Genomic DNA, 72089 nt, shown 5'->3' on the forward strand with positions numbered 1-72089 from the left:
GCACCAGTAGTTGGTGCATAAACTTGGATTACTGTGATGTTAAAAGGTCTGCCTTGGATTCGTATTGAGATCATTCTATCATTTTTGACATTGCATCCCAGTACAGCTTTCGCCACTCTTTTGTTGACTATGAGGGCCACTCCATTTCTTTTACGGGTTTCTTGCCCACAGTAGTAGATGTGATGGTCATCCGAACTGAATTCGCCCATTCTCGTCCATTTTAGTTCACTGATGCCCAGGATGTCAATATTTATTCTTGCCATCTCATTTTTGACCACCTCCAACTTACCCAGGTTCATGGTTCTTACATTCCAGGTTCCTATGCAATATTTTTCTTTACAGCATTGGACTTTCCTTTCGCTTCCAGGCATATCCACAACTGAGCGTCCTTTCGGCTTTGGCCCAGCCGCTTCATCAGCTCTGGATCTACTTGTACTTGCCCTCCGCTCTTCCCCAGTAGCATGTTGGACGCCTTCCGACCTGAGGGGCTCATCTTCCAGCGTCATAACTTTTATATGCCTGTTGTCTTTGTCCATGGAGTTTTCTTGGCAAGGATACTGGAGTGGCTTGCCGGTTCCTCCTCCAGGTGGATCACGTTTGGTCGAAACTCTCCACTATGACCTGTTCATCTTGTGTGCCCTGCTCGGCGTAGTTCATAGCTTCTCTGAGTTCTTCAAGCCCCTTCGCCACGGCAAGGCAGTGATCCATGAAGGGGATCACTCTGATATAGCAACTTCTGAATCTCTGTTTTGAATCTCTGTTTTGAATCTCTGTTTTGGAAACAAAGGCCAGATTTGACAAATACCTTTTAAAGAAATCTGTGGGGATGAATATGCATTGCAATTCTATGATATTCTAAATATAGAAAATGGAATGTGTTGAAGTCACTTGTCTTGGGGATTCCTACTACAAGTTCAGTTTGGGTATTCTGGTATCACCCTTCTCAGCTGTTCCACTTTCCACATTGTTTTGCCCTTGTCTCTGCTTTAAATGGATACTGCTCCCCTCTTCTCATTCCTTTTGCGTTGTTCAGCTGATGGAAAGAGAACAGATTTGTAACTTCTGTCTACAGCTGGGAAAACTTCAGCTAAGTCCTATTCATAGGGTCTGACATTGGGTATCACCCCTAGAGAGAATAGTACCAATACGATTAGCTACTCTGTTACCTGTCAGGTTTAGAATTTGGGGAATGGGCATTGGGCTTAGGGACCTAGCAGGGGAGCAGTTATGGCAAATGTCCCTGCAGAATTCAGAGTTGTACTTAAGATAATAAAAACAAAAAAAATCCTTCCAGTAGCACCTTAGAGACCAACTAAGTTGTGTGCATGCACACGAAAGCTCATACCAATAACTAACTTAGTTGGTCTCTAAGGTGCTACTGAAAGGAATTTTTTTATTTTGTTTTGACTACGGCAGACCAACACGGCTACCTACCTGTAATTAAGATAATAAAGTTTAACATATGGCAAGTGTTTGCAGTACCCTAGAGTTTGACACAATCCCCCAGGAATTTCTTCCGCATACAGTCATACCTCAGGTTGAATATGCTTTGAGTTGAGCGCGTTCGAGTTGCGCTCTGCGGCAACCCAGAAATAACGGAGTGCGTTACTTCCGGGTTTCGTCGCTTGTGCATGCGCAGACGCTCAAAATGACATCACGCACATGCGCAGAAGTGTGCGCAGACATGCCATCGCTAGTTACATTTGCTTCTAGATGTGAACGGGGCTCCAGAACAGATCCCGTTCGTATCTAGAGGTACCACTGTATACCCAATTGAAATGAAAAGTGAGCTGGGCCAAAGAACAAGTGTTCTTGTGTTGCCCCCATTTGTTACAAAGGGATGTGCAAAGGGAATTTTGTTGTACATCAGTTTCAGAATGGGATCTTTTGCTTTGCCTTGTCTTAAGGGAAATTTGATGCCCTCTGGGTACCATTTACATCTTTGAAAAAGCTACCTTTCCAACATCTAACCAAACACATCCAAAGCAAAAACTAGTGACAGTTAAAGCAATCTAAGTTTCTGGCTCTAATTATGCTGAATCTTCTTAGTTTTTTCTCCACCATTATGATGTGTATGGAATGGCTTTATTTTGTGAAGGATGCTTATTTTATTTCTAGATTTCAACCATTAGAACCTCATGCTCTCAAAAGATTTTTTTTTAAACTACAAAAGTCTTTAATCATATATCAAAAAGCAACCAATCTAAATTTATAAATGATGAAAGAGAGAAGAAATACCACCCATCTCAAAATACTTTAGAAGCTGCTATCACAGTAGAATTGCATGTGGTAACAATATTTCTTTCTGTCTGATTACAAAAAGGGCCTTTTTATCCATGTCACAGAGCATATGAAATTAATCATTAATCTCAGAATTAAATGCGCATGAACAGAAAAGCTTACTGTTAGTCCATTAAAATAAAACAGATTCAGGAAAGTATCAAATACAAAGTATTTGCTTATGTCAAGCTTTACAACTATTTACAAGGCAGATAATTTCCAAGCACTATCTGCAAATTATTGTCATCAGCTAATTTCCAGACTGGATACAATTGATAGTATCTAAAAGTAAGTAAGTAAATTTTTATTTATACCCTGCCCTCCCCAGCCAAGACCAGGCTCAGGGCGGTTAATATCAAATACATTAAAACACAATCAAACAATTGATTAAAATACAGCTTAAAAATTAGAATCAGGATGAAATTAAATGACTGCCCACGAATTACAACCAGAGTTTATGTTGATCCAATTAATAGGTGTAAGTTCTATTCGGGTGTTATTTTTTGCTATGTGCATTGAAAATGGGCCAAGGAGCGTGACTGTCCCTTCAGCAAAACCCACATATTCAGCATTAACAGTCTATAGAGAGGGGGCCCTTCATGCTTATGGTTATATGCACAAAAGTTTCCTTGGGATCGGTAACACTGAAGAATCCGGGTTCTAGATCCCAGAGAAGTTTTCCCATGTCCCACCATACATACCAAGGTCCCCTCCCTTCAGATATTCATGTTGCAGATGCTGGTGTCAGGTGGGGCTACTTTGCACAATCCCACTCTTTCCTCCCATGTACACAGAAAGAAATAATATTGTACAGGGTTATAGTCGCCCTTGGTATGCACACTAATATGTGTTCCTTGAGGTGAATGATTATTATTATTATTATTATTTTGAAGCTCTGTAAACAAAGGTAGAGGCATACCTAGGCTCTCTTGTGCCCTTGGCAAGGAAAATGGGTGGGCTCCTTGCCACTCCGAACCAAAGTGAAGAGGCACAATTTTTGTGGCCCCCTGGGCCTGTGCCCTTGGTGAGAGCCAACCTGGTCAACCCCTAGGTACACCCCTGAATAGAAGTGATAGCAAAATGAGCAGGTGCTGCATGAACAGGTCTGTTAACTCTCTCTTGCTGTTGAAGCTAGAGTTGCTAGATTGTAATGCAGAAATTCCTCCTGAATTTAAATTTGCTGCTGAGTTGGGTAGATGAGGCATCTAGGCTTTCCTTTCCCCATTCCCCTTTAATTTATTGTTTTTATCTGTTGCTTCCCCTACAGTAGTATGGCACACTTGGAGTCTGGTTTCTTCTTCTTTAATTAAATAATTCTTGGTTTACAAAAGGATGTGCAATGTCCCTGGCATGAAAGAGGAAGGACAATAGGATTCGGAAACAAAAGCAGATGCTTCCTCGACTTCCTATTAAGAGGCAACGTTAAAGATACAGGGCCAGGGATAGTTTCCATGCAATAATCCCAAGAACTGGAGAGAAGCTCTTCTAGTAAGTGCATTAAAGCAGACAGAGCCTGTAGTCAGGTTTCTCAGAACAAGCCTTTGGGCATCCATGGCTCCATTTTTCAGTTGAGAATCTGAAGTTTAATACTGTAATGGCGACTTGCCTAAGGTGACTAGATGGCTTCATGTCTGAGTCAAAATGTTACAGACATCAGAGAATGACCTATTTACTTTGAGCGATGCCTTTGCACTTTGAGTGATGAATCTGCACATTCAGCATTCTTTATGCCCGTACATTTGCTGATATTGCCTTAATAACTAGAAATAATGGGGAGCATGAACTTTGCACTATTCATTAGCATGGTGCTGAGGAAATGTGGGCTGTTGCTTTCTGATATATTCAAGGTTATGGGTGTGACCCAATGGTTAAATATTACTTAATATATTTTTAACTTGCCTTTTGAACCAAATACAAAAGTGGCTTACAAAACTAAAATTGTTGTGTTGCAGGGGTATCCTGTTGTCACAACAGAAAAGGCCACAGTTTTTTGTTGTTGTCTTCTCTGCTGCAAATAAGGAAACATCTAATCCCTGAAGAACATGGAGATGGGAATCACTCTTTCTAGGGCATTTAATACTGCACCACTTCTGCCATAGCTGTCAACTTTCAGATTTGAAAATAAGGGATCAGCAGCCTCGAAAATAAAAATAAGCCTGACCTGTCCCAGGGAGGCTCGAAAATAAGGGATCAGCAGCCTCACCTGTCCCGGGGACAGTCTACGGGATATCTAACAATCTGGGATAGCAGCGGGAAGCAACGGGAAATGGCGCTGGAATAAGGGAATTTCCCACCAAAAAAGGGAAGGTTGAAAGCTATGCACTTCAGCTATTAGGAACAACTGTTAACAATCAAGGAAACAAAGCACTTACTTGGCTATAGTGATAATTCTTTCCTAGTAGCTCTCAAAGAGAGAGCCCTATGAAACTCTGATAAATTTGGAGAAAGAAAATTGGTTAGTTTTAGAAAAATGTTATTCCTTTTAAAATTTATGCTGTTAAATATTTCAGAACCATTGTTTTATTTTCTGATTGTCTCAAGCATGAGAGACTGCTAGGACATAACATTAATGCACATGTGTGCATTAGTTCACTGAGCTGTTAAGCAGGCAAGCTGTTTCATTAATTTAAATGGAAGGAGTAGATCCATGTGTGCAAAATTATAATAATAAGCTAATCACCTTTCCCCATTGTGAACATAACAGTGGAATATGTGCACCAGGATGCCCATGCCAATGAAAAGCTTGCTTACAAAAATATATATAAATAAAATGTTTTTGTGGGATTTTTTAAAAAAATAAATATTAGGGTCCTATCTCATCGCTCCCCCCCTTTCATCCTGATCCTATGCAGAACCAGGCATATTGAACAATGTGCTAAGATGTGCCATACTCTATGCAGAATTGGACCGTTGTTGCTATGCTATAAATTGTGACATTTGCACAGAACTAAAAAAATGCACACCCAACCTTTCTTATGACAATAGAAAATGAGAGGCATCGTCCACCGACTTAACCCTCTTGGGGAATTAATGGATGGAACCATTTAATTATGTTTGGAACTCCCAAACCAAGCTCATTTGAATTAACAACGAAGAGTCATGATATCGCAACTGTATTCAAGTTATCACTTTAAATGGGATTACTTTGGAAATGTCCCTGATCATTGACATTTGAGAGACTCCTTCTTTTCTCAGAGCTTTTGATGGTCTGATTAACCTAAGCAACCTAACTATATGTAGCATTATGGCCAAAATTAAGCATTTTGAAGAGTTAAGCGTATGCATACATCTCTTCCACTGAGATCAATGGGGCTTCAATGGGTGAATTGTGCCTTTTACACACACACACATTTTTTGCCTCAGTAAAAGACTGCGTGAAATTCCTGAATTCACTTTAATATTGCTGCTTGTCCAATGAAAGAGAGCATCTATTTCGGGCTTCATGGGATTTTTCCAGCAACAACTATCTGAAACGGAATAAAGATAGATGGCGCAATCTGACAAAATTTAGTTCTTATTTGTGGGGCATTGTCACACATGAGGCTTAAAGCAATTCTTGTTTCAATCAGTAAGGAAAATGTAACAAACAGGAATCTAACTATTCTCAAGTTACAGGTGACATCCATCTCTTGGCAAGCCACCTCACTGATGCATTACAGTCAAAACACAGAAATGTTTAGCCCAGCCTTGATTGATAGCAGCTACAGTCTTCGAGAATTCAAGCTGTTTTATTCACATACTTAGCCAAGGGCTTCTTTTGGTGTTGGAAATGTCATTTGTATTATATCCCAAAGAAAGTTGCTAGATCAAAGCATTGGCTAAGATGTTCCATTCTGAACTTTAATTGCTGTTAAGTAGGAAATATATTTTATGACTGTAAGCTGACTTTGCACTGGGTGCAATGACCAAGCACTCCTTGGCTATTCAGCACATGATGAAACGTAAGGGAACATTTATTTTATATCTCTCTCTCTCTCTCTTTACAAAATCCTGTCCTTCCTCCAAGGAATCCAGGACAGGATTCACTCTCATTTCTTTGACTTAATAAGGAATGAATAAGTGGATGATTGTATGAATGTTCATTTAATGTTTTTTAAAACAAAAAATTATTAACTTCTTGTTTTTATTATGTATTTTGTGTTTTGATCTTGTGTTTTTATGCTGTGAACTACCCTGAGATCTTTGGATGAAGGGCAGTATATATACAAACTTAATAAATTTAATTAAATTCAGTAAGTTCTATACGGTTCTTCCTCCGAGGATCTCAGGGTGGTTTACAATATAAAAACACAAAAATACACAATATAGTAACAAATGAAAACAATACACACACACAGTTGTTTTTTTTAAAGCGAAGAGGAAAGGAAATCTGACAGCCCAACCAGTGTTTGATTCTCTTGTATTCATGTCTGATGTCTAAGTTGCACTCTTACACTGCAGCTGAGGAATTAGCTGTCATTTGTCTATTTTCGTTTGAAGACAACCAAAGATGGATCTATGTGGAGAAAGAAGTGGATTTTAAAGCCCTGGGCCACCTGTGTCAGGGCCAGAGCTGCTATTCAGCATACTCAAGCAGCAAATTTGGGTATGCCATTATAAAGCAGCATAGAGCCACTTGCCTAGTTTATTATTTTATTTTTACCACTCTGGGGTGCCATTTAGATGTTCAGCTTCAGGTGCCAAGATATCCTGGACTACCTCTGTCTGATGCTGCCTCTAAATCAAGGATGGCTAACTGTGAACTCTCCAGCATGCTTTCTGGATATATCCTTACATATATTTATTATATCTTATTTTTTAAAAACTTGAGCAATCTGAAAATGGTGACTAGACTATCTGAGTGAGACTGTCTCCTCAGTACAGTTTACATGATATAATGGTCTCTAGCCTATGAAGGCTTATGTCACAATAAATCAGTTAGTATTTAGGATGCCACAGGACGCTGTTGTTTTACTACAACAGACTGATGCAGCTATTCCTCTAGAACTGAGTCAACAAGAGTCCATAAATACAAAATAAAATTATGATTTGTTCCCTTGTTCTTCCTTATTGCTGTATGAAGATTTCATTGCTTGGGAAAGAGAAGGAATTTTGCAACATCTGAACAAAGGAAATGATAAAAACCAAGAACCATAGCCCTCATAAATGTCTCATTGGTTGCAATGATGCGTTGCAACAGGAAACTGTCTTCTTAGTACATTTTAATTTACTATGAATAAGTGAAATACGGTACTATGTGCAGTGAATCAGTGCAGTATCTAGAACTTCCAGATATAAAGCAATGCATTTGTGAGCTGTAAATCATTCTGAATATTTTCCGACAGTAAGTTGTAGTTTGAGGTGTTGGCCTACAGCCTGACAACTGCTAACAGTATTGTGGTTTTCAGAAAAGAACAAAAGAAAAAGAAACTGTACTCTGACACAATATGCATACAGTGTCAATGATGTGCCAGTACACAGAGGTCAGTTTATTGTATTATGGCTTCAATCACACAGCAATTCCTCCTGAAATGGAGCCATTCCCGTGTCAAGGCCACTTAGCCAGACTTGTGAATTATAGCACTCTAGAAGCTGCTCTTCAGTTTATTACAGTTCAGTCAGGGCGTTTCACACGCATATTACTTTGCTCACCCAGCAATGGCCCCACCTGTGACTTTTAGCCAGAGTCAACTGTCCCAGGGCATAACATATTGCAGGGTTATAATCTGCCTGTGTAACTCATCTACCGTAAAGAAGAAAAAGGCCACAATAACTGTAAATCTGCAGTGCAGCATATCAGTGAGGAATCTGCAACGTGCTATTGTAATGCAATGAATTTGGTACTTGTGTTGGGAAGGGCTGGGAATATTTTTAGTTGCAGCTGAAATCTGGCTTTCACCTACAATAAGGAGGAATTACCGTAACCTTCCTTCCAAAGTTGTTCTCAAATACACTTTAATAAGCACAACCAGTACTGAATACCCTTGTAAACTGCACATCATTGCTTTATGGTCTGGAAACAAGACTGCCCGGACCTTACCCAGAGATAGTACCTCCATTTATAAAAGTTTAGAAGCACAGAGTCTATTGCTGCTGCGGCTTCTGTCCTGTTCCTCAGTTGTCGAGGAAGGAAGGGGGTGGCAGCTGCTTCTAAGCACCGCCCAGCATTTTGAAGTCCCTGAGTACTGAGCTGGCTACCCAACAGGTACCACTGAACTCAAAAGTGATGCTTTCTTAGTTACCGTATTTTTCGCCCCATAGGACGCACCTAGGTTTTTTTTGGGGGGGGAATAAAGAAAAAAAAATTATTTCCACCCCAGGCACGGGGTTGGGGCGGGGGACGCCCAAGCTTCCCCCGACCCCAGCCCCCAGAAAAGGCAGCTCTCCGCAAGCCTTGGGAGACCGGCGCGACTTCCCGCCGGGCTCCCACGCTTGCGGAGATCTGTCTGAAGCACAAACCAGGTCAGGGAACAGCGGGATGGCGGCGCTCCGCCTCCCCGCTGTTCCCCGAGCTTGTGGGGCTGGTGGGGGGGGGAGAAGCATGCTTCTCCCCGCCGCCAGCCTTCAGACCAGGTCGCAGGACAGCGGGCAGGCGCGCTGCGCAGCTGTGCAGCGCGCCCCGTGCTTCGGGCTGCAGGCTGTTGCCCGCAAGCCTTGCGAGCCCGTGGGAACTTGGCTTGCGGATAGCTTCCTGAAACCTGGAGAGTGAGAGGGGTCGGTGCGCACCAACCGCTCTTGCTCTCCAGGCTTCAGCGAAAGCCTGCATTTGCCCCATAGGACGCACACACATTTCCCCTTCATTTTTGGAGGGGAAAAAGTGCATCCTATAGGGCGAAAAATACAGTAACTTATTAGGGTTGGTGTGCTTATCCCCCCCCCCCCACTTACTTAGAAAGTAGCAATTAGCCAGCTTTAGAGCAACAATTTTCTAACTGTGTTCTGGAGGACCCTTGGAATTCCTTGAAAGGTTATCTGCTATTGTGGGGATGTTCAGGGATGCAGGAGAGGATATATCGTTTGATTATATCCTTTCCAACTTGTGTTAACGAGTTCTACAATTTAGCAGAGCAACATTCCCCTTTTTAAACTTGAACAGTGGATGCATTTGCTCAGGCTCGCTAAAGCCTCTAAAATAATTTACCCGGTAATTTCCCCTTTAGTCCCTCATAAAAGAAATAGACATGACACAGTCTTCTATAAAAGTATAAAAAGAGTTTACTCACTCATTCTGTCCGCAGCTGGATCCCAGAAGGCCATAGCTGTCAACTTTTCCCTTTTCTTGCGAGGAATCCTATTCGGAATAAGGGAATTTCTCTTTAAAAAAGGGAAACGTTGATAGCTATGCAAAAGGCAGACTTATGTTACATAAGTAATATACCTGGAATCAGTCCCATAAAGAGATAGTCCCCTTGTCCTCGCTTGGCTGGAAGCCAAGAGAGCATCTTAGGCTAAGCAGATGTTGCTTCTTCGACGAATGTAGTCAGAGAGAGAGAGATATGGCGGCCAGCCCTATGCTTTTGTTACCTGCACAGGTGAGGCCACGCCCACCTCTGGTCACATGTAGAGGAAGTCTGTCCCAGCCTAGGAGGAAACAGGAAGTTCCAACTGGCTGGTCCAGACACCCCCTTTCTATCTCCACTCTAGGGATGTTGTACTTGACTGCTCTGTGTTTCACATCCCACAGCTATTCCTTAATGATTAGCGCAGTAACAGCAGACAAAATTCCTGGAAACACAGCTTATCCACCAATAGAAATCTCCTGCAATGTGCAGCTGAAAGAGATGGCTTCTCAGTTGACAGAAGGCGGCCTTCCTCAGTGTCTTCTGTGAGGGGGGAGTGTGCCCTGGAACATATGTGGCCCAGAATCCACTGTCTTGGTAGATGACATGGGAAGGATTCTATGAAGTTAGGAAGCTGTCAAACCACTGATCTAGTGGACAGGCTTAGATCTGGGTTCAAGTGCTCTCAGTGCCTGAGAGTTGCCCTTGTTGTTGAACTCTTAACTCCCATCAACTCCAGTCAGCATAGCCAATACTCAGGGATTATGGGAGCTGCTATCCAGTGATATCTGGAGGGCCACAGCTGGTTCCCCATCTTTGATCTATGCCAGGAGTAGGCTACATTTTTCACTGAGGATTGCATTCCCTTCTGGACAACCTTCAAAGGAACACAGGCAAAAGGGGCTGGAGCAAGAAATGCAAATTTTGCCTTTGGACAGTAGGCTCGTTACTACTCCCTTGCCCTGAGTCTCAGGTTCATAACCCTGATCTATTTCCTAGTAGTCTTTGTTTACAACTTTGGTCATACAGTATTCCTGTCTCTCAGCCCCAACAGGTCAACTGCGGCTTCTGGCCCCGGTCCCTGGGTGTTGTAGGGCGGGGCAGGCACGCTCAGGATAAGATAGCCAGCAAAGATTCAAGATTGCCAAGCACTTTGCACATTAAACCGTTTCTGTATAAGGTACATGCATGGGCGTAGCCAGGATTTTTGTTGGTGGGGGGAAGGCTTTTGTTAGGAGGGGGAAGAGCCTCAGATTTGTATTGATTTTTTATTGAGTTAGGGGCTTGGCTACGCCCATATGGGCACATGCTTTTTAAACAAGCTGCGTAACACGCAGTGGCTGTGGACGGATTTACAACCTCTCCACGATGCAACCTGCGAGCTAATGCCAACTCTCTGTTGCTCCGTATGCAAAACCCGGGCTGGGGCGGAACCAATCAGGACCAGAACCAGCTCCCAGGCCCCGCCTTCATCCCTAAACCCACCCCTCCTCCGACGGCTCGCTTAACAGCTCGGCGCAAGTGATGGGATGAGAAACGCGCGCAAAACCCCGTTTTGGCGAGAGCGGGCTCGCCTTGGCGGAGGAGCGTCCGGCGTTGCTGCTTTTCTCGGCGCTTACCTGGGCAAAGCTGCCGTTGCAGCAGGATGCGGGAAACAGGAGGAGACGGAGAAAGACGATAGCAACTCGGCAGTCTCGCTTGGAAGCGGTTTGTGTCGGTGCGCGCGTGGGAAGCCCCGAACCCACGTTTCGGATCGGACCCAGAGGTGCTGAGAGAAGGAGGGAGAGGAAAGGAAAGGCGAGCTATGGAGGGCGTCTTGGCTTTGCAACGCTTTCTTCGGGACTAGTTCTGCAAAGAGGGAGCTGGAGGGCAAGCGGCGTGGGGGCGCAACCGGCAATCCAAGACCCCAGGCGCCGTAAACTCCACGGCGCGTGGAGGAAACACGTCCGGAAGGAGAACTTCCATGTAGCCGCGACCCGGGATTTTCCCTTCCGTCAGGAGTATATTTGCACGCGCAAGTCTTACGGGGGTTCCCCGCCCCGCCTCGCCAGCCCCTTCTTCCTCGCCGCCTGTGTTTGCCTGCAAGTTGCGAAGCTTCCCATTGGATTTCATGGAGCTGGGATTCCTGGTACTTGTTGGGCTTACAGTTATCTCGAGTACAGGTAAAAAACCCCAAACCAAACAAAGGTGGTGGAGAAAGAGATCGATTGTAATGATTATTTCTGATCGCTTTCTCGGGAGGGATTCCCGGGAGCGGCGATACTGAACAAGAATTCGATTTTGCAGCGATTAGCCGCGCGATCCGTAATTAGTTTACTCAAAACCCAGCCCTTGAATTGGCTCACTTCCCTAGTAAATGTGGATAGGTTTTGAGCTGTGCAATCCTATCACGTCTCGGAGGTAAATCTAGTTTAGTTCTATGGGTCTTATTCCTAGTCAAGTGTGGAAGATTGCAGTGGAAGATTGCAATCCTATACCCACATACCTGAGCGTAAAGCCCACTGAAGTAAAGTAAGATTTACTGCTGAGTCTCAAATCCCGTGGGCATTAGTGCCTCCTAGTAACTGTAGAGTCAAGATGAAAGATACAGTTCTCTTAATGGCATTAGAGAAATTCTAAACACTGTTTCTTCTGTTTAACAATAACAGCACTATTAATTATACAATACTGTATAATAAATATAAAACTTAAAGAACAATGTGCTCTATGGAATACCAAACAGAATAAATAGGAACAACAAAATCTTGCCAGAAGCTTACAACTTCTGAAATGTTAAGTAATTATAACATTTAAATGGCTACATCAATGACTATTCCCTTGGTGACTTAAAAGCAAGACAAAATAAAAAATACACTGTACAATAATTAAAAACAACAATTAGCAATAAAAAATAGAAACAAACCAAACACCAAACATTTAAAACTGCTTTTCCATCCCCATGCTTTTTAAAAATAATGCTATTTGGCAACAAAAAATTACGAACCCACCTTTCCATATTAACTGTTCCTCAAATGAAATATGTAGGATTTTCTAGATCAAGGAAATCTGACAATTTTTCTAAAAAATAAAAAGCAGAGACCTTTCCAAAGTATTATATTGATTATGTGTACTTTGGAGTTATGCACGTTTGCTGCTGAACAAAGAAGAATGTTTTCTCGTGCTGTGGCTGTGATGAACAGGGAGCCTGGGAATAAATCCCTGGCTGAAATCTAACCTCAGTAACACATTCTCTTCATAGCATTAAGGATAGCAAAACCACTGTCTCTTGGCTGCAATGGTGTTGATCATTCTTGCTTGCCTTACCAAGGGGTTGTGAGAATCATCTTAGTAGTCTATCTGAAATGCTTTGAAGACGCAAAAAGTCCGGTATTGTCTCCACCAGGAAGTTCCCTGACGGAAATAATACTGCATTATTTTGGGTATCTCACATGGCTGTACTGCACTGTGTACTGGTTGCATCTAGGATCTTTTGCTTGTAGAAGTGAGGATGCCTGGAGTTCACCTCTAAGATTGCACTGTCATCCCTGCAGGTATTGCTCTGATCTCCCTTGAAATCCTGCATGCCAGAAGGATCTGGCAGATGACAATAAAATCTGCCTCTAACTTGCATGCTATGGCTTGTTGCAAGGCAGCACACTTTTGGTGAGAGGTTTTCTCACAGTGTAATATGGCACTAAATTATTCAAGGAATTTTTGGAGTATTTCCTGCATTTCAGGATCTAGAAGTTGCACAACTCCGAGGGATAAGTTGCACATTTCTAGTGGCCAAGAGCAAATGTTGAAGCCAGTGGTCCTCCAACATCAATAAAAGACTTCTGATATCTGTATACTGGCAGCTTAGGAGAAATTAGTGCTTGTTATACTTGGCAAAGTAGTGCAGTTTGACAATCAATGTACGACTTTGTATTCTTTTCATCCATTTGCTCAACTTTTCCCTCATTGGCATTGTTCTCAGGTAAGCCATAGTTAATATTTTACCAGGAATGCATGGATCAGTCTCATTTTGCTCCTCCCCTTGCATGAGCAGGAGCTACAAAACTGCCCTTGATTTATGGTGTCCAAATTATTGACTGTGATTTGTTTTTATCCAAACAAACTACAAGCAAAATTTGGCTTCAGATCATGGTTTGTTGCATGAGCGTAACCAGGACTTTTTTTGGGGGGGGAAGCTTTATATTGGGGGGGGGGCAGAACTGAATTATCTTCAATGCAATTGGTCAATTAGTTAAGTATTTTTATTTATTTACTTGATTTGGGGGAAGCGCCCTGGCTATGTCCATGGTTTGTTGGGATTGAATTAAGCCACAAATCCCTGCTTTGGATAGAACTCTAAGCCAAGAATTGCGGTTTTAAGTTCCCACTAAGAGAGTGCCGTTGTGCTCAGGTCCTGCTTTCAGACTTCCCATAGGCATCTGGTTGGTCACTGTGAGAACAAGATGCTGGACTAGATGGTCCATTGTCCTGAACCAGTAGACTTTTCTTGTGTTCTTTTTAGCAAAGTGGGAGTGATCTGCTCATTAATGCTAGACTGTGGCTTAAAATGCCATGCACGCCGTCCTACTCACTTAGTGTCCTGCTTTGTAGACCATGGTTCATTAAACTATGATTTATTAATCATGGGTAAGTGATATGCGTCCATTGGCCATGTTCAGATGTTATGATAAACTGGTTTATTATGAGATGGATCAGCCTGTGCAAGTTTTCAGCTCATGAGCTTTCCACTCCTCCAGCGTGACTGTGAGAAGTGTATTGGAAGTTTCACTTCTGTTCCTGATTAATAGCTGTGTAGTGTTACACCCCGTGGTTTGAAGCTCTCTTGTTTCAAACAAACCCTAGCTATCATTAAGCATAGTTTTTCTTTGTTCAGATGGCATAACAGGTCATGGTGAATCAAACTGTAAAGAAAGCTTCTGAGCTCCTCATGGCCATGACAGAGGAGGTGAGAGGGGTATGTGCAAACCAAGGCTCACACAGGCTCATCCCTGTCATAATCACAGAATCATAGAATTGTAGAGTTGGAAGGGACCCTGGAGGATCATCTAGTCCAGCCCCCTGCAATGCAGGAATATGCAGTTGTCCCATACAGGGATTGAACCTGCAACCTTGGCATTATCAGCACCACGCTCTAACCAACTGAGATATCCAGTGTCTCAATAAGCTGTGGTTTATTATGATGTCTGAACACATGTAATCATAGGTGGAAGTCTGAGTTGTTGATTAGCATAAATAGATGTTCATGATTTATTGTAGTTTCCATTCCATATGTTAAAAAGTAATAAAAAACAACTATTAACTCGGAGCAAACATGTTAAGGATTGTGACAGTCAATGGTCCTTTAAATCTTGTTCCAGATGTTGCTGCCTTTTTATTGGTCTTAAATGCCTTATTGCAGAAATAGAAGCTTTCCCTTCTGATTAAACTTTGTCTTTTATTTTCTCCCCGACTTTGCAGGCTTCTCACTGCCCGTCTCTCGCCCCCTGCTGCTCTACAGTGGTGGCAGTAGCAGCAACAGTGAGCTGAGGTTTCCAGGGCCCCACGGGAGGGTCAGCAAAGAAAACGAGACAGCAGTAGGAGGGCTGCTTTCAGCCGGCAACGCCACCGTGGGGAAAGTGGCTGGCCCACCGGAGGTACACCACAGAGCCAAGCGCTGCACTTGCTACACCTACAAAGATAAGGAGTGTGTTTATTACTGCCACCTGGACATAATCTGGATCAACACCCCAGAGTGAGTGAGGAGGTTTGCTCTAAATAATGTGTGAAAAGTGAATCTCCCTGCTGTTTTATATACTCCACATGCACTGTTACATATGGAATATACACTTTAATCTGCATAACGGTACAGTCTGGTTATGCTGAATGGTATTAGATACGGTATTAAGTTTGTATACATCTCTTAGATGTTGTTTATGTAGCTCTTCTGTGGAGTTTGGCTGCGCTTCCAGTGGCTGTATATAACTGACTGCGTGTGCACCTGTTTATACACAGTTTGATTTGTATCGTCTAGCTAGTAGTGTACCAGAAGCCGAAAATAGGATGAGATAAAGTGAATCAAAGTGGAGTAGCCATCAAGCAAGGAACCAATGAGTAAAACTATTCACATGATAGCCCTAGTGAATTGTGCAAAGGCAACTATTGGATAGGAAGGCAAAAACTGAACAGGGTCAGTAGCTGATCTTACTGGCATGAAAATTCCTTCCAGCTCTGAGTCTGCAAATAATGGCTTGGCTTTCTTACCAGTCACTACTTATTCTCACCCACAGTGGCATACCATAGGTTGCTGGTGCCCCAGCGGGGCAAGTGGCACCCCCAGTGGACTGGGCAGCTCAGTGGTGCTGGGCCATCATGTGAGGAAGCTGCCTCTGCAGCTCCCTCACATGCCAGACTCCAGCGGATGAGTGGCACACCTCCTCTTCTGCCCCTGGGTCAGCCTGAAAGCTCTGGCATGGCAGCGTTGGGCCATTGTGTGAGGAACCTCCTCATGCGCTGGAGCCCGGCAGAGGAGAGGTGTGGCGATGCTGGTTCTTGTCTTCTCCAAGTAGAAATACGAATGCAGTTGGCTGTATTTCAGTGTGGAAGAGAGCGGGATTGTGAGCTGCTGGGTGTCCTTTTTCACCAGAGTGCCTGGGGTATTTAACTGAGCAAGTCGATTTGTAGATGCCTGCTTCCTACCCTAAATATTGCAGTGTCTTCACCAGATCCTGGAGTATGAAGTAAGTCCATTCAAAGGCGGGTGTGGCACTCATCTTTCTTCTCAGGCCAAGGGAGCCGGCATTTGTCCACAGACAGCTTTCTGGGTCATGTGGCCAGCATGACTAAACCACTATTGGCTCACGGAGGACCGTGGTGGAAACACCGTTGACCTTCCCGCTGCAGCGGCACCTACCGTATTTTTTGCACCATAACACTCACTTTTTTCCTCCTAGAAAGTAAGGGGAAATATCTGTGCGTGTTATGGAGCGAATGCCTACGGGTGGCTTGGGGGGGATCTGCTGCAGTTGTGAGCAGAGGATCCATGGTTCCCCTTCCTTCCCTTCTCCGTGGCTCGCTTTGAAACAGCAAAGCGGGAGAGGAGCCGCTTACACAGGTGCAAGCGGCTCCTGTCTGGTTGGCTGCTTTAAACCGTGCTCTCTGTCCCTCTCTCCTCCCCACTCAGCTCGCTAAATAGCAGCAAAGCTTTTCAGCTCTCTAAGCTGGGGAGGAGGGAGAGAAGCAGAGCCTGCTTGTTTTAAAGGAGCAAAGTGGGAGAGGAGAGGAGCCTTCTCCCCTTATACCCCTCTTCTGCATTATTAGCAGCATCCTTCTCCACACACCCCACGCGTGCTCCTTGTCCCTTGAGTGCTTTTCCTTCCCTCCCCACTTAAAACATGGTTACAAAGCACGGATCCACATGGATCCTCAGGATTTTTGCATTGGGCTACCCCAAACTCACCGTCAGATCACATGCCTGTGGCCACAGCATGAACCACAAAAATCATACATCCACTGTTTCGTTTAGAATATTTTTTTCTTGTTTTCCTCCTCTAAAAACTACGTGCGTGTTATGGTCAGGTGCGTGTTATAGAGCGAAAAATACGGTATTTATCTACTTGCACTGGTGTGCTTTCCAACTGCTAGGTTGGCAAAAGCTGGGACAGAGCAATGGGAGCTCACCCTGTTGCACGGATTTGAACCGCTGACCTTCCGATTTGCAAGCCCAAGAGCAGGGGTAGGCAACCTAAGCCCCAGGGGCCGGATGCCGCCCATTCGCCTTCTCAGTCCGGCCCAAGAGGCTCAGTTTAGACCACAGTGCCACCGAACCTATAGATGGAATTATTTTTGTAGCTGACAACTAATCTGACAAAAATAATTCAGATGCTGAAGTACTGCCCCAATAGTGTTTACATAAAAATGGAAGGGTTTTTTTATTTTTCATTTTTACAATGAGTGCTGGAAAAGGTTCCCCTTCTCTTTTTTTAAGGAAGCTGGTGAATTTGTTCATCTGGCACATGTTAAAGTTAGGAGTTAATTTTTATATCCCACTCTTTTCACTAGACATTTCAAGAATTCCAGAAAAATCTATGGACAGCACAGTCTGGCATGCAAGAAGTACACACACACACACACACACACACACACACTTCCCTTACTCTTTCCCCCCTTCCTATAAATTTGTAATATTACTGCTCAATTCTGCCTTGCTCAAACCACAACTATGTCTAGTTCTGGGTGCCACAATTTAAGAAGGATATAGACAAGCCAGAACGTGTGCAGAGGAGAGTAGCCGAGATGATCAAGGGTCTAGAAACAAAGCCTTATGAGGAACGGTTGAGAGTGTTTGGTACGTATAGCCTGGAGAAGAGGAGACTGAGAGATATGATATGCTACATGAAAGATGGAACAAGCTTGTTTTCTCCTGCCCTGGAGGGTGGGACCCGAACCAATAGATTCCAGTTATAATAAATATTCCTTGGGGTTTTTAAGCAGAGAAATCGATGGTCATTTGTCATTCATGCTTTAGTTGAGATTCTTGTATTGCAAGGGGTTGGACTAGACAACCCTCGGAAATCCTCCCAAATCTACCATTCTGTGATTCTACGATTCTAGAACCTCTATCACAAATACTTTCTAGTTGGAATATTTTGTTCTGGCAGTTGGTTCACTGGAGTTACACTGGGCTGCTAATGATATTATTACAGGCTTATAAGTAGCCACTTATCTAATCATCTGTGGTGAAGCATTGCCTTCAGGCAACAAGGAAGGGAACACTGTATTTATTTTTCTTTCAACCATCCCTTAGCTGACAGTGGCTGCTTGGAATGTATAAAGTTAGCAGGTAGGCTAGAAAAAGGGTTGTAGGTAAGCATCTTTTGTAAATTTATTTGCAGGGCTATATTTATTATTACTTTGACATGTGAAATTGCTATGTGCTTACTATAGTAGTAATAATAATGTTTAATAATGTTATGCATTTAACATATTAGGCACTGTATGAAAGAAAAAAAGTTCCTTATTCTTATTTCTTCATGTGACAAAAGGTAAAAAGATGAGTATATTCAGGTTAATTAAAGTTTTTAATTGTTGACATATATTCTTTCCCCTCCCCAAAAGGTTTATCCTGTCCACTTCCCCTGTCTTGCCACTCCTGTTTACAATTTTGGACTGTAAGTTTCTTGGGGCAGGCATTTATATTCATACAAATTGTAAAACACCCTGCACATGGTTAGCACTATTTAATTAAACAAGTGAAATAAACATTGGAGGAGACATATAACAGTTGTTTCCACCTTGGCTTGGACTACATACAGCTTCAGACTGCAAAGACTGCATATTGCTCCCTCAAGAGACTAGCTAACCCCGGCCCATGGAAAATGAGCATGTTGACAAGATTCTAGCATACCCTTCTCTTGTGTTTCTAATAGGTGTGTGAAAAGACAGTACGGTTTGGTTTCTTGTTTTAGACTAAGAATGAGTAGCCCTTTATGCATCCTCCATACCGTTGCCATTGAGTTTGAAGATTTATACCCTACCTTTCAGTCACAGGTTCCTCAAGATCGCGTAATTCAGATTTCAGTACTATAAAAGATAAAAACCCAAACATAAACACATAAGCCAACATCCCACAGGCTGAGCCACACCTTGGAGGGGCTTAGACCCTGGAACTCTGTATTGTATCATTCAAAATAATAATAGTGCATTTTAGCATGTGCAGAATTCCATTTCCGTTGTTGTTGTTAATACACCACGTTTTCCTCAGACCAGGAATTGGTGGCGCTGTGGGTTAAACCACAGAGCCTAGGACTTGCCGATCATAATAATAATAATAATAATAATAATAATAATAATAATAATAATAATTTATTATTTATACCCCGCCCATCTGGCTGGGCTTCCCCAGCCACTCTGGGCGGCTTCCAAAAGAATATTAAAATACTGTGATACATCAAACATTAAAAGCATCCCTAAACAGGGCTGCCTTCAGATGTCTTCTAAAAGTCTGGTAGTTGTTGTTCTCTTTGACATCTGGTGGGAGGGCGTTCCACAGGGAGGGCGCCACTACCGAGAAGGCCCTCTGCCTGGTTCCCTGTAACTTGGCTTCTCGCAGTGAGGGAACCGCCAGAAGGCCCTCGGTGCTGGACCTCAGTGTCCGGGTAGAATGATGGGGGTGGAGACGCTCCTTCAGGTATACTGGACCGAGGCCGTTTAGGGCTTTAAAGGTCAGCACCAACACTTTGAGTTGTGCTCGGAAATGTACTGGGAGCCAATGTAGGTCTTTCAAGACCGGTGTTATATGGTCTCGGCGGCCGCTCCCAGTCACCAGTCTGGCTGCTGCGTTCTGGATTAGTTGTAGTTTCCGGGTCACCTTCAAAGGTAGCCCCACGTAGAGCGCATTGCAGTAGTCCAAGCGGGAGATAACCAGAGCATGCACCACTCTGGTGAGGCAGTCCGCAGGCAGATAGGGTCTCAGCCTGCGTACCAGATGGAGACTGGTACACAGCTGCCCTGGACACGGATTTAACCTGTGCCTCCATGGACAGCTGTGAGTCCAAAATGACTCCCAGGCTGCGCACCTGGTCCTTCAGGGGCACAGTTACCCCGTTCAGGACCAGGAAATCCTCCACACCTGCCCGCCTCCTGTCCCCCAGAAACAGTACTTCTGTCTTGTCAGGATTCAATCTCAATCTGTTAGCCGCCATCCATCCTCCAACCGCTTCCAGACACTCACACAGGACCGTCACCGCCTTCATTGGTTCTGATTTGAAAGAGAGGTAGAGCTGGGTATCATCCGCATACTGATGAACACCCAGCCCAAACCCCCTGATGATCTCTCCCAGCGGCTGCATGTAGATGTTGAAAAGCATGGGGGAGAGGACAGAACCCTGAGGCACCCCACAAGTGAGAGCCCAGGGGTCTGAACACTCATCCCCCACCACCACTTTCTGAACACGGCCCAGGAGGAAGGAGCGAAACCACTGTATAACAGTGCCCCCAGCTCCCAGCCCCTCTAGACGGCCCAGAAGGATGTTATGGTCGATTGTATCAAAGGCCGCTGAGAGATCCAGCAGAACTAGGAAACAACTCTCACCTTTGTCCCTAGCCCGCCGGAGATCATCAACCAGCGCGACCAAGGCAGTTTCAGTCCCATGATGAGGCCTGAATCCTGATTGGAAGGGATCTAAATGGTCTGCATCCTCCAGGCGTGCCTGGAGTTGTTCAGCAACCACGCGCTCAATCACCTTGCCCAAGAATGGAAGATTTGAGACTGGGCGATAGTTGGCCATACTGGCCGGGTCTAAAGATGGTTTTTTAAGAAGCGGTTTAATGACCGCCTCTTTCAGCGGATCTGGGAATGTTCCCTCACAGAGGGAAGCATTCACCACCCCGCAGAGCCCATCGCCCAGCCCTTCCTGGCTTGCTTTTATTAGCCAGGATGGGCAAGGATCAAGGAGACAGGTGGTTGGTTTCACGCGTCCAAGCAGCCTGTCCACATCCTCGGGGGTAACGGATTGAAATATGTTAAAATACATTATAAGAAACAAAAGCAGCACTAGAATTAAACTGGAATACAGATTACCTTGACCCTCATGAAGATACCAGTTGCAAAAACGCTGCAGTCCTTCAGATCCATCCAACTTTTAAATACACTTGATTTGTGGCTTGAATAGTTAGCATTTAAATTCCATATACACAGAAAATGTATGACACCCAGATGCATGTTTTCCACTTTAGTACCCAGTTCTCACAGATGAATGCCAGGAATTGAAAACAGTGCCCGCTGTGTCATAAAGAACTATATAAGCATACATTTTCAATTAAAAACTCCTGTGTAATAGCAAATAACTTCATAAGAGAAATCCAGATGCTACAGGATTTTTTTGAAAACTGGAAATAGTATGTTTCTCTGGATCCCATCATGTTGCACATATGGATTTTCTCAACTGCACTTTTTGTCAGATGATAGATTGCTTAGTTTTCCATGGTGCATATCTGAAAAGCTGTAATAGTTGCTCCAGGACACTTATAGTATTTTGCTCCAGTACACTTTTATAGTATTTTGCTTGTACTAGTAAGTGAAGGTTTTTGCTAGATATTTTGATAGGATATGCTGTTATTGGCTTCCATATCACTATAGTATATTGCTCCAATAACAGCCTCATTATAACAATACCAATTTTATCCAATTGATACAATTATTAATGGCAATTATTCAAATGTCAAATTATAAAGTTTAATTAAACTGGCCCCCTCGCATGCTAGAGTTCATTCTTCTACATTTTTCCTGCGTTCCAAAATTTTAATAATTTTCATTCCTTTCCATTCAGATATAAATATCCCTTATATAACAGTTACAATCTTGTGATTTCAATTCGTGTTGGTATAATAGGTAATTTATAAAGTTTCAAGTGAGGAACTTTAGCTGCAATCGTTATTCTTTCCTGTGTGTGACATTTACCCCCACGATGTCTTTCCATCCATATATGGTGTTGTATCCTTTATTCCTGCAACTGTTGATGGTTCCAGTCATGTCTTGGGAGAAATTGTTATCTCAGAGTTTTCAAAAGTCACTGCATCGCTTTGTCCCGTGATTCAGTTTCTAGTAAACAAGCCATCTTTGCCATTTTTCCAGCCTAGAAAGAACGGTCTGTATCCAGACTGCAGATAGTTAATCCAAAAGCTTCTATTCTTGCAACTGGTAGACTCCTTTCCTCCCTGCCACTGATTTATGGCCATTTATCCTTATCTCAAACAGATTCCTTTGTGGATAATGGAGGTTAGGGTGCATTTTGCGCTATATTTTCAAAGCATAGCCTTTCTTCCCTGGTTCCCCCTCAGTTCCTTTTTCTCTCACACACAGTTTCAATTTTGTTAAATTCCATATTATATTCCAATGTCGTCCATCCTCACTTGTGCAGATATTTAAAAATAAAACTTCCATTCTGGGGTGGGGTGGGGTTGCTGTATCAGAAATGTAGAGAGAAACCTTAAGTAAGCAAACGTGGGCTCCCCTCTCCGCATTGTCTCTTTCACCAAATGGAATCGGCTCTCAATCCAAACCTTTCACATCCTTGTAGCTGGGTTGTTTTCGCAGTTTCTTATCTCATCGTCTCTGGCATATGCCTGTAGTTTTCTCAAATTAAAATCCAATTAACAGCATAACCTGTGTTTCCAGGAACGGGATGGGGGGGGTTCGTGGCAGCCGGAGTGCTCCGTGCACCCAGTACCTTTGCCTACCCTCGCATTCCATGGGGAAGTGAGTGCCATACCACACTGCGGGTCAGAGCCTGGTTCGTCTTCCAACCGAAGAGGAATGCAGATAATGAAATCCCCTTATCATCATCTGATTATCTCAGTCTGTTTCTCTCTTGCAGTAATGGGAGAGACCCCATTCCTGGTGCACCGGAATCTGGAAGCTATATCACTGTGATTCTTGATCCTAATGCTCCTCTTTGGCACAGAGATGGAATGCAGAATAATTGCCATACCACACAGTAATGTACTGAGTGAATTGTTGAAAGATTGGTGCCGCTAATGCTGGCTCTCTAGGTGTACCTGTGCCATACATTAGTACATTTGCCTAATTCACAAATTGCATTTTTTTAGAAGTAAACCTTTAAAATGCTGTGAGTGAAGTGGCTTAATAAAGGAATATGAATTGACATTCTAAACTCTATTTCTCTTTTAAAATGCAGGCTAAATCATGACCCAAATAATAAGACATTATTTCAGTATTCACAATTTTTGTGCATTGAATATGCCACGTTTTGAGCTTCTGTTTATCTTTATTTATCTGCTAAAGGAAGATGACATGGAAGAATGCATTTGGAGTTCTCATTTTAAAGCAAACTTAGGGTTATTTCAAAGTATTGTGTTTTGAAATTTCTGATACTGGTTTTGTAAGGAACCTACATAAACAAATTGTGGCTGTTCCCTTCAAAACATTAATCAATGCGACCCAGGACATCTGCTGTTTGCCACTTGTAATTTTTCAAAGGAGAAAAGATTAGACATGTGGTTGGTTTTCATACCACATATGATAAGCATGTGTTTCTTTCTTGGGAAACTGTTATTGGAAAACTGTTACTGGATCGCACACTTCTGTCCTTAGTCTCTGAACCTTTTTTTAGTATATATATAAAAAGAGGTACTGCTAGGGAACTTTTAAGGTGAGGACCTTTTCACACAATATAGATTTCTGTAAGTTATTGCTTTTGTGTAGATGAGCTCCTCAAACACATGATAAATGCACCCTTCTCTTTAATAGGTTGCACATTCCTGCCACATTTCTGTGCAATAAAATACAACTGAATATTAAACTCTTATCAATGTTGTTTTGTAAAGGTAAAGGTACCCCTGCCCGTACGGGCCAGTCTTGACAGACTCTAGGGTTGTGCGCTCATCTCACTTGTTTTGTACCAAAGCATTATCTGTCTAGATAAACCTTCTTGCCTGGGGCAGCTTAAATTTGAGATCTGAATTTGGGAAATAAACATCTCACATCATAGCATACTATCAATCAATCAATGAGCCAGTTATCCTTGATCAAATTCCGCTCACTTTAGTAGGATTTTATGTGCAGAATTGCTGGTTCCAGTTCTTAATGTTGAAAAATGGGCCTTCTGCAATGAATCAATCATATGCTTTCCATTTTTAAATTGGCAGTGCTTTCTAATAAACTGTGAAAGAGTGTTAAAATAGAAAACACTGTTTTGAATTTGATTTGCCTTTTCTGCTATGCTGAATGACTATTCAGACTCAGGCAGCCAACTACCTCTGGTGTTAAAGATAGGAAGACATGAAGTTCTACCCCACATGCCATTGTTATTTCCTGCAGATTCCTTACTCCTTCTTTTTACTAGTGCAACACTGGCAATTTGGTTGAGAGTGCAGGCTGCTGAACATGGGAGGGGAATGCATGGGTTCAAATAGCTGCTTATGCATGAAACTTGCTGGGCAATACTGAGTAAATCATTACCCTACATCAAAGGGTTGTTGTGAGGATAAATTTGGAAAACAGTGGAGACTTGATTCTGTCTCCCTAATATTTACCTACAAATTGACAGGATGTTCAATTATTCTGAGGATTTATGCACTAAGTAAATCAAGCTAAGGCTGATTTCAGAAAGCTTAAGGCACTACTGGGTCAGAAATACTCAAGAGAAGGGAGTCCTAGATGAATGGGTCAGCGATCAAAGGCACAAAGGCAGACAATTCCAACAAGAAAGAAAAGGTTGAGGCATCTCTTCTTTCTTCTTTCTTCTTTGGCAATCACTCGTAGCCGAGTAAGATTGTCTTCCATAAACATGGTTTTAACAATGAGTCCGTAAGTGACTGTGGAGGCGAATTCTGGATCCACATGTCCTTCCACAGTGGGGACATTGGTTTCTGGGAGGGAGCTGATCACGGTGTGGATTTGCCAAGCATGCCTTCCTCTTAGCACGTTTCTCCCTTGTGTCCTGAGTTCGAGTGTCTTCAATGCCCATGACACCTTTGGTAAAGGCTGTTCTCCAGTTGTCAGTGTTATACTACAGTTATACTACATTTTTAAAGATTTGTCTTTAAACCTCTTTTGTTGACCACCAGCATTACACTTTCCATTTTTAAGTTTGGAATAGAGTAGTTGCTTTGGAAGACGATTGTTTAAAGAAACTGGTGTGGCTGCATAAGGAGCTTACAGATGAGCTGAGAGTTAAGAAGGGCATGTGTAAGAAATGGAAGAAAGGAGGCGTGTACACGAGTAGTAAACATTTGGAGGGTGAATGCCAGGTGGGCTAAAGCTCAGAATGAGCTCAGGCTTGCAAGAGAGGTTAAAAATAATTTTAAAAGTTTTCTGTGTTCGAAGCAAGAGGAAGAAGAAACAAGTGGTAGGTCCTCTGCGTGGAGAAGATGGAGAAATGCTATTGGGTGACAAACACCCACTTTGCCTCTGTCTTCACCCAAAAGGAAAGCGATGCCCAGCCTGGTGATAGCAAAATAAACTGATGTAAGAAGGGAGCAATTCTGTTATTCTATGATTAAATGTGGCATGGTTGCTGGTATAATATAGAATCATAGAATCATAGAGTTGGAAGGGACCTGAGGATCATCTAGTCCAACCTCCTGCAGTGCAGGAATGTGCAGCTGCACCATACAGCTATTGAACCTGCAACCTTGGTGTTATCATTCTCTACCATTCTCTAGCCGACTGAACTATCCAGGCTTATATACGTGCTTATTTGTAGGGAATGGGAGTTAACTAGAATAATAAGGGTGGGAAAGTGTTTTAAATGTGCCAGCCTGCTGATGTGTTGGAATCAGTAAGCATGTGTTGCTTATTGGGCAGTGTTACTCAATGACATTGGTATGCCAAGTTTTCCTCTTCACATGCGCTGCTGCATTAGCAACATGCTGACAGACTGCTAGCTGGTTTATATTTTCATTCCTTCCTACCTTTTTTTTTTATTCCAAAGCTTCAAGGCGAGTAACATATTTAAAAAGCAATTTAGGTATACAATATAATTGAATTCAAATAGATTCCTTCCTCATTAACTCTTGCTGCCAAATGGGCAGCTGCCAATCTGCTAGAGGCTGAACATTTTCCAGAAGCACCACAAACCTTTCCACCCTTTGTTTTCTCTCCCTATTAAGACGAAAAGACTTCTAATGGCCAGTGCTTGATGCCTGGACATTTTAATTCCCTGCTGTTTTGTGGGTTCCTGCCATGTTTTAAACTTTACTATTTTAGCACAGAAGGTTTGGTGTAACTTCCAAGGGGTCAGACCAAATGAGGCAATTTAATTAAGCAATGACAAACCTAGACAGCATCTTAAAAAGCAGAGACATCACCTTGCCAACAAAGGTCCATATAGTTAAAGCTATGGTTTTCCCAGTAGTGATGTATGGAAGTGAGAGCTGGACCATAAAGAAGGCTGATCGCCAAAGAATTGATGCTTTTGAATTATGGTGCTGGAGGAGACTCTTGAGAGTCCCATGGACTGCAAGAAGATCAAACCTATCCATTCTTAAGGAAATCAGCCCTGAGTGCTCACTGGAAGGACAGATCGTGAAGCTGAGGCTCCAATACTTTGGCCACCTCATGAGAAGAGAAGACTCCCTGGAAAAGACCCTGATGTTGGGAAAGATTGATGGCACAAGGAGAAGGGGACGACAGAGGATGAGATGGTTGGATAGTGTTCTTGAATCTACCAGCATGAGTTTGACCAAACTGTGGGAGGCAGTGGATGTAGCCTACCTTGATTTCAGCAAGGCATTTGACAAGGTGCCCCATGATATTCTTGTAAAGAAGCTGGTAAAATGCGGTCTTGACTATGCTACCACCCAGTGGATTTGTAACTGGCTGACTGACCGAACCCAAAGGGTGCTCATCAATGGTTCCTCTTCATCCTGGAGAAGAGTGACTAGTGGGGTGCCACAGGGTTCTGTCTTGGGCCCGGTCTTATTCAACATCTTTATCAACGACTTGGATGATGGACTCAAGGGCATCCTGATCAAATTTGCAGATGACACCAAACTGGGAGGGGTGGCTAACACCCCAGAGGACAGGATCACACTTCAAAACGACCTTGACAGATTAGAGAACTGGGCCAAAACAAACAAGATGAATTTTAACAGGGAGAAATGTAAAGTATTGCACTTGGGCAAAAAAAATGAGAGACACAAATACAAGATGGGTGACACCTGGCTTGAGAACAGTACATGTGAATAGGATCTAGGAGTCTTGGTTGACCACAAACTTGACATGAGCCAACAGTGTGACGCGGCAGCTAAAAAAGCCAATGCAATTCTGGGCTGCATCAATAGGAGTATAGCATCTAGATCAAGGGAAGTAATAGTGCCACTGTATTCTGCTCTGGTCAGACCTCACCTGGAGTACTGTGTCCAGTTCTGGGCACCACAGTTCAAGAAGGACACTGACAAACTGGAATGTGTCCAGAGGAGGGCAACCAAAATGGTCAAAGGCCTGGAAACAATGCCTTATGAGTCGGACATGACTAAACGACTAAACAACAACAAAATTATGCAATAAAAGGCTGTCCCAACTAAAGGGCTTGATTTACATATAGAAAATGGTGTTAGGGAAAGGGTTAAGTCACCCCAGCAGCTACTTTTATGCAAAGGGAGAAAAAACTCGGGAAATATGTGACTCTCCTGTTTCATGTTTTTTCCCCAGCCAAGTGGTGTTACCCACAGGAAGGAACTTAAAAGTTTCCCTAGCCACAGAATTATGTTAATCAAACTCTCTCCCAGGCTGTAGGTGGTTAAAATATTCTTGTTTTGCAGACCAGGGGAAGGCAGATAATTGTTCTGGAAATGGGTCTTTTTGTGGCCAAGTTGATGGTCTTAACTTAGTGTGCATTTCCTTTATTTTGGTTTTGCTGAGTTCTACTGTTCTTGATTTTTAATTGAAAAGATATTTGAGAGCATGGTTTATGACAGGGATGGCGAACCTTTTGCAGCCTGACTGCTGCATTCCTGCATGGGAGACCTTTCAGGGACCATATGCTAGTTCTGGGCAGGGCCAGATTCAAAATATATGACACTCGCCTTTGTATAGTAGGCTACATTCTAGTCACAAACAGGTTGGCTTTCTACACACCCACAAAATCTTTCCATCCATCCATCCATCCAGGCAACTGAGGTATTATCACAGTGCCAGGACACATTCCCACCTCTACCCTGGCAGAATCACTTAAAAGGAGGGCCTGGAACAGAGCCAGTAAAGATTGTGGCTTGGGGAGGGTCTGGGCAGCCACCTTTGGCCCCTGTGACTAAGGTTTCCTACTTGTGCTTTACGAAGCAGGGTGGATATCTGAATAGAAATAAAATACGAGTCCATGTTGCTACGTGACTGAGGTCTTGGCGAACACTGAGTTATTCCACATTATGCAGGGTGTGATAATAAAGATTATCTGAATGCCTATTTGAAATACTTAGGGTGCAAAGTCCCTTTGGAGGAGGAAGATGTCAGCTGTGTTCTTTGTAAAGCACTACGTACATAGATGTTTCTATAAAAATTCACTAGTAATAATAAACATTGCAGATGTTTATAACAAACATTTACACATTCCTTCCTGCAAGACCCAGTTCTCACTGAAGTAGAACTGCAAGTGTGTCTCACATGATTGTTCTTTGACATGAAGAAAGTTCCAGGCACATAGAAAATTAGTTCTAGCAGATAGATTGATGAAGATGTCAACCTAGGGTGTGGCAGCTGTGGAAAATGTGAATTCCGAGTTAGGAATCACTAGTCACAGGAATGAAAATGAAACTGTCAATATCATAATGCGGTTATACAAATCTTTGGTGAGTTTTGAACACCATCCTGGAAATACTGTGCACATTTCTGGTACATTTCTTACCTCTAGCAGAAGTTCAGAGAAGATCAACCAAAATGATCAAGGGATTGGAGCAATTCTCCTATAAAGAAAGGTTACTGCATTAACAGCTTTTAGTCTGGGGAAGGAAGGTGAGTAAAGGGGACATGATAGAGTTGTATAAGATTATGCTTGGCATAGAAAAATTGGATACGGAGGCATTTCTCTTCCTCTCTTGTAATCGTAGAAACGGGTGCCATCAAATACAGTACTGAATGTTAGTATATTCATGGCAGCCAAAATAAAGTGCTTTTCCCACACGCTGCACAGTTAAATGCTGGAATTCATTCCCAGAAGATGTTGTGATTGCCATTAACTTGGATAGCTTTAAGAGAGATTAGGCAAGGTCATAGAGGGTAAGACTATCAGTGACTACAACAATGATGGCTATTTTCTGTCCTCCACTGTTGGGAAGCATTATACCTCTGAATACCAGAAATCACAAGTGGGGAGAATGCTGTTCCACTCAGGTCCTGTTTGCATGCTTCCCATGGGCATTTGGTTCTTCACTGTGAGAACAGGATGCTGGGTTTTGACCTGATCCAGTATAGCTTTTCTTACATTCTTGCCCAAATCACAGCACACTGGTAATGCTCAACAAGATACAAAACTGTTTTGATCATTATTCTCTCCTGATTAAATTGTGTGTGTGTTTGTTTTGGAGAGGGTTGTATGTTCTCTGTACTGATTTTGTGACGCGAAATCATAGTATTAGAAATGTTACAAGAAGCCCTAAAGTGCAGTCTTGAGTTTTGCATTAAAATTGGTTATGAGAGTGATGTAATTTTGAGTCACCTTAGAATGTAATGAACACTCACCCTTTGGAGCAGACTGTTTAATACTCAGAGGCGTCAAGGAAACACAGCTGCCAAGGGACATACGAGGCTTAATTCATAGTTCTGTGAACTCCTTTTGCTCTCTGTGGTAGAATTTGACATCACAGTTACCTAGAATTGGAATTGCTCTAGGCCAGGTTTCTGTGCTCTGCTGCTTTACTTGAAAATGTCTTTATTGTAAAGGGGATCTTCATAAAACAAAAAACAGAATGTTAAACTACTACATATGACTTTAAAATTATAACGGTAGAACAGTACAGTGGAAGTGGAAGACTCCTCACCACTAAAGGAAGTACAGTGGTATCTCGGGTTAAGCACTTAATTCATTCCGGAGGTCCGTTCTTAACCTGAAACTGTTCTTAACCTGAAGCATCACTTTAGCTAATGGGGCCTCCTGTGTGCAGGGCAAAGCAGATTTAAACTGTTCTCGCAATAGTCTCTTAAGCACACTTTATCTGTGCTTTTAATTTAAATATAAAACCTACTTTGGCTATAATATAGAATACATTTTAAAACAGCTTTTTCACGTCTCCCCTGTTAACTGCATATACAACTTAAGGGAAACCACATGCATGTAGCCATTGAAAAGAGGCCTACTTAGGTGAGCTATTCCCAGCCAGCTTACAATGTTTGCAAATACTTGACTTCCCGTGTGGCTTTTTGTTATTTTAAGGTTCCTTTGGGACAATTTCCCCATATCTGCTTCACATTTACTTGCTTTTCTCTTCCCTGCCCATTCTTCCCCACCTTTTTTGTATCATGTCTGTGGAATTGGGCAGGAACATCTTTTAATGTTCTGTGCAGCACCTAATCATTTATTATAAAGCACTTAATTATTATTTTTTAACATCAACTACATTGTGAATACAAAGTGAACCAGAGTATGGTGAGGTTTACTTTTGCTGGTGCAAACCCATTTAAAAAGAGTTAATTCTGAAGTGGTGCTCCTGCCATGAGAGAGCAGCCAAATGAAATGTTTGCCATGTAAATCCCCCTTCAACTCTTGACACGATCTGAGTAACCATCCGTTTCCTTCCAAGTCCTCTTCCCTCACGGCTGGTTGACAGTTACTCCCTCAAGTTGGCAGTTGGAACCAGGGTGGATAAAAATCAATGATTTTTTTTAAAAAAAAGAATTTAAAAAAATGGATTTTTTTTATTTAAATCAGATTCTTTTGATTTAAATTGGATTTTTAAAATAAAATGCTTTTGGAGGAAAAATCTTTCTAAAGATAGTTTTCTATTTAAGTTACGTTATAGTCCAAAGGCTATTCATCAGGAAATAAGGATTTAAGTTTTTCATGTGTGCTAAAACTCAGTAGGTTTTTTTTTTTTTTAAAAAAAATCATTTAACCACATCAGTTAACATGGATACATATGCTATAATGAATGAACTTTATTATGGTCACAGACCAGGATAAGATATGCTATAATGTTATTATTTTAGTTAAATAAATTGTTTAAATTGTTACTAATGATTATTTTTCTCGTTCCAATAAAGTACAGCAGAAAAGTTGTGCAAATATAAACAGTTAACTTATTAAACCTCACAATAATTTCATAATTATCTGTCTATTTCTCATAGTATAACCAAATCAGTAATTTGTGATATAACTGTAAAAACTACTCTGAAAATGTATTATTCCAAAAATGATACCTTCATCTGGTTGTAAATATTAAGATTATACCAGCAAGAATGAGTCTTTCTGTAACAAAAATAATGATTTAAATCAAGTCTTACTGACTAGTGATTTAAATCGTGATTTAAATCAAATCCACCCTGGTTGGAACTGACAGTTACTCCCTCAAGTTGGCAGTTGGAACTGACAGTTACTCCCATGAGGTGTTGCTTAGCAATGGTGGAAGGAGGGCAAGACGCCTTCTTTGAGATGTCGCTTAGCAATGGCGGTAGGGAGTTAATGAGGAAGAAATTAAAAAATAAAGAGCAAGGCCCTTTCTGCACTATACATTTAAAGCAGCATTGTACCACTTTAAACAGTCATGGCTTCCCCAAAGCATCCTGGCAACTGTAGTTTGTTAAGCGTGCTGTGAGGAGACTCCTGTCAGTGGCGGAGCGTATCTAAATAGCGCCAGGGTCAGGAGAATGGGCGGCAGCCTTGCCACTAATAGCCTCATCATGCTTCAAGATTTTGGGTATACTGAGTATCTGAAAAGTATTTGTGATGATCAGATTATGTTTGTAGGACCACAAAAAGTTCTGTGAGGAGTAATTTAAGAAATATTGTAAAAATGGAAAGGGAGAAATGATTTGTTAGAAAAGGTAAAGGCAATATTAAGTTAAGAATTGCAGGAGAAATAATCAAGACGGAAGGCTATCAGAGATGCTGAGGGAAGTCCAAACAAGGACATATGTATAATAATTTGTGTGGTATGTCTTAAAAAAATTTGTATGCTAAAAATAATAAAAATATTATTTAAAAAAAAAGATTTTGGGCTCATCCAGACTTCTGCTTGTCTTGCCGCTTTCCTGCCGGGGAAAAAAAACACTCTTTAGCGCTGAATCAAACCATACGCCAATTGGTTTTTCCAGTCGTTTGCTCAGGTTTAGTGCTAAAGAGCAAGTTTGCCCCTGGGAAACCCTCTCAGACTGTGCTTTCTAGGCGTGGGATAAGCAGAAGCATGTTTGAGCCCTCAGTGAAAGCCACCTTTTAAAGCCACCCAAGGAGACCCGTATTTCATATTCCCCTCACAGGATTTGTGGCTTTGGCAATCAGTTCCTCTTTCCAGGGAACTCTGGACAGCTCTTGAGCAGCTTTTATTGCAGTCCTGTGTATTTATGTTCTGGAGTAAATCTACAGTAACTGTGTTGAGTGGCCTAGTAAATGTGTTTAGGATTGCAACCCCAGAATCTTTCCCCCCCTTTTAAATGCAGATTACTTCAAAATGTTTTACCACTTCACACCTTCCCCCCTCAGTCCACCTAGAACAGTTACAAAATAGTTGCTGCAACTAGGAATTGCTCTGGATAAGTGACTAACTATAGAATTGCTCATTAATACCAAGGGCAGATGCACTAAATGCCGTAACAAATCAGTGTCAATGTTCATTTTTGGAACTTATTTTTAGAACACATCTATGGCCTTTTTGTGACAAAGACAATTCCAGAATCACACGGTATATTCTGGTTCTTTATTTGCTGTGGTTAACTTCAGTAGCTGATTTTTAGCTCGGGTGCTTCACAAGAGAACAAAAATAAAGAAATGTTCCCTTCTCACTTTTGCCCACTGTGCTACAAAAAGTATAGTTTCAATTGTTTTCTGAGATCCTAGCTGCCGAAATCAAAATGCAGTCAACTTCTGCCTTCAGCTGTTGCCACACAGCTGTTTCACATTGCTGATTGTAATATCTCCCATTGAATTATTATGCCAAAGCCACAAATGCTGAAAATTATCCCCATTACTTCCAGTCTGATTACTATTAGGGCATCACCAATAAAATGTTTTTTTTTTTAAAAAAAGGGTTTTAAAACTAAAATTATTCTTGTTCCTTTGCGCTCAAATACTGAGTTGTCATTTTGTAGTGTGGATCAACCTGTTGCTTTTGGTCCGCCTTTAAGAATTAGTAATGTGGTAGGTTTCTTTTTTTTTAAGTGTAAATTCTACAAAATCTATTTTCCTCTGTCCTTGAACTGGACAGCGGCTTAGTCTCAGACTCCTCATTGTTGACTGACACTCTTCTGGAATGTCCGGAGCCATAATAATGTCCTTTGCAATGAAAATGCTGCTGCATAAAGGACAGTGAGAGTGTTCTCTTATAGCCTGCTAATTGACGGTGAACAATAGTTGTTTCCTTAATGGACCGTTAAGCAGATGTTAAACTAAAAAAAAAAGCATGGGAAAAGAAACCTGAAGCCACAGCTGTCTCTAGAGGTCCCTTTGGGCATTCTTTGAACACACAGAGAAAACATCTTTGATGTCATGGAGCTGGCTCTGCGTCTGTGGGAGGGGTTCTCCTTCTGGTGACTGACAGTTCTGATAATACTAGCATTGCCTATCTGTGCACCTATCTACTTCTCACTGGCGTATGTAAAGGAACACCTCCTTTAAAAATACAAACTTCCGGTGGACTGTAAAGTGGTTCTGCAGCTTCCTTCCAGGGCTGGCCCTCCCATGAGGCAGCCTGAAGCAGCTGCCTTGGACGGTGGAATCCCTGGAGTCGTTTGGCAGCAGCTTCACTTCAAAGTCTTGCAATAATAATAATAATAATAATAATAATAATAATAATAATAAAAAATCATCCCCAGCCACTCTGGGCGGCTTCCAACAAAATATTAAAATACCGTAATACATCAAACATTAAAAGCTTCCCTAAAGAGGGCTGCCTTCAGATGTCTTCTAAAAGTCTGGTAGTTGTTGTTCTCTTTGACATCTGGTGGGAGGGCGTTTCACATGGCGGGTACCACTACCGAGAAGGCCCTCTGCCTGGTTCCCTGTAACTTGGCTTCTCACAGCGAGGGAACCGCCAGAAGGCCCTTGGCGCTAGACCTCAGTGTCCGGGCAGAACAATGGGGGTGGAGACGCTCCTTCATTTAGGGCTTTAAAGGTCAGCACCAATACTTTGAATTGTGCTCAGAAACATACTGGGAGCCAATGTAGGTCTTTCAAGACTGGTGTTATGAGGTCTCGGCAGCCGCTCCCAGTCACCAGTCTAGCTGCCGCATTCTGGATTAGTTGTAGTTTCCAAGTCACCTTCAAAGGTAGCCCCACGTAGAGCGCATTGCAGTAGTCCAAGCGGGAGAGAACCAGAGCATGCACCCTCCTGCCAGGCAGCCTGCGGGCAGATAGGGTCTCAGCCTGCATACCCTGGAAAGTGAGGCTTTGGTGTTGGCGACACCTTCCTATTTCACCTCGGGTGGTGAAACGAGATGGGCCACACTTCTTTCTACTATGCAGAAGTGGGCAGCACGGGACAGTTTTGTATCAGAGATTTATGTAAGTTAAGCATCCAAGGAGAAAAAAGTTAACGGAGATTTATTACCTGCCTTGGGAAGGCTGTATTTATTTAAAGATAGAAAGGCAATATACACGTTGTAGGTTTTTTAATACATATATATATATATATATCTTGTATATTTCCGCGTATAAGATGCCCCCAGGTATAAGATTCCCCCTATTTTTTGAACTCCAAATTAAGAAAACACCTCTCAGCACTACCCATGTATAAGACGAGCCCTAATTTTAAATCAATTTTTTGGGTAAAAAAACCTAGTCTTATACATGGAAAAAAACGGTATATATAATACGTTAGTATTTGCTGATTGGATATGGTGGTCTTTAGTAGTGTTGTCCAATCTGCCCCTTGCATGCTACTTTCCACTGACATTTAACTTGTGGAAAACCTTGTTTAGGTTTCTGCAGCTGCCAAACTTGCGTTACTTTCCAGCATTACATGCAAACCCTTTCACATACTACCCACTGAAAACAACAGGAGGGTAATTCCATTAAAATGTCAACCTACAGACCCATTTTTCATTTTCATATATACTGAACGTGCTCTTTACAATCTTAAAGAAAACTTTCCAAATTTCCATCTGGTAAGCAGCTTTTCAAGACGACATTTTACATACAACTTAGAATTTTTCTACTCCTCTCTCAAGTATTGATTTTTCTCTAACAGCCCCCACTCTTTTTCTTGAAGTATATACAAGTTCCTACCAGTTTCCACTCAGATGGGTCAAGGAGGGAGAGGCCCAGACTGATGAGCCAGGCTGAACAGGTGGACTCATTTACAAATCCAAAACTTCACCTCTGGAGCCAAAGGCTTCTTACTTTGCCTCACAGGGTGACAGTACAAATGTAGAAATGTAGAAATGTTGAAGGCAGTGTTGAACACAAAGTGTAAATGGATATTTCACATATTTAAAAATGAACACAGGGGAGGATGCCCTCATAGGAAATATGATTATCCTGAAAGAAAACACAGATGCTGAAGCAGTCACTGAAGTACTGGTTTCAGTTGGCAAATTTGTTATTGTTGAGTCTGAGATGGAAATTGAAAAGAAAATGGTTGACGGTATGATGATCTTGAATATGAAATCCTTGTGTTAAAAAATGGGACTCCTCTGACATTTGTCTTCCTTGCAAATGAAGATGAAGATTAGGTTGAAAAGAAACAAATAGTTTGGGCACTGCCACAGCCAAGTGCAAATTCCCAAGGGCATTACAACTTCCCACATGGGCTCCGTGCAGATCTGCAATTTGTTAACACATAGTAAAGCCTTATATGCATGAGGCCTTTATTTGTGTATCTGTCAGTGAATAGTCACTTGTTGGTCACAGGTCATTTATCGGAAAACTTCCTTTCCACAGTTTCCAGTAAACATTCCTGTAACATTGACACCTGCTCATGAAACATTAGCTGTTCATGTATTTTTTGCTGCAGGCAGATATACAGGGCGAGTCCTTTAAAAGAGGCCCTGTAGATACAGAGTACACATGTTCCATGGGGCCTCTTTTAAAAAACTCTGTGTGTGTGTGTGTGTGTGTGTGTGTGTGTGTGTACACACACTTTTAGAGAATACAGTGGACCCTCGGGTTGCAAATGTGATCTGTGCGGGAGGCACGTTGCAACCCGCAGTCTTCGCAACCTGCAGTGCCGCATCGGCACACGTGCGATTTAGCGCTTCTGCACATGTGCGACCACCGAAACCCGAAAGTAACCCGTTCTGGTACTTCTGGGTTTCGGCGGGTCCGTAACCCAAAAAAACGCAACCTGAAGCATCTGTAAGCTGAGGTATGACTGTACAGTTGTCTTAAGTTGCAGATAAATTCTCGAGGTTGCGAAAGTATTGTGTTGGCCACATTTTTCAAAACACAATAAAAATAAAGGATTTATACTTTGTTGGCATACTTATTCCTTATATTTGTAGGGAAGATCAATCCAGCTAACACAGTTTAATGTTAATTGCAGTTCAAATAAAATTAGCTAAACGCACAGAATATTATGTAAAGAAGCTTATAAATGCCATTACCCAGGATTGGATAGTTCCTGAGCCTTTGCTAAACTGCTGTGGTCTTCTGGGAGATTTGCGTGAGAGAATTATACAGCACCGGGTTGTATACGCATTTGCTTCCAACTTTGCATGAGAGAGAGACAGACAGAGGGATTAAGAGTGAATCAATGTCTCAAGCTATTAAAAGTAAATAATGGAAAGATTACAGTTCTAATCGCTACAGGGAAAAAGGGCAGGCAAAACAGACAGCGGATAATCCTTTTTGGAAGCTACTAGTTCTGCCTAACTGTTCAGAGACAGACATCATTTGACGTTTTACATGCAAATTGTAATGTTGGTGGTTCTCAGACATTTTTGAGAAAAATAAAATTGGATGAGGTTTAAGCCTGCACATCGTAAGCAGCAAAAGCTTTCCGTTCCTCCTTGAATGGGAAAGTTTAGTTTATCTTTTAAATTTATTTATTTTGAAAAAGTCTAAAGTGTACTTGCATCCTAAAAATAGATTTCAGGGTGGTGTTGTAGTTAAGGACAGTAGCCCCATGGTTTGCTTTGGGTTTAGTTTCCCAAGTCTTAGTTGATGCAGATTTGATTAGTCTTACAGTCTTTGGTCAGTTTTGCATGTTTTATTTTTTATCTTAAAGGGTATAACAGCGTGGCATCCTATGTGGGCAGGTCCACCTGTTCATGCTTTAAATAAAACATTTGAAAGTGCAATCCTATGCATATCTGCAGAGAGGGAAGTCCCATTGAGTTCAATGTTGCTTCTGGGTAAGTGGATTTTGGATTGATTGAGAAAAGGGACATGTTTCTGAAATAGATTGAAGAAGAAAAAATGAAACTGCATCGCTTCTGTTAGAGACAGTGATGACCACTAACCTAGATAGACAAATCAATGATGGCAATGCTTCTGAATACCAGTTGCTGGAAACCACAACAGGGGAGAGCGCTCTTGTGCCTGAATCCTGCTTGTGAGCTTTTGACAGGCATCTGGTTGGCTACTGTGAGAACAGATGCTGGGCTAGACTGGCCATTGGCCTGATAAACAGGCTCTTCTTATGTTCTTATTGCCATTTATGTACCATATTTTCCTCCAAGGAGCTCAAGTCAGTGTACATGATTCTCCACTACCCATTTTATCTTCACAACAGCCCTGTAAGGTGTGTTAGGCTAAGAGGCAGTGACTGGCCCAAGGTCACCCATTGAACTTCATGGTTGGATGGGGAATTCGAACCCTGGCCTCTCAGATCATAGTCCAACACTCTGTCTAATGGTCCTTTTAAAGAGGATTGAATGGCTTCATGGAAACTAGTAGCCAAAATAATGAAAAATGGCATATTCAGGGGCAGTACACTCCTGATTATCAGATGCAAGATGTAAACAATCCAGAATGGCTGCTTCCATCAGGCCATGTTTGTGAATGACATAAATGGACATTCACAGGTGGCTGGCCAATATTAGAGCTAAAATGCTGGACTGGGTACCAGTTTGGTCTAAGTTGTCCTGAGGCATTTAATACTGGTGTACATTTATTCATGCTGCTGAATATTAAAATGCAGAAGAGTAAGTACTAACTCCCATATGCTGTGTTTATTGCTGCAGAAAATGCTCTGCGTTATTTCACATTCTCTACCTCTATATTGATGTTTATTAATGCCCTTCTTCCCTTCCTTATTGCAGGAAGGTCTGTTTTGTTTTAAGAGGCAGAAATTAATTTCTCATGCCTTGTTTTTGACCCAGACACAGGAGAAGAGGGGGTTGGGAGAAAAGAATATTTTTCTTGTGTGCTTGTGTGTGTGTTAAAGAAATAGATGGAAAACAAGTGGCTTGGTGAGCGAGAAAATATTTTGTACTACCTTCCTTGGAGCTGAGATTTCTACTGTAGCATTCAATTCAGTTCATCTGAATAATGTTTGAATATTTTAGAATTTTGTATGGTTCCATATTAACAACATTTATGCTGCACAAATTTAGAATTTCCCTCCTTTTTTCTTTGTGTGTGTGTACAAAACCAGAGAAAATAAAACTTAATTTTGATCAGACTGCTTGCTGTACTATGTGGAGGGAAAACAGGAAATGAGACACACAGCCACCCAATGCCTTTGAGATGGGGAATTTTACTAGTCATACGCATTGGTGTGAAACCCTATTAATTTTTCCAAGATTAGTGTCAGTGTTCTGCGAATTCTTCCCCACTCCCATTTCCACTCTAATAAATTTTTCGGTAGTTTTGTTGATGCATTGCTTTTCACGGTCAGGCTAATATTTACGGGCACTTGGGGAGGAGCACATAAACCTAAAACATGTAATATAAAATTCACTGTGTTCCCTTGCCTGTGTTTGGCTTAAAAAAATAATTGTAATAAGTGAGAGTTGACTTTTTCAGTGTAGGCTGAAGCCCAAAAGGATTGTGCTGGAGTGCAATTACTTACCAATTTATTCACAGTTAGCCCATTTAAATTGCTTAATTTTCTCTATTGCTGCAATTTTTCCATGATTTTACACTCCTCTTCCTCCTTTCTCTTCTGCCTGTTTCACTTAGTGCCTTCTTATCTACTTCCATTTCTTTTTGCAAATACATGTCTTCTGTACCAATCTTTCAGGCCATTCCTAGGCCTTGATGCAACCTCCTACACTTTCAGCTGTCAAACTCCTTCTTCCTCTTTCCTTCTTTCCTAATGCCTCTTCTTCAGTCATAGGATTTCTGTAACCGCTATAGCCAATCAACGTTGCCATTCTTTGTATTCTTGTGAACATATGTAAGCTTTCAGTGCTGTTTGGATTAACACTGAAGACTCATTTGGCAATTCCAGCAGAATGTAATCATTCTTGATGACTGAGCTCTTCTTGGACATACAAGTGGAGGAAGGAAATGGTTGTGATGACATTGCTGGAACCAGTCTTGGGCATTATTGAATAGTTACATTTTCTCCCACCCTTCCTCCGAGCATCTTAGAGCTCCAATTTTATCATTGTTTTACTCCAATGAGCTACATGATTCAGTGGGGACTCATGACTCTTCACTGTCCCTTTTGGACATAATGCTAAATGAGTTTGGATTCTCCCTGAAGGAGTACTGTAGGTGTGTGGTTTGGGGGATGCTCCTTGATCCAGTTCTATCACTGGAGGTACAGTGGTACCTCAGGTTACAGACGCTTCACATTACAGACTCTGCTAACCCAGAAATAGTACCTTGGGTTAAGAACTTTGCTTCAGGATGAGAACAGTGGGAGGCCCCATTAGCTAAAGTGGTACCTCAGGTTAAGAACAGTTTCAGGTTAAGAACGGACCTCCAGAACAAATTAAATTCTTAACCCGAGATACCACTGTACAGGTGTCCTTAGTGACTAGGGTGGAATCTACACACATATAAAAACAGTTCTGAAAATGCTTTTTTAAAAAAGTGTTTTTAAAAATATGTTGAATTTTCCATTAGGCTCACTATCTAGTGTCACATTGTATATTGCACTTAAAACACACTTAAAATGTTTTATTTTGCAGCTGCATAGCAGCTCTATAGCTGAGTCCTAGGAGTGCCTTTTTTTTCTTATTTTGGCAAGACAGTTGCAGTCCTTTCTGGATCAGGATAACTTGATCATAGTTGTTTGTGCACCAGTAACCTCATGCTCTCTATGTGGGGTTGGTTTGGAGGCTGCAAGTGGTGCAGAACATGGTGGTTAGGTTGCTTGTGGGTGTAAGCTACCACTGGGCATATAATTCCTTACTTTCAGAATTTGCACTGGCTGCCAATTTGCTACCAGGTTGAGGGTATTGGTGCTAACATAGTCTTATAATTCCCCCTGTAAGTCAAGGCCAGGTTACTTGAGAAACCGCTTTATCTCTTATAAACCCAGTAAATTGCTGCGGTCTGTAGGAGAGTTTCTCCTGCAAATTCTAAAGATCTCAGAAGCCCACTCTGCACTAACTCTTTCCAGAAACAGTTCACAACACTTTTGTTCATTCAGTCTTTCCCAGCTGATTGGGCTGGGTCTTTACCCATGAAGGTCCACTTGTCAGGGTTTTAGTCTTGTTTTAAATTTATTTGCTGTTACTGTGTTTTAACTTTTTAATTAATGTATGTGTAAATTGCCGAGAAACAGTGGTTTAGAAGGGAATTAATAAACTAATTGTGACAATAATAAGAAACAATAAACTATGGCTTAGAAGCATTACTATCTACACCAGAGCTTTCCAAATTTTTCATGTTGGTGACATGCTTTTTAGACATGCATCATTTTGCGACACAGAAATTCAGTTTTACTTGCAAGCCGGAGGTTAAACTAACCCCTTTCCAGCTCTGGGAGGAGTGTGGGGAGCATTCGCTTGAAAACACCAACACACTGCAGTCAACACACTAATGTTTTGCGACACACAGTTTGGAAAGCTCTGATCTGCACTGTTCGTCTCCCTCTCTGATACTTTTTGGCATTTACTTATTTAAGAGCATCAAAATCTCTTAAGTGGTTTACGTATGTGATAAATTAAAATCACTGATAAAATCAGATGTTTTAAAACAGGTTGAACAACTCTTTCCCCAAAATATAAATAAAAACAGCAGTGTTAACAAATATACACTATAAAATAATGTTACATATTAAAATACTGGTTAAATTTACATGTCTGGGTAGGCTTGCCTAGACAAAAATAGTTTTTACCAGGCACGGAAAACAGTGCAACAAAGAAACCTACCTACACTGAAGCGCTGGTTCATTGTAAGTGTTTAACAAACATTATGTGGCTCTTGTAAAAGTGCCAGTTCTGAAGATCAAAGCATTTGAGTGGGCATATAATTGGTGAATGATGGTTTATTGTTGCAGAAACAAGCCTCATTGAGCCTTTGGTTTGCTCATTCCTCCCCTTATGAGGAGGATTTTGGAAACTTTTGCTTCTACTTTTGCTTAACCGCACTTTAGCATTAAGCCCAAAGCCATGGTTTATTATCCTTGCTTATTTGCCTAAACCACATTTAAGGTTAACCATACTTTGAGTTCACTTAATTGAAAACGGAAGTGAAAACTAACAAGTTTCTGTTTTTTTTAAAATTATGTTTATTAAAATTTTCAAAAGAGAATACAAAAGAAAAACAGAGGGGAAAAAAAGAAAAGAGAAAGAAAAAAGAAAAGAAGAAGAAAAAACAACAGTTAAAAAAGTTTACCTTAATTACATTCCATACCCAATTTCCTTGACTTCCCGCACCTGCCCTTCTTGTATTCCAATTCCAATTTTTAGCTCAGCAATTTTTATCCCCCCCACTTTACCTTATTTCCTCTAATTCAATTAACTTAATCAAATTTTAACTTCTAAACCTCTATCTTTATGTTTCAAAACTTATTCTTAACATACTTTTCCTAAATTCCTCCATCAATTTAATTAACCTATTTAAACTTAAAAATCTCAATCTTTATACACCAACACTTATTCTTGACAATCTTTTGCTAAGGTAAATTTTTGCTAAATCTCTCCCCAAATTCCCCCTTTTTTATGTTAATGGCAAAAACCAACTTAATTAAAACAGAATTATATTTTTACACCCTTTGGATTCCCGAAGCCCTACCACCCCCTTTCCCGGTTTCGATCCCCAGCCAAAGTCCATCAGTCCATCCAAAATCAGCCTGGCGATCTCACATCCGAGGCACTTAACCCTCTCTCAATTTCTCTCTGCCGGTTTTCTTGATAGTCCTTTATTTTAAATTCCGAATCTCGAAGAGGCTCTGTTCCAGTAAGGTCCATATTTCTTCCAGCCAGACCTCCATATTTAACAATGGAGCCAAAATCTTGTTTCTTACTTCTCATAAGTCCAAATGTCCCAAAGGCTCCGAATTCTGCGTTGGCCATATTTATATTCCATATGTCTTCAGATCCCCATAAGAGGAGATCTCTCCAATTTCCATTCTTCACTTCCAACCAAACTTTCATCGTCATGTTCTTATTTTCCATTATTTCCATTATTTCCAACTTAACAGGCCTCTGGCTCTCTTTAGTCATCTGCAACATCCCAGCGCCTCCTTCTTTCTCATGTTCTTTAAACGGCACCTCAAATGACTCAGACTCTTTCTCCTGTTTGGCTATAAGGATTTTTGGATCAGCAACAACACTTCCCTGTTCATCTGCAGGAGCTTGAATCATATCCTTTCCAGGTTCAGCAATTTTGTTTACTGTTCCCTTCATTGTTATTACATTCATAGTCAAAACATTTGTCTGCTCCTGTAGATTTCCCAAGAGACGAAAGGTCTTTTCCAGTTCAGCCAGTATTTTTCCACTTACAGCCATTTTTGTAATGTCCTGAATCCCCTCTAGAGGGATTCTAGTTACTTAATGACAAATTATCCTTTTCTTCTTTATTTTTGACAATTTGTTACCAAATTGTATCAAATGTAACCAGCAAAGACAGCAAAGACACAGTTCTCCTTTTTTTTTTTTCAACTTTGACAGCTAGTTTGACAGCTGTCAAAATCTATAAACCGCAGGCTCTCTCCCTGATCGCTCCCGGGTTTTGGGGGAGGGGTAAATTCCGTTCTCTTATCCTCCAGCACAGTCACTTAAATTGGCCCAATATAAAGTTAATTGCTCTTTTCCACAAAAAGAAAGACATTCACACAACCTTAGTAATAAAATCCTTGCTTTACGATGTCTACAAGGCGGGTAGGTTGACTTCCTTTTTAGCACCTTGCCCGATCTTGCCGAATTCCCAGAAATAAATTTCCTTTTTAAGTCCAATTACCGTGTTACTCACGGGTCGTTACTTTTGATCCAAATGTTTAAAGAAAGAAGTTAGTGCTCTCTATCCATGGCATGCGGCTTCACTCAGCAGGGGAAGCAGTCGAACTCTCAGCACCACGCCTCCCTCCGTCCCCCGTTCCGAAGCCTTTAAAAAGGCTTCTTTGCGGGTCGGGGGGCGCGCAAATGGTGCCCACCGAGTCACCAGGTCCCCAGGCTTCAGCGCCTGTGGTTTCTAAGGGTCCCCACGTCGCCGCCGCGGCAGGACCTAACCCCTGTTGAGCAGATTCCCTCCGGAGCTCGGAGGGAATCCGCCATTAGACGATGGCGCCAACCCGGAAGTCCGAAAACTAACAAGTTTCTGTTTGCAGCCATATTGGAAGAAGTGCACAAGCCCAAAGTTAGTGCATTTTAGCACTTAGCCATAGTTTAGCATTGTCTCCAAACCAGATTACTGGCTGTGTCTCTTAAGTGAACTAGTGCATGCAAATTGATTTGTGTGGTATAGCTGAAAGCTGCAGCTACTTTCGTTAAGTATGTATGTTGACATAAAATGTATTGTGAAGCCATTTGGGGAGCTCTTACATGAATAGATAGATCCATGTGGACTTTATATGCAGCTTCTGGCTTTTTCAGTTTTCCTTCTTCAATTCAGAATTCTTATTTTGTTGAGGCTGAAAGTGAGTTGTTGAAATATGGGAGGGGAGGAGGGGAAATCATGTGGTTTATTTCTTCAATTTTAATTAAAGTCATTCAGCTACCTTCCCCCTCTCTTCCATAATTCCACAGCATGTCCTTATTTTTCTCTTTTCTTTCCAGTCCAATCGTCCCCACGCGATTCTTACCAGGTCTGGAGTAGATTCCCTTTTTACACTCCAGGACGTATTCCAAAATTATTTCGCTAATTCATTTAATATCATCATATCTTTTGGATATAAATTTAGGAAGTTTGTCACTCCAGTGAGGATATTGAGGCTGCTTGTGTTGAGGTGTAAGTTGGGAAGCAATAATACAATACATACCATCCTCCTTCCTTCTCCTGGGATGCCCCTTCTCCTGCCCACCATGGCGGCTCTTTTTGTCTGAAGTGTGGGGTAAAAACACTTAAAACATGGGTAGACAAACTAAGACCCGGGGGCCGGATCTGGCCCAATCGCCTTCTAAATCCGGCCCGCGGACGGTCCGGGAATCAGCTTGTTTTTACATGAGTAGAATGTGTCCTTTTATTTAAAATGCATCTCTGGGTTATTTGTGGGGCCTGCCTGGTGTTTTTACATGAGTAGAATATGTGCTTTTATTTAAAATGCATCTCTGGGTTATTTGTGGGGCATAGGAATTCGTTCATGCCCACCCCCAATATAGTCTGGCCCCCCACAAGGTCTGAGGGAAAGTGGACCGGCCCCCTGCTGAAAAAGTTTGCTGACCCCTGATAGCTTCCATACGATCTTGAAAATGCTAAGGCATTCTTACGTTTTTGTTGCAGGAGGATTGTTCCATATGGACTGGCAAATTACAGGGGAAGTTTCAGAGGCAAAAGATCTACAGAGCGGCATCGTAAGAGCTTGCATTCATCAAAACAGCCTCCATTGCGCTGCTCTTGTGCAGACAGATTCGACAAGCAGTGTATGCACTTTTGCAGAAGGACCCAGAATGGCCAATGGTAAGATTGTTCATCTGTGACAGGGGTGAGAAGCCCCCCCTTTTTTTTGAGGGACGCCATGCTGATGGTAGGTGGGGACAGAGTTTATGGTGGATGGGGCTGTCTCCTCTCCTCTCTTGCATAGCCCCCTTTCCCTCATTTCCCCCTTCTTGCCACTCACATGAAATTAGCCCAAGGATAATGCATGTTGCACTCTCCTGTTTTATGGTATTTGTGTATCTAAAGGGAATTGAGAATAGCGTGGGTATAATTTTTCTCCCTCTCTCATATAAGAGAAACCAAATGATGCAGTAGCAACAGGAAGTAACTTTTCAGGAAGTACTTAATTCAGTGTACAGTCGTACCTTGGTTCTTGAGCAGAATGCGTTTTGGGAGTCCATTCGAAACTCCCGGAACCGTTTGAAAACCAAGGCACAGATTCTGATTGGCTTCAGAAGCATCCTGCAGCCAATCAGAAGCCGCACCAGACACTTGGCTTCTGAAAATCGTTCAAAAACTGGAACACTCACTTCCGGGTTTCGATCGCTCGAGGGCCGGTTTGTTCGGGAGCCAAAGCGTTTGAGATTCAAGGTACAACTGTATAGAATTCCCTACCACAAATGTGATGATGGCCGTTAGCACTGTCCCCTTTCACATGCATCCACAGCTAGCTGCATCCTCATAGTTCAGATGGGTAAGAAAGGCCCATGCGTTATGCCACGGTTAATTCGTTTGAAATTGAGCTCAGCCAGCTCAGTTGTTTGGTGTATTCACATTCAGAAGTGTTACGGATCTCTATAATCTTAACACCTTACATGTGAGAGCTGTTGAGAATCATCTGGCTGTGACACCATTGGAAACAGAATACAGTGGTACCTTGGGTTAAGTACTTAATTCGTTCCAGAGGTCTTTTCTTAACCTGAAACTGTTCTTAACCTGAAGCACCACTTTAGTTAATGGGGCTTCCTGCTGCCGCTGCGCTGCCAGAGCACGATTTCTGTTCTCATCCTGAAGCAAAGTTCTTAACCCGAGGTACTATTTCTGGGTTAGCGGAGTCTGTAACCTGAAGCATATGTAACTTGAAGCGTATGTAACCCGAGGTACCACTGTAGTGGACTAGATTGATCCTTGCTATGATCCTACAAGGAAACTCAGATGTTTGTAAGATAGCACAAGCAACAGAGTTTGTCCCAGATGAGTTTAGTGAATGGAAGAAACATGGAGAAGAGCCCTTAATATTTATTTGGGATGTAGCGTTGTGGAAATAGTGTCAAAAAAAGTCGTGCTCACTTGTCCAGTTAACTGTTAAGCAGTGCTTGCTTTATTCTAGCATTCCTTAAAGGCAGACGCTGGAAAAGCAATGGGTATGTTTTGAACTTGTTCTTTGAAAGAGACAATCTTTGGATTTTATTTAGTGCTAGTCCTACTTAGTGCAGACCCACTGAAATTAAAGAACATGTCTCTTAATTTCAGTGGATCAACTCTTAGTAGGTCTAGCATTGGCTGCAACCCTTTATTTAAAAAACCTTTTAGGATAATGGTGGTTTTCAACAACAGATACAAATAATATAATAAAATACAAAGTGCAAATTAAAAACTAAAGCTAGATAAATATTTGGGATGAAGAAATTGCGTGGTAATTTAAAAGCCCCAACTTTCTTTTCCATAGTAATAATGAGCAACTGAACAGCAGAAAAGAAACAGATCCCCATCGAGAAAAGGAGCATATATCTCACTCTGTAGCCCAGGAGAATTTTCAGCTTCTTCAAAGTGGAGAGGTGCAGTCTATGTTTTAATTATATTGTGCGCGTAAGTGGCTAAAACGTTTGGAGGGCAAGTTAATATTTTGATAATTGTCAAGTCTGTTAGTTTAAAGAAAAGGCCTAGAAGCAGGTAGCAGGCATGTTTCTACCTGATCATGCGCATATTTAAGGCACTTTTTAATCATCGCTATTCTTCCAGCCAAAAAATGAAATTGGTTTGCCTCAAGGCAGAAGTGTTGTATTCAAAATGTAAAGTGTTTTCTGTTGACTCAAATGTGCAACCAAATTCAACTCAATAGCTTTGTTTGGTGCAAAACAGAAAGCATAACCTAAAATAATTATTTGGTGATTTTAGAATTTTTTAATACTGTGTTATTAATAGCAACATATAGCATTTCAGAGTGTTCGAAGTGCTTCATATACCTTATCTCAAGTAAGCCTTACAGATGCCCTATAATAAGATGGATTAGTTTTATTACTCCTACAATTGAAGTTGGAGCGGGTACTAAGAAACAGTATCTTGCTCAAAGCCACCTACTGAGTTCATGGCAGAGATAACAAGATAACATTTCAGCTGTGGCAGGGGTTTCCCACTCCACATCTTGGTCTTTTTTTGATTCAATATGGCCTATGAGATAGGTTAGGCTGAAAAATTAAGACTTGATGACAGCCAGCCAGTCACACTACCTCATGACCCATCAGGGAACTGACACTGGGTTTCCGACGTGCACAGCTAACCTTCAAAACATTACACTAGACCAGCATTTCCCAAGCTAGTGCTCAAATCATCTGGAGGGCACCAACCTGGGGAAGATGCCCCCTCCATCACACTAATTTCACTAATCTAGCTAGGTGGACCAAGGGTAAAGGTAAAGGGATTCCTGACCATTAGGTCCAGTCGTGACCGACTCTGGGGTTGCGGCGCTCATCTCGCTTTATTGGCCGAGGGAGCCGGTGTACAGCTTCCGGGTCATGTGGCCAGCATGACTAAATAGCTTCTGGCGAACCAGAGCAGCACACGGAAACGCCGTTTACCTTCCTGCTGGAGTGGTACCTATTTATCTACTTGCACTTTGACGTGCTTTTGAACTGCTAGGTTGGCAGCAGCAGGGACCGAGCAATGGGAGCTCACCCCGTCGTGGGGATTCGAACCGCTGACCTTCTGATGGGCAAGTCCTAGGCTCTGTGGTTTAACCCACAGTGCCACCCACATACATTACCCTAACTTCATGTCTGTGGGATTATTCCTGAATGAAGTAAGTAGAACTCCATCCAGCTGGAGACTGGGCCATATTGAAGCCCCTAGCTTAAGGTCTAAGGAATATGCTGGACCCAGATATGAGAGATGTGTGTGAAGATAGTGGCAGCAATTGCAGTAGGACTTGCTGGCAGCCCATTTTGAAGATGGGCGGGGGAGGCTTGCTGCAGCACCCTCACTTCCCTGCTCAGAGCTGACCTACTTTAAAACTAGTTGTGGACTAAGGCACTATGATAACTAAAAGCAGTTCCTTCCATACTATGATGCTTACTCCAATTCCATTCTCTTTGCTAGAATGGCAGTTGATTTTTGTGGTAACATATGGCTAATAGTTCTCAGAAATTTAATTTTTTGCCTGTTGCCCACACATTTCCTGGCACTGATTGCTACATTTCTGGGTATATATTTATATTTATAAATGAAGAATTATTCTACAGCAAATGGCTCAAAAGTTGCATAAGCATTCTGTTCTTAGTTTGTTCCTGAAAAGCCCATGTCATCAATCAAAACAACAACAGCAACAAATTGGTTTCTGTGGGGGAAATTGGAGCTAAGTCTTGTCTTGCAGTAACCACCAGAAATGAGCTGGATGGCTTGACAACACTTTGCTTTGCAGTATGTCCAGACACCTGGTAAATATATATTTTTCTTGAAGTCTTGTATGGAGCAGGGGTCTTGTGGGATCTGTAGCTGATCTGTGTAGACATCACATTGAGGAAAGCAGCTCTAACCACTCCACCACACAGGCTCTCAGTGCTTGTTTCATTTATTTATAAAATAACCCTTGCTTTTGGCCGTTAAAAATAATAATGGTTTCAGAATACAAAACAAAATTTCAACAGCATTTGGAAAAGCCTTTCATTGTGCATTTTTCTTCCACAGGTATGAAGTTGAGTACCTACTACCTAAGACATGAAACTTACTGAAGATGAACAAATGTTCAAGACTCTCAAATGGATTATCTACCTGCAGGTGCTTCCTTTTCCTGAACTGATGCAATCTTGAAAGTGGACAATGTACCTGCCTGGAGGAAGTGTTACTGAACTGCAATGTTCTGGCTAATGTCTTGCTTGAGTCTTATACACCCCATATGATGGTGACATCCATGATGGCATCCATCAATTTTGGAAAGCAACATTTTCGCTGTTTACGGTCCCAAGAACAGCCCCCACTGGCTAAAAAAGAAAAAAAAATAAAGATTCAAAGAGTGAAAAACTTTCCTATTCTGTCAAGATGCGGGACAGGAAAAAAGAATGCTTCACTTGTTTGCTTGTCATATGTATGAATGTCCAGCTTTTCGCATGCAGTTGTCATGGGACAAGTTGGGACATTGGAACAGTACCTGTATTTGATATTCTGGTCACTTTTTTTTTTATAAAAGGCACCCTTTTCTCCATAATGTTGTTCAAACCTGTCTTCCTATTGTAATCTCAGTGGTGAAGAAATGTAAATGACAATATCTATGCAGATTGAATATGAATGGCTAATAATATAATTATAACATATAGCAAGCTAACAGTATACTGGGAGTATTTCATAGGCTATTGGATTTAGGCACCAATTATTCCTGAACTGAAATGGAATTTTACAACAGATCTACTGGATAGATGTTGAGAGAGAAGAACGCTAGTTTATCCGTCCTATTCTACTCTGCTGCCCCGGGGTGAAGAAATTCTGAAACATTAAAAATGCATTTGAAGGACATTCAAAGCCATATATTAGCCCTTAATTCAAATTGCTAGAAGGACTGGCATACAGTGATGGGAACTGTTAATTGCAATTATGAAAGTTCATTTTTGAGGAACAGACAAAGCAGAAGAATTGGATGTATTTCTACACAATCAATGGATGGCCTTTTTGAATTAGTTGGGTGCGTGTTAAGAAGACTGCGGAAGAACATTCACCCAGTGTTTGCTAATCAGAAAGAGGAAAAAGACATTCATTACTCATAGTTGATAATCTTCCAAAGGATACTTTCATAAGAATGGATTTTTCTTTAAAAGTCTATTATTTTACAAGAACATAGTTCTGGAGACCACAGTTAAGACTGTAGGCTGAACTGATGAACTTTTGGGCTCATTCAGAAAATGTGCAAATCCCCAAACCAGCTATATAAAATTTGCAAAATAAGTAACGGACATTGTTTTCAGCAAGAAAGGAAGAGATCTTTTGTCTATATTATATATATATATATATATAGTATATATATATGAATATATTACATAAATAAATTATTCTACTTATAAAAGTAAAACACCTCTCTCCATTATCACATTTATACTAGTTTTCTATTTTCCTGGCCCAATTTGGTGTATTTTGTTGAGATGTAGTCTATTTATTGTACTGGCAAATAGCTTTTCTTACTGTGTGTGTTTCTTTTAATTAACTCAGTGGAGAAATCAATCTTGTTTCAAGGAACTAACCTTTTATTATGAGGTAGATTGGTATCTGAGGTATATGTGGTATATTTTAATAACCACAGATTTCTTTTAGAAAGTCACAATGTCAGTGTGCAATGTGAGCATATGAAACTGTTTTTAAAGCAGGCCCTTGTCGTATAGAATAAGGCCCAAATCCAGCTGCAGTTTTGCCTGCTTCCAATTGTAAGCAAAAGAAAAATGATGCTCTTCGTGTATTTCATGCATATTTTATTCTATTGCTATTTTCTACAGACTCGGAAAATGCAGAAAGGTACACAAATCTTTCATCTGGCAAACCCTCAGCCCCACCCCAATCAGTGCCCTCATAGCATTTGAGTTCATGCAGTCTCTACCCAGAAAGTCCTTCATCCTAGACAGTAACCTTATCATGGAATATAACTGCCCACTAGGTGTGTCAGTGTGGATCAAACAGTTCTGGACCTCAGACTATCATCTAGGGTCATGGTAGTCAACTCAGTGTCTTCCAGATGTTTTTGACTACAAATCCCATGAGCATTGTCCAGCATGGCTCATGGTCAGTGATTATGGGAGTTGTAGTAGCTCCTGAGAATAAGTTGATCATCTTTGACCTAAATGCTAGGCACTGGACATGTCGCTTGTGTCCTTACCTCTTTCAAAAAATCCAGCTATCTTCTGGAATAGACACATAGGAAGTTTGACACTATTGTAAGGATACTTAGGCAGCTGAGTATTTTCTATCACAACAATTAAATATTTTGACCGTATGTAAAATGTGCCAAAAAAGTCCAACATTGTGCCCCCAAATTTCCCCAGTATGTGGCCTTCAACATATAAAGAAATCTATGTCATCAGGTAATGGAATTAAATCCATGTCAATGGTTTAATTAGAATATCAGTTTCCCCAAGGTTCCTTACAGTCCCAAATGGTTTGATAGGGGTTCCTATAGACAATGGAAATCCATTTTCTGTAATCCAGGCGTTAATTAGTGTAGCAAAAGATCAAATTGAGCAAATATGGTGTCTCCAAGCCAGGTAATTAGTTATACTTGCATCACATAAGAAGAATAGAGACTCAAATTTAGTTGTGATTATTCTGTTAAGTTTGATGAGGCTCAGTGATGAGATTAAACTGGCTCTTTATTGAGCCTAGGTAAATACAGGTCAAAACTTGCTTCAACTCCTATGGAATCTGTTTTCAATTTTAACTTATGGATTGTAGCAAATTTCTGCGGTTTGTTTAGTTTGGCCCTGTCGGATTGCTACCCACCTCTACTTGAGTAACTTCACAACAACATATTGCAAAATAAAAGGTTTGTGATTTACCCAGATGATATTAATCTCAATATTTTAGGCTACAAGTTCTTTGCTTCACACTTGATTAAGCCTAAATTGCCAGCAGCCATGGCAACTTTCAGTTTTGGGTACAGATTCTGCTGTTGAGTGCCAAGCGCTTTTGAAGATGCTGTTATGTGGTGGTGCTGCTTCTGGGAACCTTAGCCAAATCATGGTTCTGGTACATAAAGTCTTATTATCAGTCACATAATTAAAGCAAAAACTGCAAACATTAAAAAAGTTGCAAAACTTCTCTAGCGACTGTTGGGAATAAAGTATGCTTTTTAAAAATAAAGTGTTATTAGCTTCTCCATAAAACGTCTAAAGTAAGCAAAAAGTTAAAATAGCCTTGTTGGTGATGTCACAAATGCTAGCCAACAGGCACTTTTTTCAGTCAGCTTTCCTTCAGTTCAAACTGATCTAAGTCCCCCCCCTTCCCTATTTCCAGAATTCATCCCAGTACATTTTTTGAAGGGTAGTGACAGCTATCAAATTATTTCCATCCTTCTTAAAACGTTAGGCTGAGTCATAAAGAGAAATTGTAGAACTTACTGTTGAACAAATATATGCCTAGTTTTGATTTAGCATAAAGGAATGCTAGTTTGTTAACCCTGGCTCCTGTTAAATGAGATAAATATGAAGCTGAGTAGATTTAGTCTGCATCTGAATGAGTAGCTTAGCAAGAAATTTCAAGGGATGCCATGTCTGTAGACAAACTCCAATGGTAAAAACCCACAAAGTGATTGAAACATGATTCTCTTCGTTGCTTCTGGGTTAGTGATGCTTCTGCCTGGGTAATTTATCAGCCAAGTTTCTGGAGGATGCAACACTTGCCGCATTACAGTGCCATAATTCATTTTGTCTTGGATATGAATGGATCAAAGGCATCTGAAACAGTTCAAAGCACAGTGATTGGCTGCAGCTTTGTGATTGCCATCCAACTATTTATTTGATGCAGGGAAACTAAACTAATAAAGACTCTTCCGTACCAGTAACATATTTGATTCCTTCGCAGGCTAGCCACAAACAGGCTGAAGGAAGTTCTTTTGGCTCTTCAACTGCATGATGCAGACCTAGCGGTGCTCGTTTCAATTTGGATTTGTAGCTCTGTTGAGGGATAAACTGTAGTTCCCAGGAGTCATTGTGGGGTGGGTAGGTGCTTTAAAAGGCACAATGGCCAGTATCTCGCTGTAAGTGGCTGGAGGACTATTTCTTCTTTTTGCCCCAAGTAGGGAGGGGGCATATTAGTCCAAACCTCACCGGAAAGTGATCCGTCTATGACACAGAAACATAGAAAGCTGCCTTATACTGAATCTGACCATTATTCCATCCAACTCTGTATTGTGTACATACCAACTGGCACTGGCTTTCCAGGAGTTCAGATGGGACATTCCCAGCCCAATCTGAAGATACCAAGGGTTGACCATAGGACCTTCTCAATGCACAGCAGATGCTCACCCCTCCTGGCCATTGGATTACTCCTAGTTTGTCCTGTACTAAAAACCAGACCAAGGACATGACTGACTATGTGTGGACCTACGATCAATGTATTGAGGCAGCCCAGTGGTTGACGCATTGCCCATGAGCTGGACCTGAAAAAATTACAAGCTAAAATCCCACAGTTCTCCAAACCACACTTGAAGACTGTAACACAAGAATCAGGGCAAGCGGTATCTGCCAGTCACCCAACACTTGATAACAGCCCCTCACATCTGGCACCCAGCCAGATTGGTTTCCTAGTGATTATGATGGAACCCCTGTGGTCAATTGTGACTCCTCTGACCTTCCGATCTGGCCAAGTACCTAATAGGGCACAACTGGCTTACCCATTCAGGCCTCTGTAATGCATGTCAGGCCAGCCCCCTCATCCATGATCAAATCCTGGCTGAGCAATGTGTTATTATGGACGAACTCGGTATTCACCAGCAACACCACCAGACTTGAAGGGTAAGCCAGCATGACTACTCAAGGCTACTTGTAGGCCTTGGGTGCTCTGGAGAGCAAAAGAGGAACCAATTGCTTATGCCCTGATGGTAAAAGTCACCCTGAGATACCATACTCCCCATATTAACCCAGATCAAAAGGCCTGGGAAAATTACAAAGTCTTTTAGTAGTGCCGAAAGGACACCAAGGCGGGTGTCAGTCGCACCTGTCTAGGAGAGCAGAGATGAGAGGGCCTTTTCTCCAGTAACCACACCTCACTAGGATTACTAAACAAACAATACTCTTCAGATTGTGGGGTTGGAAAAGTACTTCCAAATGCAGCAGAAAACAAAACATCAAAGGGGTACTGGGTCCCTTTGGCCATTTCCCCAAATCTTGAATTCCATCCCTCTTTGAAAGGTTTTGATGCTCAGGTGTAATGCTTAGAGGGCCCGTCCCAACTGATAAGATTTCCAAGAGCCAGTGTGGTGTAGTGGTTAAGAGCAGGAGACTCGTAATCTGGTGAACCGGGTTTGCGTCTCCGCTCCTCCACATGCAGCTGCTGGGTGACCTTGGGCCAGTCACACTTCTCTGAAGTCTCTCAGCCCCACTCACCTCACAGAGTGTTTGTTGTGGGGGAGGAAGGGAAAGAAGAATGTTAGCTGCTTTGAGACTCCTTCGGGTAGTGATAAAGCGGGATATCAAATCCAAACTCTTCTTCTTCTATGGGGGGAGGGGTTTGTGTGCATTTTACAGGGCAATTGCATTAAAAGTTGAGGCTAAATTGCTTGAGGATTATTTATGCAAGAATCAATGCTGCTAACAGAGTTTACTGGCCCCATATATATATATATATATATATATATATATATATATATATATATATAATAAAATCAAAGAGTTGGAAGGGACCAGGAGGGTCATGTAGTCCAACTTCCTACAGATCAGGAATATTTTGCCCAACGTGGGGTTCAAACCCATGACCCTAAGATTAAGAGTCCCATGCTTTATCATCCAAGCTATCTCAGATGGTAATCTCAGCAAGTAAATATCAAGGTGATAGACCCACCATTCTACTGGGGCTGGCTACAAATAAAAATCAGGTATCTATAAGCATGAAAAGGTTGGTTAAGTAAAGGGAACTAAGGAAGAGGATTCAATGTCTGAAAGAATGCTTGAGAGGGCCTGATCCTGCCCATTAGCTTATGGAATTCCCTGCTTTTAAAGCCTCCTCTCTCTGGGTTCTGAGGCTGCCCTGTGCAAAAACAAAACAAAACAAAAAACCATGAAACTCTTTGGTCCAGGAAATTTGGGTCAGAATAAAGCTCCAAAGAGTGTAATCTCAGCCACTATTAAGCTGAGTAAACTAACACAAAAGTGTTTCCTGAGCAACGGAACAATGTGCCACCCCTGTGGACTTTAAAACTTCTTAATCCCTTTGTTAGAATCTGCTACGGCAGCAGTCAAGGAAAATGTTAAATACACAGAACAAGATCTGTTTCTGTAGCTATGCTGAAAAGAGAAAAGAGATTAGAAATACATCTCTCTCTATGTATGGAAAAGGTTTATAGAACAGCAAAATCTTTCAGGATTAAGTGGTTTACAATATACCAGGCAATTTAAACAAAGAATATTGAAATTCTCTGTTTACATTATCTTGGTATTTTACTGAGCTGCTTTTTTTAAAAAAAGCACTTTCTTCTAATGAAAGCTCTACTTGCAGAGTGTTTGTGTGTTTGAGGGGCAGGGGAGAAGAGGAAGGGAACATTTGGGTTGTCCTATATTTCCAAAGCTTCTTAAATAATAAATTGGCAACACCTAGGCCACTTTTCCCTAGCCTTCCCTGATCTCCTTCCCCCTTCCCCCCTCGTTTTGACAGATCAGGGGAGGCTCGGGAATCACAGACGGGCAGCCGTTGCCCAGGAAGGGCCAGCCTGGTAGTGCAGTTGGCTCTGGCTGGCTTCAGGAGCTGCTTGCTGCCATTGGGCCCGCCATTTTTCCTGCGCCACGGCAGTGAGCAGTGAGCAGCTCCTGAAGCCAACCGGAGACAAATGAGCTACCAGGCTGGCTCCGGGCTGCTGAGGCTGCCGCTACCATGTTTCCAGGGGACAGATTTGCAAATCTGGGAACATTCTGGGGATGGAATTTTTCCGGGGACAGATTTGCAAATCCCAGGACTGCCCCCGGGAACCGGGGATGTCTGGTAACCCTAGACTAAAGGATACTATGCTTTTCCCTTACTGCAGGTGCACTTTTGACAATACAGAGTTAATTCCTCTCCCCTTACCTGGTCATTCCTTACCTGTCATCACCATTATAACTACCTCCAGTTCCTCAAGTGGTGGTTGCTGAAGAGGAAGGGCAGTATTTTCTGTTTTGTCTCGGGCAACAAAACGCCCTGGGCTCACCCTGCTATGAATTCATTTCAGCAAAAGGAACTATTGACATGGACGCCGGTGGCTGACAGGGTCTCTATAGCACAAGTCTGACTATATCCTTATGGCACAAATATCTCTGGAGTTAGTTATTGCAGAAAAAATAACACATATGTTAACTGTTCTCCAAGGGACAGGAAGTTCCTGGTCATTTCTATTCAGTACAGTGGGATTTTATTTCATATAGTTTAGGTTCAGATTTTCATGTATCACTCCCAACCGTCTAGAGAAATAAGGTTGCTATTATTTTAGTTTTGGTGGTGTTAAATAAAAATGTGTTCAGGTTTTGTATGCTCTGCCTTTAGTTGGATATATTGTTGAATTTTTGTTATTCTTGTCTCCATAATAATTTGAAAACTAATAAAATATAATTTTTAAAAAGATAATTTTGGAATGGGATTATTTTATTGTCCCGGCACAACTATTCAAACGTAAACTCCCTGCTCCTGTATTAAGCTGTTTACACTGCTGCTTCTTTAATCAGAACTGGAAACGATCAAAATGAAAGAATAATTTGTGCAAAAAGTTCGCTAAACAATAATAAACTTGTCCCAAGATCTCAGAATGGCGCCCTGACTGAGACGCTGAAAACAAAACAGAAGCCCATCCACAAGTACAATGATGGAAAATGTTCGCATAACCTTGCATCAAAACAGGGAACCAACAAAAACACCGATAAACATCAGCATTTAAATCCAGCATTTCAAGCTAAGCTATTAGTTCCACATGGAGGAGGGAGCAAATTCTACAGAGTAGCCTGTATCTGTTTCTTATAAAATATAAAGCATTTTGGGCCTTTCAGAATTTTGCCAGCTCAGTATGGAATTGATTAATGAATTAGAGTCAGTTAATTACAATTGGGCTTAAAAGGCCATTTAGTCCTGCAACATCAGGACTGTTTTGCTTGATCCAGTCAAGGCCCATTAACCCAGTATTCTGCTTCCATCAGCAGCCAGCCAGAAGTTTGCAAACCGGGTACTTTTTGCCATTTTCTTGATAGAGTTAGCATACAGTCAGTTAACCTATCTTTGAGATACGAAAAGACTTGTGCTGGATTTACTTTGTCAGGCCATTTATTTTGAAGGTACATATATTGATGACCACAATATCAATTGATGGCATGGCTTTGGGAATAAGGCATTGCAAATCTTACAACACAGCTAGGACTTTCATCTGGTGTCAATGGAGTTGAATCACAATCCCACTACAAGCGAGCAACAGTTGGCTAATCAAGTGATGACATGAACCAGCTTTCAGTAAGCGGTTAAGTGGGTAAGAAACCAGCTTCTTGGAGGAAGATGGGATGGCGGGCCAATGCCTGCCTTCAAAAAGACAAGGACTGACATTAACCAGCACTCCAGAACACAACAGGAGCCTGGTGAAGCGAAGCCCTTTTTCTTTCAGCCAGCAGCCAGCCCTACTAAAAGCATAGCATAAAATCTGGACCTGCTGCAAGGGGAGGCAGGGACTGACAGTTTACCTTGTGGGAAGACAAGGTCTGTGCCCTTGCAACCCCTCACTCAGAATGCTGAGCACTGGGTCACAAAATAATAATAATAATAATAATAATAATAATAATAATAATAATAATAATAATTTATACCCCGCCCTCCCCAGCCAAGGCAGGGCTCAGGGTGGCTAACAAGCAATAATTAAAACAAGTTGAATGAATACAATTTAAAAGCAAGATTAAAATACAACAATTAAAATATTGAAACATTAAAATATTAAAATGCTGCCTCATCACAGGAGGAGAAAGGAAAAAGAAAAAAGAAAGAGGGGGAGGGAATCAAATTGGCTCCAAGCCAAAAGCCAGGCGGAACAACTCTGTCTTACAGGCCCTGCGGAAAGAAATCAGATCCTGCAGGGCCCTGGTCTCATGAGGCAGAGCGTTCCACCAGGCCGGAGCCAGTGTTGAAAAGGCCCTGGTTGAAGCCAATCTAACTTCCTTATGGCCCAGGGCCACCAGGGTGTTGCTATTTATGGACCTTGAGGCTCTCTGTGGGGCATACTAGGAGAGGCGGTCCCGTAGGTACGAGGGTCCTAGGCCGTGAAATAAGAATAGGATGTGTCACATGCCAGTAGTGATGTTATGTGAACTGGCCAGTTGGTGCCTGTGATATCTGCATAAGTATCCACAGTCCAGACAGCTCATATAATTGCAACGGTCTTTTTAGCTGGGGCGATTTTCTTTTCTTTTCTAAGCAACAATATAGCACAATTTGACTGGTGGGAGCAAAGAAAAAAGTTATGCCCCAAGAACTTTGTGGAAAGTTCTTTGGATTTCATGCACCAACAGTGCTTTTAATATTGCAAACTGATTGTCTAGCAAAAGTTCTAGAAACCTAATGCCACTTAGAGTAAGCATATCAAACCTAGGCAGTGCTGTATTTTAATGCATTTAAAATGGAAAATATCTCAGGGAAAATTCTTCCACCAGAGTGCAGTTCTACCCCCAAGAAAACCAGTGGTGAAATCCCCAATGGATATTAAGGCAGCAGGATAGCAGGCCAGGAGGTATGTCTGCTGTGCTAAGTCGGCTACAAACTCACATCTGGCTGATGAACTTGCGAGACCTTGTTGAAGTGAAACCCAGGGGAGCTTTTTGCGGAACATACTCTCAGATAAAAGCGGAGCTTTGCTATAAAGCAAACAGCCCTCAGGGCCAGTAAATTTGCAACAGCCTAGACATGAATGAAACATGCTCCAGGAAAATGTGTGAAGAATGTCAATGGTCAAAGGTTTTTAAGGAAGAGTTATTGCACGCTACTGAGCTCTGATAGAGCTCGTTATCACAAAAACGACATTTTCTGTATTTGGCATGTCAAGACAAAGGAAGGCTGCAGTCCAAGGAAGAGGAAGATTCACATAGTGAAAAATCACAGATGTGAACAAAGATAGAGTGGGCAGACTTCAGGCTTCTGAGATCTACTTAGTTTTCAACTAGAACCCCAAAATCTACCAACCACAGCCAGACAAAGACAACTGTGGCAATTAAAAACCAGGGTGCCTCTGAGCATATTCTGAGCATAGCACTTTATTTTCACTGAGAGAAATGATTGGAGCTTTCTGCACCTCCATTAGCTTTCTTAATTTCAGCAGTCCAATTTAGCTGGGAAAAGCCATTTGGTTGTTGCCATGTTTAAAGCAACTGGGAGTTGGAAACTCTTGTCAAGCTGCTATAAATCAACCAATAGATCCCAGCCAATCTTTTCCCCACCCCTGCTTTAAGTAATCTACAGGTATACCTTAGAAGTGGTAACTTGGACTAAAAGGATGGAGAGAAAAAGATGAAAGAAGAACCATCAGCTATGATTGCTGCGGTTATTGGGAACTGGAGCACCATACCTTGTGGAGGGTCACTGCTTCACCATCCCTGCTTTAATCAGAACAACGATAAAGGAACAGTTCAGTGCAATGTAGCTCCACTGTTTCCACAACATCCAAATACTGTTAGTAATAAAAAAATGCAAATAAGCAGGAGTGAATTGGACAGAAGGTTGTGCAAATACAGTTATACTATAAGGAGGGCATTCCAGAGACTGAGGTTTGGAAAAATGTAGATTTTCCCAGATAGATATTCATATCAATTTACCATAGTTGCTGTTGTGCAAGATAAGATCCTCTAACAGAAGAGCAGTTTTAAAAAAGGCAACATACAATTAAGGATAAAAGGCTGCCAATTGCATAAAGCAAGACTCCCCCTATCTCAACTCGGCTTTGTCTCATTTTCTTAATTTATTTTGTCTGCTCCAAGATGAAATACAGTTGGCTTTGCCGGACTGCGTTTTCTAGTATGTGTGAGTTCCCAGCTACTGGTATAGTTTTGGTCACAGCTACAGGGCAGCTGTTTTGGACATGACTTAAAAAAGAAGAAAAAAGGGAGGATGGAGGGGCAGACAGTATGCACAAATTGGCTTTCACTTTTGTCTGCTCTGAGATTGATCTTGCATTCCCCCTCGCTCAACAACAGGGAGATGTTCAAGATCAATTCCGGGCAAGACAGAAGTATGGGGAGGAGAAAATGCAAGTGAATTGAATTGCTTGTCCTATTTTTCTCCTCTTTTGTCCCAGCTGAAATGGGTCTGACTCAAGTCCCCTTTTTATGTCTCTGCCACTCTTCCCTGCCTTTCATCTTGCGCCAGGGCTAGAGTCGGCCACCCTTTGTCTCCCACCTCACCTTGCTCTCATTTTATATCTTGAAAGGGTATATAGTAGAACCCAGAAGTGCTCAGATTGGAGGCTGGCAACTCAGAGTTTGGTGGCCACTTGAGAAAGGAGAACAACACTGGACAGATCTATTGTTTTGTCGTTTAGTCATGTCTGACTCTTCGTGACGCCATGGACCAGAGCACGCCAGGCACTCCTGTCTTCCACTGCCTCCTGCAGTTTGGTCAAACTCATGTTAATAGCTTTGAGAACACTATCCAACCATCTCATCCTCTGTCGTCCCCTTCTCCTTGTGCCCTCCATCTTTCCCAACATCAGGGTCTTTTCCAGGGAGTCTTCTCTTCTCATGAGGTAGCCAAAGTATTGGAGCCTCAGCTTCAGGATCTGTCCTTCCCATGAACACTCAGGGCTGATTTCCTTCAGAATGGATAGGTCTGATCTTCTTGCAGTCCATGGCAGCTCATAGTAGAGAGTTTTGACTAAACGTGATCCACCTGGAGCAGGAATCGGCAAGCCACTCCAGTATCCCTCCCAAGAAAACTCCATGGACAAAGACAACAGGACTGATCTATTAACTCCCTCCAAAGTTGCCCAGCTCATACACAGCCCTTCAACAAGACAGCTCATAAAAGAGATAAAAGCACCTACATGCTTAAAAAAATGTATTTTGTTTCACTGTGCTTATCACACCAGAGGAAATGTGTTAACTTCACAGGAATGAAGCCAGAATTTAACACCTTCTGATGTCAATTTATCATGTCACGGGTTAGCTGCAGGTCAAGCTACTTAGTATTTTAAAGGTGAAAGAAGTTAGGACACCAAAATAGGCATGATTACAAATGGTATGGATTTTGAAACCAGTGGGAGCAGATTCCCAGGACCTACACTAGCAACTGACAAAGCTGACCATTTTACTTTTTCTCAGTTTCTCATTTTCCCAGTCTTTCTGTATCAGTTTGCCATTTAAAAAAGGTCACCATGAAAATTCACCAGCATTTTAGTTGGAATTTCTCCTAATACACATATTTTTGTTTCAAGTTTTGCTTAATATACACAGTTTTGCAAGCAATATTCTCTAATAAAATTCATGTTTAGATTTTATTTTATACACACGTTTCCCTAATGTACATATTTTTCTAGCTTTTTCTGTTGGAATACTGCATCACAAAATCCAGAAAAATGCAAATTTCAAAGGGTGGCTGTGTTTTGGTTCACATATAGTTTTGGGAATTGTGAATTAGTTCAGTTCACATTAAAATGCAAAGTGAATTGACTTTCTCCCTCCCCTGACACTAAACCACATTGCATGTTGTGCTTTGATAGACTAAGCAGCCATGTAAGTATGGTTGTTTGTCCCCATACTACAGAAACCATAACATTGAAGCTTGCCAGCACCATGGAAATAGGAGACAGGGTCTCAAATGGACAGAGCTTCCTGTAATTTGAACCCCTTTTCAGAGCTCTGAAGATAAAACATTCAAAGAATGTAGGCTACAAACCATGAAAACTGGAGCGCTTGGATTTAAGATGACGTCTCAGGAGAGTTGCCCTGGATTATTTGGTTTTCAGAACCACATTATTTGGTTTTGACTTAACTCTTAAGGTTGTTTCACACAGTTTCTCCTGCAAGTGAGCAATTACAGCCTGTCTTTGCAAGGAGGTGCCAACTATTGCATGGGGGAAATACTAATATGAAGCAGATGGTTACAGCCAGCATCAAGTTCCATGAACATGGTACCACTTTTCTCAACATCCACAATCATCAGACTCATGATGGTAGTTATATTTCCATCCAGACCAATTCAAATGAATGTTTCTTTATTTAAAGATTTACATATTGTGCCCTGCACTCTCATTTCACTTGGGAGGCCTTAAAAAATTAGAACAATGAAAACCAACGCAATGTCTAAAAATCCACTTCATACCAGCAAATGATGAAGCCACAAAATCAGTGTTAGCAGCAGAAACCAGCCTAGTCGTAAAAAGCACAGCAGAGGAGAGACTGGAGTTCCTCAGATGTAAGTGGAAGTGACCAGCAAGAAGCTTGCAAAAATTAGTTACATTGAAATCCCATTGAAATTAGCAGGACTTCAGTTAGCTGTGGCTAATGTGTCCTCCTGATTTCAACGGGACTGAAGACTGACAAACTGCAGCTCAACCAGGACTTGTAGATCTCATTTCTAAAGCCACATGTGTGGCTGCTTGCAGTCTGAAGGCAAGATGACAGTCAACATGGCAAGTTCATTGTCACTGCCCAAGCAGAGTTGCTTGAACAGATGGAGATAAGCCCACAGTCAACAGCTTCATAAGTCCAGGTGGGACCCAACCGACCCCTTCAGTTGACTCCTGCTGACCTTACACCTTCAATACCAACCTTAGGCCATCTTCAGGGTGACAATGAAACATATCAGAAACAAGAGGTGTACCTAAGGTCCCTTGTGCCCTTAGGAAGGAGCTATATAGGTACCCCTCACCCCAGAAAAACATTATTTTACTACAATTGGCCAAGACCAGTTTTGCCAACCCCTAGGTACGCCTCTGTCAGAAACGCGGGTGGTGCTGTGGGTTAAACCACAGAGCCTAGGACTTGCTGATCAGAAGGTTGGCGGTTTGAATCCCCGTGACAGGGTGAGCTCCCGTTGCTCAGTCCCTGCTCCTGCCAACCTAGCAGTTCGAAAGCACGTCAAAACCCAAGTAGATAAATAGGTACCGCTCCGGCAGGAAGGCAAACGGCATTTCCGTGCGCTCCTCTGGTTCGCCAGAAGCGGCTTAGTCATGCTGGCCACATGACCCGGAAGCTGTACGCCGGCTCCCTCGGCCAATAAAGCGAGATGAGTGCCGCAACCCCAGAGTTGGCCACGACTGGACCTAATGGTCAGGGGTCCCTTTACCTTTACCTTTAGGTACGCCTCTGTCAGAAACCAGACCAGCAGCTCTGTCCTCTAGGCGTAGAACATTGGTAGGCAGACATCCGGTTTGTTGGATCCATTTTACTTGACCTCCAAGATCTGCCAACCAGGGGAAGGGATGTAGGCCAGTGGTACAACATCTGGTTTGCATCCTGAAGGAACCAGGTTCAATCCATGGAATCTCAAGGTAGGGCTGGGAATGTCACCTGCCCGGAAACATGGAAAGCCACAACCAATCAGTGCAGGTAATACTGAGCTAGATGGACCAATGGCCTGGCAGATAAGTATAAGGCAGATTCCTATGCTCCTAAGAAGAGCCAGATGTGTTCAAAAGAAATACAGTTGGAATGAAAGAACAGACTGCTCACTATTCTTTCATACAAAGCTCCATCCTTGGTTAGCTTTCTACATTTCAGCACCCCAATTTAGGTGGGAAAGTCATCCCATTGGTGATACCATAATTAAACAATTCTGATTCAGAAACTCTTACCAACTTACTGAGAACCTGATCTTCATTTTGCCCACGCTGGGACATAATATAAGTCACCTGGGTCTTAAAGCTAGAGTCCATCTGTTGAAGATCCTGGGTGCATTGCCCTTGTGTTGGGGCAACTAGGGGCTAATACTGCAAAGCGTGGAGAGTATGGCAAAGGGAAGCGCATACCCCCCTGTAGAACCAAAGGAAACGAAGGGAAAGAGGAAGCAGGAGTGTAGCACTCTGAGAGTTGACAGCAGCAGCTGGAACTATAGCCGCACTTGGGGTCAAAGGTGTTGCCAGGGTGAGATTGGAGATCCCTGTGACTGTTGCTGAGATAAGCTGACTCGTTGCCTTACTTTCTGCGTAACAGGCAAGAACAGGCAAGGCGCAGTCGTCAGCTCTCCTTGTGTAATCCATACATGGAAGAGGTACGGAATGGAATTTGGCTTTGCGGCATGCCTAGCCTGAGTGTGCTATGCTCATAACGCATGGCACGCACAGCTAATTTAGCGCATGCAGCCGAAGCATTCAAATAAGCAGATAAATGCAATAAAATTAAACAATGTCCCTGTCACGACCTCCAGATGTGTGTGCCAAAAAATGCAAGATGCAATCGAATAAAAAATAAATCTCACCACTTGTGAAGAATGCCATATGGCCCCCAGAAAACCCCCTGGCTGCAGGCTGAACAGGCAGCTGGGTGAAATTGAATGAGTTATGGCTTTCCCCTCCTTTTAGTCCCGTTTTATTCTAGGATGCCACCCAGAAGACCTGTTGAGACGGAGGCCTGGGTTAAGTGCACACCTCTGACACAGGTCACAACAAAGCCATTTTCCAGGATGGGTTTATGATGAAGTAGCCCGTCTAATGCAATTTTGACCTGCTGTTTCAGAGGTTAACAGCCAGAGTGGCCCCCAATTGTTTGTCTTAGCTGACACATCTGCTGACATAACCCAACTTCAATGGCAACAGATGCTCTTAGGCACTGGAGATGCAACTGCCGCACAGTGGGACCAATTTTCAAAAGGAATCGTCTTCCACTTGGGCTGCAATCCTAAGGAGTACTTAAAAACAAAATACAACTCCCCCTTCTATGTAGACATGTACAGGATTGGGCCAATGTGAGCAAGCTCCTTTCACACACCACACAACTCAACTCAACTGACCAATTCTTCGTTGGCGATCACTCGTAGCCGAGTAAGATTGTCTTCCATAAACACGGTTTTAACAATGAATCTAGGCATGGGTCCAATCATATATTAGTAGTGCTTTTTTTCGGGGGGGACGGGACACAGGGGTACGCATACCCCTAAACATTTTGTGAGTCTAAGTTTGACCTAGTATTTCAAAATGAGTAGGAAAACAAGAGTATCCCTAAACATTTTTTTAAAAGAAAAAAAGCACTGTATGTTAGATCAGATATGGGCTGGACATTACAGTGGTACCTTGGGTTAAGTACTTAATTCATTCCGGATGTCCATACTTAACCTGAAACTGTTCTTAACCTGAAGCACCACTTTAGCTAATGGGGCCTCCCGCTGCTGCCGTGCCGCCGAAGCACAATTTCTGTTCTCATCCTGAAGCAAAGTTCTTAACCTTAAGCACTATTTCTGGGTTAGCGGAGTCTGTAACCTGAAGCGTATGTAACCTGAAGCGTATGGAACCTGAAGTACCACTGTATATATATATATGTAGATGAGATCAAGAAGCATTGCTGGAAAATGACTAGGATTAAGTGGTTCCTTGGTCATCTTGGAAATGTATACTATGGCAGCAGAATGAAGAAAGCTGGGGTGGGTGGGGTTTTGCTCTCAAAATATTGTGTGATCTGTTCAGTTCTGGGGCTCAAAGCAAATTTGTGGACTTGCAATTCTTTAATCTGAAGCATATATCTATAGTACCACGCTCCAGAATCCAAGAATTCTAGTAAAAAACAAAGTAGATTCCACAAGTCCAAAGTCTGCTCACATCTGCTCTATAGTACAGTGTACACTAGGGTTGCCATACTTCGAAGAGCAAAAAAGAGGATGCTACGACAGCCATTCAAAGCAAATAAATGCAATTTGTCTCAAATTTTACCCTCCAAAAAGAGGACGTGTCCTGGAAAAAGAGGACACTGGCAACCCTAGACTGTACACATGCAACCTCTCCACACTTCGTAACAAAATCCTGTGTATGTTTACTCAGATATTGTCTTCTAATGGCAGAAATTTCATCAGGCTGCAGAGCAGGGGGAGAGAAGACAAACAGGCTGTTCCATTGCCCCGCTACCTTTGGCCCTCCCTCAAATGCCATTCAGCCTAGGACTTGCCGATCAGAAGGTTGGTGGTTCGAATCCCCGCGACGGGGTGAGCTCCTGTTGCTCGGTCCCTGCTCCTGCCAACCTAGCAGTTCAAAAGCATGAAGTCCCAGTAGATAAATAGGTACCGCGTTAGGAAGGTAAACGGCATTTCTGTGCGCTGCTCTGGTTCGCCAGAAGCGGCTTAGTCATGCTGTCCACATGACCCGGAAGCTGTATGCCAGCTCCCTCGGCCAATAAAATGAGATGAGCGCCGCAACCCCAGAGTTGGCCACGACTGGACCTAATGGTTGGGGTCCCTTTACCTTTACAAATGCCATTCTATCAGGCTACGGGTGTCCTGAACTACCTTTTCCCCTCCTCCCTCCTTCTCCCTTTTTCCTTGTGTGTCATGTCGTTTAGAATGGAAATCCTATGCCACAATATATATGCCTATTCCATGTATTTGTCACTTGTGGAACCATTGCTGCAAGAGGAAAGCCACAGTATGCCTGACAATTGAAGACTTATGCACCAACTGTCCCTATTTACCAGGGCCTGCCCCAGGTAAATACCTGCTGTTCATATTATGCTCATATGATGAAAACAAGACATGAAGGCTGGCAACACCAACCTTAGAGCCAGTGTGGTGTAGTGGTTAGGAGCGATAGACTCGTAATCTGGGGAACCGGGTTCGCGTCTCCGCTCCTCCACTTGCAGCTGCTCGGTGACCTTGGGCCAGTCACACTTCTCTGATGTCTCTCAGCCCCACTCACCTCACAGAGTGTTTGTTGTGGGGGAGGAAGGGAAAGGAGAATGTTAGCCGCTTTGAGGCTCCTTCAGGTAGTGATAAAGCGGGATATCAAATCCAAACTACTTCTTCTTCTTCTTCTTCTTCTTCTTCTTCTTCTTCTTCTTCTTCTTCTTCTTCTTCTTCTTCTTCTTCTTCTTCTTCCTGTGTGGGAATCTCTTGCAGACAGCCTGTGCAAGTCGTGCATCCATAGCAGTCACCAGAGGAGTAAGGACCACTGGGAGGACTGAAGAGAGAAAACTCTGTGGTGCACCTGCAGCAGCACAACCTTCAGCTACCCCAGCTGCAACAAAACATGTCCCTCCTGTATTAGTCTCCACAGCCACAGCAGGTGCTGTAAGTCTCCAACAGTTTGACTTCCCCCACACTCTTCCATAGTCTCCCAAGACTTCTTTCTTCTGGAAGACATCTGTGTGAGAATTTATTTGTGGAGATCAGTGCATGCTGATCAATGCATAGTCTTTGCAATAAGGCTCTATTCTGATGGCATGAATATCATGATGACCAGTAGATTCTTCTCTGCTACAGCCTTCATCCGCCTTCACAGCTGTTGTAACATACCGCTTGTTATCTTGTTATCTTCCAGTTCTGCCGTTGAGGACTTCTTGGATCATGCTTTGTCTTGCTCCTCTCCTTTGACCTTACTGCCTTGGCTGACCCTACTGGGAGTACAGAACTCCTGACGGCTTCGCTCACAAGGATCACAGGAACGTGCAAGCCCACTCACCATGACAAGGCGATGATCCTGCGAGTGAGTCTCCTGAGACAGATGGAGGTCAACAAGAAGTGTGGGCTACTAGAGCTGCAGTTTTCAGGCACCTGAGGGTTTTTGCCTTACAAATGATGGTCCTCTAGACTGTCAGATCAAAGACTAGTTTCAAGAAAGGAGACCAGGCATTGCCTTGATGTTGCGCAGCGATAGCTAGCACCAAGGAAGCAATATGCTCATGCAAGCAGGCCACTTGGTCAAAGCTTTCCAAATTACATAGGCACATCTGCAGCTACAGTTTGGCATCAGTTTCAGATGTTGGAAAGCAATTTGCAAATAACTAGCAACAAAAGGAATAGGGTATATTCCTCATAATTCCTTCCTGATTGTGATCTCTCAGGGAAAGGCACTTGGATAATGAATTTGTGGTTAGTATATAGGCTTATGCATTTCTGACATATCTAGGCAAAAGAACAGACACTCTCTTGGCTTTTAAATCAGAACTAATGACTGCAGAAGAGTTGTTTAATAGCGGGGGACCAAGCAGCGACTCACTGTGGGAGAATTGAGGAGTTTCAAACAGGCAAGGGTGTTGAAAATCTTGTTGGAAGTCATGGCGAAAGCATTTGCAGTTTGTTTGAATAGATGAAGGGAGCAAAGGGCAGGAGGCAGTAGAAACTGGGTAGTTGGATGGGAGGTAGAACTGAATTCCAGGGGCTTCTAATCCTTGAAATATAAACTATCTAAAAGACCCATCCCTTTCCCCCTCAAGCAGCTGCTTGCTGACTTGAGCTTGTCTTTGCAGGCATGTGATGGGGGTGGGGAGGACTGGGGAGAGATTTGTTCCTGCTGTCTTGTATTCTCAACTCAGTTGGGAACTATGACTTGTTAAGATCAAGGGGATGCAGCAACAAGGAGAGGTCAGGACCTCAGCATTGCTCCCAACCCCCAAAACTGGTACGTTGTAGTAACATGAATCTGATAATTCACAAATTTTGCAGCAGGACATCCACAGTTGTGAAATGGGCTATGTGAAGTTATGAGTGGACATTACAGCTACATTACAAAACAATCACCTATAAGTCTATCAGAAGCCTGCTATTTAACTTAAGGGAGGATACTTCTGCTTCTGTTGGTTGTTCCACAACAGATTGGCCAAAATTCTAGAATTCTTATCACTCAATTCATAGAAAGTTTTGCCAAAATATTGGAGAGAGTTAGCAGTTTTTGGAATATCTAACGTCCTAAGCTCAGTGTATTTGCACAGGAGCTTTCTGAGAATAGCAGGTCTCTTATGTTTGATCTCTAGTTCTTTTATATCTAGGAGGAGTGTGGCCCATACTGCTTCCCTAACAACAACAACAACAAGCTCTTTTGCTAATAAAATGTCCCACCAACACTGTCTTAAACGTGTCCTACAACAGCACCAACGAGTATTCTCTTGTATCATGGAGGAGGGGGAAAGTCTACGAACACTTTCTGTATCTTTTCTGCAACCAAGGTGTTAGATAGCAAAGTGGGGTTGAGTCTCTAGCATGGGAAGTAAGTCATCCAAAATAAAGACAGTCGTGAGGGGAAAATGGTCAGATACAAAAATTGAGCCTATCTTAGAGGAGAGGAGTTTGTGGGTCTACTCCTCCGAGATCAATATATGGTCAACACAGAAATAGGAATGGTCTTTCCTGAGAAGAACCCATTTTTCCCCTCCCACTTGTGAATGGCCCTCCAGGTAGCTACAAGTCTAAAATGGTGGGCAACTCAGATCTTTCTCCTCTATGACCAAAACTCTTCCCACTACATCTCACTGGCTCTTCTGCTTTTAATGACAATAACCAGACAATAACTTTGCTTTTCAAAGGGAGCATGAGCTCTCTCTCTCTCTCTCTCTCTCTCTCTCTCTCTCTCTCTCTCTCTCCCTCCAAACAGTTTGCACAGGACAATAAGTTAACAAAATAAGCAACAAAATAGTAATTGGTGACAAGAATAAATATGAACACCAGTTGACTTTTTCACGCAAACTCTTGTCATGAGCTGTTGAGTAGAATCGGTGGGAGGCCTTCGGTGAAGACGGAGGTGGAAGAGGCCTTGTAAAGAAGGCAATTAAAACTGAGTTTCATATTGCCAAATGTGCTGGAACAGTTTGTGTTTATTGCAAGGTAGAAGGAGAACAGAGAAAGACATCTGTTTGAAATCTGTTATGCTGTTCCGCAAATACACTGGAACAGATAGACAAATAGTCTGAATGTAAGGCAGCTTTTGGTTTCCTCCTTTGAGAAAGTCATGCGGGCAGTTCATCTGCATGAGGATCATGTGACTCAGCTGGATGATCAGCTAACCTATAGGCTAGGGACCAAGGCTGAGTAAGTGATAGAAGAAAGAGAGATCCATCTTTGATGGTTTCTTGGGCTGGAGAGGAGATCTTCCAAGCCTGACTGCTGGATCCTAGGGGAAGAGATAAATTTAATAACTGGATTCATGTTTTAAAGTTCTGCTGCACAACTAGCAAATAATAAGGCAGATATCCTGGAAGAGGGCCCTTATTTATTTAATTTATTTCATAAAATTTATACTCTGGTTGACTGTAGAAAAAACCCTCTAAACAGATTACAAAACAGTAAAATCAAGAAACATTCAGAACCATACTTTGAAACATGGAAAAGTTAAAATACTAAAACAGATTAAAATTACCTCAGCTTTCTAAGCATCTTGTAAAGCTTCTCTGTTTACAAGCATTGCTTTGTTTAACTGATGTTTTCCGGTTAGCGTTGTAGCCGGTTTGCTTGGCCTTGAATTTCTGCAAAGGGAATTACACAAACTATAAACACATCATGGGTACTGCAAAAATATTACTGCTGCATTAAAAATGGCAAGCATTCCCGACACAGTGGTTAAGCCCCCACATGCCTCAGCTAAACTTTCCCAACAGATGATTGTCTCCCCTGTTGACAGTGCTCGTGTCAAAGTATACAAAGAATATTCTAAGGCTCAAAAAGCTTTGGTTTAAGAGAAAACTTAAGGCTGTTACTAATTCACTCATGCGCCAAACAGCATAGACATGGTAAGTTACAACTTGCACCAAAATTTCAGCACCATGTAAGTAGTAAGGGTGTATTACAGACTCACTGAGTGTGGCTCCTAGAAGCTGTCAGCATGAACTGCGGCCGCACCCAAAAACAACTTTGACTGGCTGGCTAAACCAGCTGAGGCCGCCAATGGTTTTCAAACCCTTGACAAGACAGAAGTACTGGTCTTGGGGGACAAGGGGTGGGTGGGTGTGGGAAACTCCCTGGTCCTGAACAGGATATCTGGGAGTCATTTTGGATTCATTTTGGATAGAGGGGCACGTCAATTCTGTGTCCAGGGCAGCTGTTTACCAGCTCCATCTAGTATGTAGGCTGAGACCCAACCTGCCCACGGACTGTCTCGCCAGAGTGGTGCATGCCTTGGTTATCTCCCACTTGGACTACTGCAATGCGCTCTACATGGGGCTACCTTTGACGGTGACTCAGAAACTACAACTAATCCAGAATGCGGCAGCTAGACTGGTGACTGGGAGCGGCCGCAAAGACCATATAACACTGGTCTTGAAAGACCTACACTGGCTCCCAGTAGGAGCGTCTCCACCCCCATCGTTCAGCCTGGACACTGAGGTCCAGTGCCAAGGGCCTTCTGGTGGTTCCCTCCCTGCGAGAAGTGAGGTTACAGGGAACCAGGCGGAGGGCCTTCTTGATAGTGGCACCCGCCCTGTGGAACGCTCTCCCATCAGATGTCAAGGAAATAAACAACTACCGGTATCTGACTTTTTAAAGCTACCAGAATGCTAGCCCGACTATTTCAAGAAGGTAGCCCATCTAGGAAAATGAAGGAAAACTCACATCCTAAACCACCTCTGCCTTACAGGCTATCTTCGCAAGAAGAAAGGCTAAAGAGTACAGCCTACACATCTGGAGTAGAGTCCCTAAGACAGTTGGAGACATACAAGACATACCTTGTATGCCTCCTTTCTGCAACTCCTGCAGCCATGTTAGTGCCAAACGTATTGCTCTGCTTTCTTTTGGACCACATCAGTGAGGCAGGGGTCTTGTTGTCTGAGCAGCCCAGGACCTACATGCACACTTCCTGGGCTTGTGCCTTGGGGAGGTCACTTTAATGCTGCTAATGCAGCAGTTGGACTTCACCCCTGGAGGCGCACTCCATTGTCTCTTGAGACGGATGTCAATAATGTTGACAACCAAACTCTTTGCAAAGCTTACAGTGGTGCTTGAATTGGTAACCTCAAGACTGGATTATTGCAAGGGCTGCCTTTAAGGTTATTTCAGAAGCTGCACCTAGTGATGAATTGTAGAGGAATTGTAGATGAATAGAGGAAAAGGAACGAAAGAAGGAGGTGCATCTAGTACAAAATGCAGCAGTGAGGTTGTTTTCTGGGATGACCTATCATCTGCATATATCACTTCCAGGGATAGGCAAATATATCTGTTTTGGTTTCTCTCTCTCTCTCTCTCTTTTTTGCAGTTTTAAGCTCAGTTGCCCACTATTTTATCATGGTTTCAATGTACATGTTATGCGCTC

General features: G+C 42.2%; 1 protein-coding gene and 1 long non-coding RNA gene across 6 annotated transcripts; one reads left to right on the forward strand and one right to left on the reverse strand.

Moving 5' to 3' along the window:
* Positions 1-10728: 10728 nt before the first annotated feature.
* On the forward strand, positions 10729-51796 carry EDN3 (endothelin 3). 3 transcript variants are annotated; one of them, XM_053394394.1, is made up of 5 exons: positions 10730-11701; positions 14991-15264; positions 44894-45070; positions 46719-46858; positions 48953-51796. In XM_053394394.1, exons 1-4 carry the CDS (start codon positions 11650-11652, stop codon positions 46843-46845), a joined length of 630 nt encoding a protein of 209 aa, XP_053250369.1. In that variant the 5' UTR covers positions 10730-11649; the 3' UTR covers positions 46846-46858; positions 48953-51796. The 3 variants fall into 3 exon arrangements, with proteins under 3 accessions (XP_053250371.1, XP_053250369.1, XP_053250370.1); XM_053394395.1 differs by having other exon boundaries at positions 10743-11701; positions 46719-46827; positions 48953-50473; XM_053394396.1 differs by lacking the exon at positions 46719-46858 and having other exon boundaries at positions 10729-11701.
* Positions 27499-32571, reverse strand: LOC128416522 (uncharacterized). Of its 3 annotated transcripts, none has more exons than XR_008331230.1 (3): positions 32435-32571; positions 29707-29912; positions 27499-28931 (listed from the first exon to the last, which is right to left on the reverse strand). It is a non-coding gene; the product is annotated as an uncharacterized LOC128416522 (long non-coding RNA). The 3 variants fall into 3 exon arrangements; XR_008331229.1 differs by lacking the exon at positions 32435-32571 and adding an exon at positions 31381-31858; XR_008331228.1 differs by lacking the exon at positions 32435-32571 and adding an exon at positions 30622-30833.
* Positions 51797-72089: the final 20293 nt, after the last annotated feature.

Source organism: Podarcis raffonei, chromosome 6 (genome assembly GCF_027172205.1).
Source record: "Podarcis raffonei isolate rPodRaf1 chromosome 6, rPodRaf1.pri, whole genome shotgun sequence".
Classification (NCBI taxonomy): Eukaryota; Metazoa; Chordata; class Lepidosauria; order Squamata; family Lacertidae; genus Podarcis; species Podarcis raffonei.

Bases quoted from the DNA above. Each gene is read 5' to 3' on its own strand.
- EDN3 (XM_053394394.1), top strand. From the start codon at position 11,650: ATGGAGCTGGGATTCCTGGTACTTGTTGGGCTTACAGTTATCTCGAGT. The intron at 11,702-14,990 runs GTAAAAAACCCC...CCGACTTTGCAG, and splicing joins TACAGTTATCTCGAGTACAG to GCTTCTCACTGCCCGTCTCT. The intron at 15,265-44,893 runs GTGAGTGAGGAG...TTTTTGTTGCAG, and splicing joins ATCTGGATCAACACCCCAGA to GAGGATTGTTCCATATGGAC.